Genomic DNA, 53,009 nt, shown 5'->3' with positions numbered 1-53,009 from the left:
AAGTACTGGTGAGATTCCCCAAATTCTGAGTCAGATGGTGACTTGCTCCAGAATCCAAATACCAACTTTCATCTGCAGGATTATTAGAAGCAGAAGCAACCATAGCAGGTATATTGTTTTGATTCCCATTATTCAAAGAATGAGAAATAGTAGTCTGACCTCCTTGAAAAGAGATATCAAACCTGTGATAACAGATCTGAGCAGTGTGGCCAAACTTACCACATAACTGACACTGAGGTTTCTCACTTGGACTGGAATTTTGCCTTCCACCTTGTCCATTTCTACCTCCACGTCCACGACCTCTATAGGTGTAATTATTGTTATTTGGAGAGTAGCCTTGTCCACGACCTCCATTAAACTTCCTTCCACCACCTCTGTTATTAGAGGAAGAGGCATAATTGGCAGACATTTGTTCAATCGAGCTTTGTTGCTCAAGACGATGCTCAAAGGCTAATAGCATACTATGTATAGCTTCAAGAGAGATCTTATCATCTCTAATGTTGATAGCAGTAACAACAGCATTATAATCGGATCCAAGACCTCCAAGAAGATTCATAACCTGATCTTGTTCTGAGACAGGTTCTCCAATAGCAGTTAGATTATCAGCAGCTCCTTTGATCTTCATTATGTAGTCTATCATCGACATTGATCCTTTCTTTGTGGATTGTAATTCGAGTCTGAGTTGCATTATCCTAGCTCTTGAAGAAGATGAAAAAATACTTTCCAAGGCATTCCAAGCAGAGTGAGAAGTATTATGGCCTATGATCTGTGCCATGATACCTGGTGTGAGCGACGAGTAGATCCAACTAAGGATTGTTCGATCTTGTCTCCTCCAAGCAACAAAAGCTGGATTCATCACTCCTGGACTCAGATCTTTCTCCGGACAGATAGAGGTTCCATCAATGAAATCCTCAAAGCCATTAGCAAAAATGACATTATCAATCTGAGATCTCCATAGGATGTAATTCGTCCGATCAAGTTTCACAGGCAGAGTGTGATTAAGCATCTGATAGGAAGGAATGGACGCCATTGTTGAGCTTTGTCCAGATCCAATCGAACCAGAGGAAGAAGAAGACTGTGTCGGAGTAGAGGCCATGTTTGGATCGAGAGAAACAGAGAGAAAGTGAGAAAGAGAAGAAAAAATTCAAACCTTGAATGTTAGCTCTGATACCAAGATAGAAAAGCTGAAGCTGAAAACTCTGCTCTCTATTGTTAAAGTAACAAGAGAGAGAGATTTAATATATATATAGTGTTCAAAATAGATGGAGACAGGCTGTTATGACAGCTGGTAAAAAATAACAACTCAATAACAATAAATCTAACAACAAGTGGGCTTCATCTCGTGACATCAGAACCAACTCCTCTGTTCTCCTCTGTTCTTGGCTTATCAGTTTTCATTGTTCTTCAATCGTCTTTACCAATGGCTACCCAATTGTTCCAAGAAGCAAGGCGGATGGATTTTATGGGGAAAGACTCAGCCTGGATAATTACAGATAGCATTTCAAGCTTCCTGGATTCCATGGACACCTCCTTTATCTCCTATATGGAAGGGGCTCTAGGAATCAAGTCCTACTATTCCAAATCCAATAGGCCCTTCCAAGAATTCTCTGCCCAGTTTCAGAAAAATTTTAAATCTGAATACCCAGAGGAAGACAACGCCCAGCCAGGAATTCATGCACTACGAGCATATGATAGCATTGCTGTCATCACACGGGCCCTGGAGAGATTAGCTGATGATACTAATACTCCAAAAATGTTGTTAAAAAATATATTATTAAGTGACTTCAGTGGTTTAAGTGGAACAATTAATTTTTCAAATTCAAATTCGTTGCCATTCATTATTATAAACATTGTTGGAAAGGGTTACAGGGAGCTTGATTTTTGGACACAGGACTTGGACAACCCTTTCAGCAGAGAAGGTGGAGACAAAAATAGCGGTAGAAACACCACAAGGATTTTGGAGGGTCCAGTGATTTGGCCAGGGTACCTAAAACGTGTCCCCAAGGGATGGGAAATGCCCACTGATCCAAAACCATTGAAGATTGGAATTCCAGCTAACGGCACTTTTAAAAATTTTGTGGAGGTGGGCGAAGCTCAAATCGAGCCTGAAAAAAAATATACTGGTTTCTGTATTGATATTTTCCACGAGGTGTTAAAAATTTTGGAGCAAAACTACTCTCTACCCTACGAGTTCCATCCAGTTGTTGGCACATACGATGAGCTGGTTGATTGTGTTTACAACAAGGTAATTACTCCCATCCCTAGCTTTTGCTCTTTAAATAGTTCTCAATAATCCTGATATTCCCCACACTGGAATTAAATCTCAACTTCACATTTGCGTCCATGATTTATGTTGTGATTTCATCAGTAAACCTTCTTCCTTTTCTAATGACTCAAAAAAAGCTTGTCTGGCTTACTGACCCACTTAACATGTGGTTGGTTTAAATGAAAATCAAAGTCAGACTGAACCTCATTTCTCTCCTAGTTAATATTTGCCTGTTCTACTACAGCAAGAGCACAAGAATTTAAGGAAGTTTTATGTGGAAATATATATTTCCCTAATTAGGTTTTTCAAACCCTTGAAACTTCTCAATTTTCATGCCTTCCAAAGAACTGCTCAGTAGACTTTTCTGGTATATTAGGTTTTGAAGAGGACTGCTCAGTAGACTTTTCTGGTATATTAGGTTTTGACTTCATCCCCATGAAACAGCAGTGAACATAGTACTGAAGATTAACTCTCAGAATTCATGAATCATACTTTGTATTTGTTTCAATCATTTGTTTCTGATAGAAATTTTGTGCCTGTCTCTTGTGAATCAAATACATGGAAGACCTATGATGCTGTGGTTGGGGATGTGACAATACTTGCCACCCGTTCAAAAAAAGTGGAATTCACAGTGCCATATGCTGAGTCGGGATTGGTGATAGTACAAGTAACGTCTGAAGAACCTCACAAGGCATGGATGTTCCTGAAGCCTTTCACTAGGAAAATGTGGGTAACCACTGGTGCACTCTTGGTCTACACCATGTTCATAGTTTGGGCAATGGAGTACCAATCCAACAATCCGGCATTCAGAGGCCCATGGAGGAGTCAGCTTGGGACTGCTCTTTGGTTCACCTTCTCTTCTCTTTTCTTTGCTCATAGTAAGTATTAGTATTAGTATTAAAAATGGAAGAGATTTTGGTTTGCTCAATAATTAAATTACTCAGAAAGCTAGCTGTTGTTTCATTTCCCAGGGGAGACAATTCGTAGCAATATTACTCGAGTAGTGATAGTGGTGTGGCTGTTTGTAGTCTTCATTTTAACCTCGAGCTACACTGCTAGTCTCTCTTCCATGCTCACTGTCCGACGACTTGATTCCAATGTGATGGATATCGAATGGCTAAAAGCTACTAGGTCTGTGGTTGGTTGTAATGGTGCTTCATTTGTGAGGAAATTCTTGGAGAATGTGACTAAATTCGAAGCGGCTGATATCAAGAATATTAGCAGCCAATACCAATACCCCGGCGAATTCCATAGTGGGAATATCTCAGCTGCCTTTCTTGAACTTCCTTATGCGAAAATTTTCACTAGTCAGTTCTGCAAGAATTACACTGCCGGTCAACCCCTCAACAGATTCGGAGGATTAGGCTTTGTGAGTAGTAACTCGAACTCTTCCCCATTTGCATTTACTAAATTTTTCTTACAATAATTGCTTGAGGGAGGAAAGTTTAGGCCACCAAATGTATGGAGTGACCCAAACTGATTTCCCTTGTCGATGCCCTTTTTCCCAAAAGAAAATTGGCCCATCCTTTGTCTCGGGGTGTAAATTAGGCCAAGCTTTGCTCAGTGGAATAGAATAGTATATTGTATATGGAATTTGCTTAGGATTCTTATAATGAAATCACTTTTGGCCATTTCTCCCTGCAGGCCTTTCAGAAAGGCTCTCCACTAGCTGCTGACTTCTCTGAAGCCATCCTAACCCTATCTGAGAAGGGGAGAATAAAAGAATTAGAAGATAAGTGGTTTCCTCGTTCTGCCGAGTGTTCCACCACCGAAACTGATGAACTGAGCCTCAGGAACTTCTGGGCTCTCTACCTTTTATGTGGCGCCACTTCCACCCTCTGCTTTCTACTATTCCTCCGTCGCCTGCTCATCGAGTTTAAACGCCACCAGGCATCCAGAAGTGATGCAAGCCCAAGTGATGAGAGTGTCTGGATGAAGACTGTTCAATTGGTACATTTCTTTCATCATGGACACACTGAGATTCCTGATGAAAGACCGTCAAATTTGTCTCCCTGTCCCGCCGGAGATGAATGGAGCTCTCCAAGGTTGTCACTAGAGAGCCCTTCTGATGCCCCGGAGCCTTCGGAGGCCTCCCCACCTACTGCGACTATGAACTCAAGGGTGAACGCTTCTGATGTGCTGGAGCCTCCTGAGACCTCTCCCCACAACCATGTACCCTAGATAGAAACCAGCTGTTGAACTTGTGTACTACTAGTTTACTCAGATTGAATAAATAATTGATTTTTGTAAATACAACTATATGTTATAAGATCCTATACGTGCATTCTGCAAAACAATTTTTTTAAATAATACATTTATAAATGGAAGATGGAAGTATAAAGATAATATTAAACTTGCAATAAGCAATATGACACTATGACATTAAAAGAATACAATTATTATTAAGCTTGATATGTCATTTTGGTATAACTGGAAGCCAGTGGTCCCAAAAGACCAGAAAGCAAGGAGGCTGAATGCAATTGCGTACCAACCCTCATCTTTGAGAACAGCAGGGATAGTCTATTCATGTAATACAGAATAATAATGTTTGAAGATGCATACTCAGGTCTTCTCAAATTTATGAATGTTCCACATAGATCAAAATATTTCTTTCTCAACGTAAAACTTAGGCCATTTTATCAAATTTGAAGAATCTAGCTCTTAAAGCTACATTTATCCACTTTCACACAAATGTACATGCAAAAAGCAAACATTCAAAGATTTTTAACAACAGCCATGTGCAAATTTTCTAAACAACATTGGTTCTAGTAGGCAAAATTAGAAAGGATTGAGAAACCAAGGCCTCAAGTCATCTGGAGCTTGTCAAAGTAGAACAGCTCCTGAGGAACTCTATCCAGTGTTGGTCCTCAGTGAATCTAAAAACTCATTGGCTGCCCCTATATAAATAAAAAAATTGTTCCAATAGAAGAGAGATTTAATACATCAATGACTCTTGTTCATATCCTTCTGATTCATACTAACTCCATCGTTCAGATGGTTCTGTTACACAATTTGGATGGGAATCAAAGCTACCAGTGGCTCCTTCCTCGCCCACGCCCTCCCCACCCTCTGCCTCTGCCCCTTATACCACTTCTTCCACCATGGGATAAACCTTCCAATGCCCTGTTAACTAGCTGGTTTTGCAAACCACCAGCTCCACGGCCCTTTTTTGCTGCAGCATTGCTGGCACCATTCGTAGTACTTGCAGGTCGTTTTCCTCTGCACCAAAAAGTTCATGCAGAATAAAGTGAGCAAGAAAACTCTTTGCAGAAAAGATCAAGCGGTAAAATATCCTCATTTTGAAGGTTAACATTTCTAAAAACAAGCAAGTTGTTAAAGGACAAAGTAATTGCGTATCCAAGCTGCAGTTGCTTCCACTGCATATCTAAGCTGCTAAATTGGACAGCAGTGTGTGAAAACTCCATAAGTAACATAAAGGAAGGTCCTCTTATCACACAATTCAAAACTATCCTCTCCCAAGAAACCAATCTAAATAAGGCCATGGAATCAAGCAGCAAAATTTATGAAACTTAACCAAAGAGCTAATCTTATTAAAGTAACCAAAGAAAATAAGAAAAATAAAAAGAAGAATGAAAAGATGAAAAATAACAGACTAAGATCCATGGTTGTCATACCCAGCTGCCATTGCAGTTGAAGGCACAGAAGGTTTTGTTGCTTCCTTCCAAGAGAGGTTGATCCTCTTATCCCCAATAAATGAAGGTGATTTTGAATGCAATGGCTGAGTTGTAAAGGATCATGAGCAAAATCAAGTCAGTCTGCATATGCATACCTATTTATATGACATACACTGATAAACATGTATTTACAAGTAACAGAAATTTAATTCCCTTTCACCTGTGTCATAGCCAGAATGTTATTGCAGGTTCTCAAACCAGTTGTAGTATTCTGCTTTTGGGTTTTCTGTAGATTATGGAGGAATAAAGTGGTAAGTGACACAACAAATGAATATCTCAACAGGAGACCACACAAGTTTCAAATAGTAAACTTACAATGTTATCCTTTGCTTCATCAGATTTAGCAGCAGCCATTGCTTTATTGTGCTCAGCCATTCCCTGAGTTAACTTCTTCATAGTAGCCCTAGCTAGCTCTTCCACATGAGTCAGCCTGTCTCATCAAGGAAAAAGATGTTCACCATGTTATAACTACTAAAGTTTTTCCTTCAAAAAAACCAGAGGAAAACAAATACATGCAATGATGCAAGGTAAACCTATCGAATGAAAGCTTAAGATTCAGGCACAAATTGGCTACATTGGTTCCTTTGGCTCTAATGGAATAAGGTTCAGCTCCCCATATGTGATTAGTGTAAATAATTATCCACGTATTGACTGTTCATCATTAAAGCTGTTTAAAGGAGTTTACCTCCTAGAGCAATAGCATGGGCTTCCACAGTTGAGGGCAATGTTTTAAAAGGCTAAAGGCAGTCTTGAGGTGTTTTGCTCAAATGAGGCAAAGCATAAGCCTCAAGGCAAAACAAGGCGCCTTTAGCCTTTTCTGAGCTGTAAAGTTGCCTCTTCTGTGGATAATGGGAGGGGGTGAGGTTTTAGAATGACAAGCGGCATGGTGTGATGTGGTGTGATGATGATCAATTGTGCATTTCTTTTCCTCTCTTTTTTTTTTGATACGTAAGAAAAGAATTGTATTGCTAAGAGGCACTAAAATAACGACTCAAGATGTGTAGAAAAGAAAGGGAAATACTCACCACCTTACAAGTAAAACAAAAAACTGTCCATAAAGATGTACAAAAAAACCCCTCCCTCATCGGGAACCCACCCAATCAATGAACTCAACAAAGATGGAGGGACCATCTTTTATAAACAACTTAGTCTCCAACCAAAGTGCGTTAAGAAAAGAAGTTTTCAGCCTTTGGATGGACAACGCCTCATCTTCAAAGGCGATTATATTCCTAGTCTTCCAAACAGTCCAAAAAATGCAATGAGGACCCGCTCTCCAAACAGTATTGTGTTTCTTACCCAAAAAGGAACCAATCCAACCCAATAAGGTTTCCCTAATCAATGACGGGAACACCCAAGACACTCCAAAAAGGGTGAAAAGCATCACCCACAATGCTCTCGTCTTTTCACAATGAAGAAGGAGGTGGTCAATGGATTCCTCTTCCACTTGACAAAAAGAACATCTATTTGCTAAGTCCCATCCCCTCTTTTTAACTTGGTCCAAGGTTAAAACTTTACCCCAAGAAGCCTCCCAAGCGAAGAAGCTTACTTTTGGCTGCACACACGACTTCCAAATGTTCTTCATTGGAAACAAAACTGAGGAGCCTGACACTAGGGCTTTGCAAAGTGACTTTGTCGAAAAAATTCCATCCTTTGTTTCCATACACTGCGTCCTATCCTTCCTCCATGATCAGTTTCTGACCATACAGGCGTAGCAAAAAGCCCTCCACCTCTTCCATCTCCCAATCGATAAAGGACCTAGTAAAGCAAGGACTCCAACGCCCCCCACTTGCTGTCCCAAACCAAACATCCTTCAACCAAGCTTTGATTGGATCAACTAAAGCGAACAAGGAAGGGAAGGAAACACACAAAGGTGTATCCCCACACCAAGTATCCTTCCAAAAACTCACCCTTTGGCCATTCGCCATCACAAAGGAGAATCTACTGTTGACTAAGTGCCCAAACTTCCTAATTGCTTTCCACAACCCTACACCATACCCCTCTCTTACATCCCAAGAACACCACCCTCCATTTTCCTCCTCATATTTCCCCCTAATTACTTGGTTCCATAAAGCCCTTCTCTCCTTCGCAAAACGCCAACTCCATTTGCAAAGGAGGGCCTTATTAAGTGTAGAAAGGCTCTTAACCCTCAAACCCCTTTTCTCTTATCAAAACAATTGTTGTCCATCTTACTAAGTGAGGTCTCCGGACTAAAGTCCCACCTCCCCACAGGAAATCTCTTTGAATCTGCTCCAACCTTATCCTGACCCCCTGGGTAATTGAAAAATAAACATAAGGTAAATAGGCAAGTTGGACAGCGTACTCTTGATCAAGGTAATTCTCCCTCCCTTAGAAATATATTGACGTTTCCACATAGCCAGTCTCTTACGGAATCTCCCATCCACTCCATCCCAAATTGCCACAGACTTGAAGGGAGCACCCAACGGCCTCCCCAGGTAAGTGGAGGGTAATCTTCCCACCTTACAACCAAGCTCCGAAGCCAACTCCTCCACATTCTCCACAATGCCCACTAAGAACAGCTCACTTTTATCCAAATTAACTTTCAGCCTTGATATAGCCTCAAACCACATAAGAAGCCAACTCAAGAAGATGATTTGGTCCTCATTGGCCTTGCAGAAAATCAGAGTATCATTAGCAAAAAGCAAATGGGAGATTTTAACCCCTTATCCCCCTTTGCCCCTAACCTGGCAAGGTGACAAAAAGCCTCCATTAACAACTCTTTTTATAAGGCAGCTGAGTGCTTCCATCACTACCACAAACAGATAGGGAGAAATAGGGTCTCCCTGCCTTAGACCCCTAGAGCTTTGAAAAAAGCCCGAAGAAGTGCCATTAATAAGAACTGAAAATCTAGCAGTGGACACACACCATTTTATCCACCTAATCCATTTCTTCCTAAAACCCATTTTTTCCAGAACTGAAAACAAGAAAGGCACTCCACATGATCATACGCCTTCTCTAAATTCAGCTTGCAGAGAATTGTTCCTCTCTTGCTCTTCATAATTGAATCAATTGCTTCATTTGCAATAAGCACTACATCCATAATTTGCCTACACTCCACAAATGTATTTTGGGCGTTAGAAATCACCTTATTTAACACAAGTTTTAACCTATTAGCCAGTACCTTAGCCAACCACTTGTACAGCCCTCTCACTAGGCTGATAGGCCTTAAATCCCTCAAGTCCTCTACATCCCCTCTCTTTGGGATCAACACTAAGAAAGTTGCATTCACACTCCTAACAAAACAACCATCTTCATAAAACTCCTCAAAAAAATTCATCACTTTATCCTTAAAAAACTCCCAAGAAAACTGCCAGAAAGCATTGGAGAAACCATCCGAGCCTGGTGCTTTGTCTCCACTAAAATCTGACAGAGCACCAAAAATCTCCTCCTCTATAAAAGGTTTCTCCAGCCCTTCTACCTCCATAGAATCCAGCCTCTCAAACGATAGAGCACTTAAGCTGGGTCTCCACTCACCAGTGGTAGAAAGCAACTTCTGAAAAACTCTACCCACTTCTTCCTTTATATCACTGTCCTCAGTGATCCATGTTCCATTAACTTTAACTTTGGCCATTTGGTTCCTTTTTTTGTGCGCATTAGCCATTCGGTGGAAAAAGCTCGTGTTTTTATCCCCCTCCTTCAACCAGATTTCCCTTTATTTTTGTCACCAATACGTCTCTTCTAAAAGAGCTCACTTCTTGTAATTCTCCCTAACTTCTCTCCTAAAATCCTCCTCTTCCAAAGACAGTGATCGATAACTTTCCTTTGTATCCCAAAAGTTTACACTGTTCAAGGCTAAAGCCTTCTGAACTTCAATCTTCCTAAACACTTCCTTGTTCCAGTTCCTTAGAAGAGGTTTTAGAGTTTTCATCTTTTGAACTAGAGCAATCTTTGGAGAATAGATGTTTCCTTTATCTTACAAAGGAAGAATCTATTGATCACATCGTCATCCACTATGATAGGTTAAGGGTTTATGGCATTTATTGTTTTCTTAGTTTGGTGTGTTGTGGGTGCTCCCCTCATCGGTAAGAGAGATGTTTTTAGGATGGCACTATTCTTTCATGGGTCAAAAATGGAGAAAGGTGTGGTGGGTTGCTCCCTTATGTCTTTTTTGGACAATGTAGAAAGAAAGAAATAGTAGAGCATTTAAAAATGAGGGGCATTTAGTTCAAGGGCTGAAATTGTCTTTCCTTTGTAATATTTGGGCATAGTATAAGTTGCTTATAACTTTAAATCCTTCTTCCATCGTAGATTTTGTTGATGGGTTGGGCTCTAGTTGAGGAAGTTTTTTTTTTTTTTTTTTTTGTCCCTCTCTATTTTTTTATGGCACTTTTAAGCATTTTATGTATACTTCCTATACTTTAGGACGCTCTTTTGGCGTTTCTTTTTATAAAAATTTCTCTTTTTTATTTATCAAAAAACAATGCACAAGCCTCAACTTTAAAAAATAATAATAATAAAAAGAAAAAATCTTAAGAATCAGTAAAATACTAATAAAATCACATGAAAATTAAATGATGAGAAAACCATACAATGTAAAATAATCAAATTAATGTATGTCATTTTCAATAGCTTCTAATTTAGTTTTTATTATCTCTTCTAAAATCCAACTCTCTTAAGCATTTATCAAATAACCTTCAAAACTACCATCACTATCACTAGTAGGATCATCTAATGAATTATGATTATATCTAATTGCTCTATTATCCTCTCCATCAATGTTAATGTCAACCCATTTTTTCTTCTTTATCCATTAATTACATTGATCTTTTTTCCTTTATCCATCTATAATAAGATAATGACTATATATAAGCTCGGTCACTTTAGTGACCAACAATTCTTTTATTTCTTCTTCCCAATTCCTTCATTTCATTTCCATTTAAAGGGTTAATTGGTAGACATTATCTTGTTCTTTAAAAGAACAATTCTTTATTCTTTAGAAGGTTTAACCTCAATCTTGGATGCAAGACAAAACTTATAAATCTATATCAAAACCTCATAATGGCATATGTCATTACAACCAATAATTTTGTGGTTTAACCTATTAACAAATGTATACAAAAAGCTCATAAAGTTTCTAAACCCATTAAAACCTTTTGAATATTTGAGGCTTAAGCCTTAATAGGCTCGAGGCTATAACCTCAAGGGTATAAACCTTAATCACGTGAGACTTAAGCCTCAATTACCCTCTATTGAGGCTATAGCCTCAAGGCTAATTTACATAGTTTCAATAGCCTTTCAAAATGTTGGTTGAAAGGCAATTATGTCAAAATAAAAAATTTTGAATTCCCACCCATGTCAATTGAAAAAATTCATACGATATATCTGCAGTTTAATATATATATATAAACATATATTTCACTATTACACAAAATTGAACTTGAAACCTCCCTTATTCACGCCAATCACTTCCCACTTGAGCTAGGCCTCAAATGGCGTAAGATATGGCTAATCGAGTAAAAAGGCGTGTTTCTTTGGTGAAGGGTAAAAAATAGAAGTCATTTTTAGTGTCCTTTGTTGTTCTGTGTTCTCTAGATTGCCTAGTAGAAGGTCCACATGATTTCTTCAAGAAAGAAAGGCAAGACAAAAAATAATAGTAAACCTCTCAGTGAAGTCCTTGTAATATTCTGAGAAGTCCTCCCCGAGCCTATCTGATGGTTGACCAGTCACTATCTTGTAACCACATAAACTATTTGTGGCATTTGGGGCCTGTGCAACAAGATCCAACAATATTTAATAGTACTGATCCAGGCAAAAGGATGTGACGAAGGTAAAATCAGAGTGGATCAATAACCTTATAAGCTAAATGGTGAAATGTGTACAACAAACACTCAACATAAGTGAAATTCGTCTCCTCTCCCGTCTTTCTTCGAGGCATGTACTTCTGATGAAAGAAAGGAAAACATTTAATGAGAAAAGTGTGTATAGAAATAGGCATAACAGATGTATTCTTGTTGTCTATCAAAACATAACCACTCCTGTTACTTGTCCCGTATACTAAGCACTCAAAAAAAGGAATGTTACATTGAGTACTTAATACCATTACAATGTGTACCTTCAAGAGCTGAACAACAGATGGAAGAATCTGGCGTGAATCCTGTGGTGCTGAATAAGGTGAACTCTCTGCAAGGTTTTTCAGCAAATCTAGCTTTCGCTCTTCTGGAAGCTGACAGAGAAAAGTATTGTTAGAATAAATTTTTCTAACCACTAAAGCGGTATCTTTAATCATTTTAACCATAATTACTACTTCACTTAAAATTCTCTTCCCAAGAGGTAAAAAATTGAAGCCTGTTTTGAGGCCAGAAGGAAACTTCTCCAAAATTTAATGGGCAGCCAGTTTCTATTTATCAGGTAACTTTTCAGATATTAACACGGAATAACGCTCAGGAAATTTAAAATCTTCATATGAAAAATTGATAGGGACAGAGACGATACATTTCAAGTTTATTATAGGCGTAAATATAGTGGATAAGAGAGATGGGCAAACTGCCAAATTTGCATTCCCACCTCATGAAATCTTTGTAGTTAATCAAGGAATTTGTTCTTTCTTTCCCTACTTTCTTGTGTTTCTCATTTAATTTATGTTTATTTCTCACCTAATTTCTTTTTCTCTCTTCTCATCTAATTCCCTTCTTGCCCATATACATATATATTTCCTTTTGCCCTACATCACTTTGGCATCAGAGCAAAATTGATCCATAATCCAAAAAATAAAAATGATAGAGTGATGAAAGGTTTTCCCATCACAAAAGTTCCAGACCACAACTGCAGAGGTTTCATAAGGTATTTCTGTTCTCAACCTATTAATGAACTTTGCCACGGTCACCCAAAGTTCTTTCATCACTTCACATCTCAACTCAAGCTCTTCAAACAAGTTAAGTAGTCTATCATAAAAGAGGATAATTGCCTCAGATTAATTACTGTTGTACCAACTGCATAAGAATAGAAATTACATGTAAGATATAAGAAATTAGGGAGAGAAAAGAAAAGGTGGTGGAGGGGTTGTTTTTTTTTTTTTTTTTTTGATAATTAAACACATATATATTAGCAAAGGCAAACGCCGCAAAGCATACAGGGAGTATACAAGGCGACAAAGGCCTCACAACAAAGGACCAAAAAACAACAAAAACCCACCAGCCCTCAACCGGAGGCTATCCACTCCAGGAAACCTATAAGGGAGCGAGACTCCGCACCATTATACAATTTTGCCCTCCCCCACATATTACAGACAAAAGAATACTTAATTTTCTATATAGCTAACTCCCCCCCCCCCTAAATGCTAATTTATTCATTTCCTTCCACACCGTCCAAAAAATAAATAACGGTATGGATCTCCAAATTCTCTTCCTCTTTTTGCCCACAAAAGAACCCTTCCAGCTGATAATCACCTCCTTTACAGTTTCTGGAAAGACCCACTGGGCTCCAAACAGACTAAGAACCATCCCCCACAACACACTAGCCACTGTACAATGAATAAGAAGATGATTTACATTTTCCTCATCACTACCACATAGATAACACCGGTTAGGAATCTGTCATCCTCTCTTTTGAAGCCTATCAATAGTAAGAACCCTCCTCCAAGTAGCTTCCCACGCAAAAAACGCTAACTTGGAAGGAACGTTCTCCACCCAAATGCCCTTTTTGGGAAACAGAGGGGTACTATGGCTGGTCAACAGCCCATACGCATCCTTGACGTCAAACTTCCCATTTTTTCCCCCCTTCCATAAGGCCAAGTCCTCCTCCAAGGTAATTCTTTGACTCCTTAGGATTTGCAGCAATTCTTCAACCAAGGTCAGCTCCCAATCATTGAAGCTTCTCATAAACCTTAGGTTCCAGCCTCCTTGGCCAGCATTCTGGTCCCATAAATCCCCCACAGTGGCACTTTTTTGGGCAGCCACATTGAAGAGTTGAGGGAATCTCCGGGCCAGCTCCACATCCCCACACCAAGTGTCCTTCCAAAACCTGATTTTGGTGCCTTTTCCAACCTTAAGAATCATATTGTTCCAACACCAATCTGCTTCTTTCATAATCTCCTTCCATAGCCCAACACCAAACGCCCCATTTGCTTTTTAAGTTCTCCACCCAAATTCCTCTTGCCCATATTTTGCCACAAGAACACGTTTCCACATCTCCTCCTTGGCACGAGCAAATCTCCATACCCATTTTCCAAGAAGGGCTTTGTTCAAATGGACTAGTTTCCTCAAGCCAAGCCCCCCCTTCTCTTTGCTCACACACACCCTCTCCCAACTGACTAGGTGTGCTTTTCTTTCCGTACTTCCCCCTCCCCACAAGAAATCTCTTTGCAATTTTTCTAGTCTTCTCGCCACTACCTTAGGCATACGGAATAGGGACAGTTGATATAATGGCATGCTAGCCAGTGTACTCTTTATGAGGGTGATTCTACCACCCTTAGAGAGGTATTGCCGCTTCCAAAGGGCTAATTTCCACCTCATCCGTTCTTCCACCCCATCCCACACGTAACCAGCTTTATTAGGCACACCCAGGGGCAGCCCCAGGTAGGTTGATGGCAGCTAACCTACCTTGCATCCCAACTCCACAGCCATCTCAAGGATCTCATCCACCTCCCCCACTGGAATAATTTCGCTTTTAGCCAAATTAATCCTCAGCCCTGAAGCGGCTTCAAACCAGCATAAGGTCCAGCTCAAAAAAGTCATATCTTCTTTCTTAGCCTCATAGAAAACTATGGCATCGTCCGCAAAGAGAAGGTGAGAGATACTAACAGCCTGCCCCCTACCCCTCTGGATTCTACATCCAGTGATGCAGCCCCCTTCCACAGCCCTCCGAATAAGAGCACTCAGCACCTCCATTCCCATGATAAACAAATATGGGGATAGAGGGTTGCCTTGCCGAAGCCCCTTAGAGCTAGGGAAGAACCCAGCTGGCTCCCCATTTACTAATACTGAGAACTTGGCAGTCGATATGCAGCTCCATATCCACTCTCTCCACTTAGTCCCAAAGCCCATTTTCTCCATTACCCTCATCAAGAACTGCCAATTGACGCTGTCGTACGCCTTTTCAATATCTAGTTTACAGATCAGGCCCTTCTTTCCTTCTTTTTTCCATGAGTCAATCACCTCATTTGCGATTAAAGACGCATCCAAAATCTGCCTACCCATGACAAAAGCGTTCTGGTCTGAAGAGATCACTCTACCAATCACGTTTTTAATCCTATTGGCCAGCACCTTAGCCAAGAGTTTGTATAATCCGCCCAATAGACTAATTGGCCTGAAGTCCCCCAGCTCCTCCGCTCCTCCTTTTTTGGGGATCAGAACCAAAAACGTGGCATTTAGACTCTTGAGAAAAGTATTATGCTCATGGAATTCCTTGAACATCTCCAAAACCTCCTCCTTCACAAACTCCCAGCAAAATTGCCAAAAGGCTCCCGTAAAGCCATCCGGACCTGGAGCCTTGTCCCCATTCATGTCCATTAGGGCCGAGTGGACCTCCTCTTCCATGAATGGCAGCTCCAAGATGTCCGCCTCTTGTTGGCTAATCTGATTCAGATTTAATCCCCCTATATCTGCCTTCCACTCCGAGTCTTCCGTTAATAACCGATGAAAGGCGTCTACTAATCCGGTCCAAACTGCATGCTCCTCTGACAGCCAGGCCCCACTGATTTTTACTCTTTCCATGGTATGCCTTCTTCGGTGCGCGTTTGCCATTCGATGAAAATACCCCGTATTTTTATCCCCTTCTCTTAGCCACAGCTCCCTTGATAACTGTCGCCAGTGAATCTCTTCCAGCTTGACCCACTTAGCATATCCTTCTTTCGCTTCTTTCTTTCTGGAAAATTCCTCCTCTGACAACCTCCTCTCACTTTCCACTTGGTCCCAATAGTCCACTTGTTGTAAGGCAGCCAATTTATTACTCTCCAAGTTCCCAAACACCTCCCTGTTCCAAATTTTTAAGTTTTGTTTAATCCCCTTCAGCTTTGTTGCCAACTTATAGCTAGCCCTACCACTGACCGATATCCCCTGCCACCAACTCCTCAAGAGATCTTTAAATCCTTCCACTTTCAACCACATGTTCTCGAACCTGAAAGGTGAGGGGCCTCTTCTTTTGCCACCCCCCTTGATTGTGATTGGAAAATGATCTGATATAGGCCGAGATAATCTCTTCTGAGTCACATTGCTAAACTGATCAAGCCATCTGGGAGAAACCAAAAATCTATCTAGCCTGGCCCAGGCTTGATTATGAAGCCCCCCACTCCACGTGAAAGAGCCCCCTTGAAGGGGAAGGTCAATAATCTCAAGGTCATCCATAACCTGAGCAAACCTCCTCATAGCTAGGGTCACCCTCCCTTGCCTGCTTCTTTCCCCTTGAGCGAGAATAACATTAAAATCACCCCCTACACACCATGGGTCACCCCAAAGACCTCTGACTGCTCCAAGTTCATCCCAAAGACACTCCCTATCCTTTTTGGTGAAGGGGCCATAAACACCCGTGAACACCCAGACTGCCCCATTTTCCACAGTTCTGAATTTACAAGAAATTGAGAATTGGCCCTCCTCCCACTCCAGCAATTCCAAGGACTTTTTGTCCCAGCAAATCAACACACCTCCAACTGCTCCAACAGCTTCAAGAGTTCTCCAGTCTAAGAATCTCCCCACCCCTAAGCTTTTCACCACCCCATCAGTCATTAACTGAATTTTTGTCTCCTGGATACACACCAAGTCCACCTTCTGTTTTCTAACCACAGACTTAATAATCCTTCTTTTATTAACGTCATTTGCACCCCTCACATTCCAACTCATCAGCTTGAGATTCATTAACCCAACAGTAATTGGCCCCCTCTACTTTTCAAATGACTGTTCTTCTTGTCCTTCCCCTTGTATTTGACTGAACATTCCAACCTTTCAAGCTCCCTCTCAAATTTTGTTTTCTCCAGTAACCCTTTGCTATGTATCCTTTCCCGTCTTTTCCTAATGTTGGACAAAAAGTCCAGAATCTCCCTCTCCAGACCTTCTATTGAAAATCCCAACAACTTGCTAAACTTAGCCAAGCTGCTTTCCTCCCAATTAGTCTCCTTCTCGCTCCTTAGAACCTGGGGCCCAGACATGGCTGGAGTCCATTTCGGGTTTTGAACCTCTAAAGCGTCACAATTAATCGCAATCAGGTCCCAGCAGCCCTCTCTTCTTGTTGTATCCCCCCCTGTAGCTGCAAGTTCTAACATGTTTTCTTTCTGGCGGCTCACCCTTAAATCCCCAGAGTGGTTGCAAAACTCCCTCTCCGGAGTCCGACCAAAAAGAGAAGAAGAAAAGAGAGAGGATTCCCCAACCCTTAGATTTGAAGAGGACCCATACCTGAAGGCTTCATCCACGATCTCTCTCTCTGCCATGGAACACTAGAGAACCGGCATCTGCTTTCCACTAATCTCCTTCTCACGACACTTGATGAATTCCATTTCCATCTTTAGGCCCAAATCCTCTTCAGAGCCTATGCCCATGTATTTAGACTGCAATTGACCCATATAGCCCCCAACCGAAATAGCAGGCCCATGGGACAGGAGCTCCAACCCTTTGGAGGCCCGTCCCTCAGCCGGCCCACACTCTAACCCATCTGCAGCCAATACAACCCCTTTTGAAAGAAGCGGGCCTTGCGTAGCTGGCCCGTAGTCCCGCTTCAGGCCCACGAGGCCAAGCCCCGATCCGGACGAACTTGACCCATCGCCCGCGGGTCCAGAACTCTGTCGGGCCACCCGCCCGATATGGGTCCAGTTTTCAAACACATCCCCCCCCCCCCCCCTCCCCTCCCTCCTGCTCTCCCGTCAATTCCTCTGATCGATGCTGTTCCTTGGTTCCAGCGCCCGGCTTTTCTCCCACACGCCATCCCGCGCGTGGATCACCATCACCCCTGACCTCCCCTCTCTGCCGCCCAAATTCATCATGGCCATCCCCCTGTTTTTTCCTTATTAGCGGTGGAATCTCCCACCACAAAGATACGACGTATATCTCCCCCTCCACCCCAATCTCCAATGAACTCGGCAAGGCCCCTCCGTTCATCTTTACCTGAATCCTTACCCATTCCAAGTCCTCTTTCCTTTCCGTTAGAGGATCGATGCCTAAGAACCCGCCGCACTCTTCCCCCACTCTCCTCAGGATCGACGGCACCCACAGCGAGATTGGAAGACCCAGGATCCTCACCCAAGCATCTTTCCTATCTTCATCCTCTGCAGAGCATCCAAATCTCGGACTCCACATCTCCAAGCCCAGTTGGGTCCCTCCCACTGATCTCACCCCTGCGGCAAGAACCCTCTCAGCTTCTTCCACCGTCTCAAATTCCAGCAGAGCACAGCCCTTTCCCAGTCTAGCCAGGCCTAATTTACCTTTCAATCCCCACGCTCTTGCCGCTGACCACCCTAATCTCGCTAGGTCCTCTTCTCGTGCTGATTTAGGGTTCCATTTACCTATCAAACATTGCTTCAATCTGCTCACATTGTTCCGTATATCCTCCTCCGTTGTCTCTACTCTGGCCCTTGAGGTATCCCTAAGCTCTGAGCCCCTGGCCACTTCCACATACAACCTACCTGACTCTCTTACCCCTTGATCAACTACCTTTTCCTCGCGCCGAAATCCTACCCACAGAAGGGACTCCACCATAGAAACCCATCCTCCCTTTTCCCCTTTCCCTTTTGGTATACAGATACCAAATCTCCTTTTCTCCAGGTCCGTCACCCCTAGGCGGATGAAGCTTCCGACCCTGTTAGCCTCTCTCACCAGGGAATAGATCCTCCCTTTTTCTTTCCAACCCTTCTCCCATCTTCCATCTTTCCCATCCTTCGTGCACTGGATCAGCCCTTCTATGAGTAGCCCCACATTCGCCGGCCCCAGCCAGACCCAAGACACTACCCCTCCCTTGCTTTCCGAGATAATGGCATGGCTCTTGCCATTTCTCTCCTCAACTACTACTTCGAACACCTTCGATTCCACCACGAAGCTACTTCTCTTCCTCTTCCCTCGATTTTCCACCCGGCTTTCCCCTTCTCCACCTTCGCTCGCAAGATCGCCCTCGCTCTCTCTCATTTTTATATAATCAAGATGTGATTAGTTGATTGGTGGTGGAGGGGTTGTTACAAATGCTCTCATTAATTCTGAACAATAAATAGCCGTCTTCCATCTCGCACAGTTTTTTCCATTCTTCCCATATATTCCCTTCTTACCCATATTTTTTACCTTCTATCCTACAATTTTTTTTCTTTTCTTCTGTCCTACATCATAAATGTTCCCTGAACCAATTAAAAAATGAGTTTTCACATCTTTTGTATCAGAGACAAAAATCACATAAATTCATAGAGCTTCCTACCAGTTTTGATATCTTTCATCATTAGATTTCTTAGCCATCAAAAAAAGGTTTCTGAATGCCACATTGCCTTATTATGCTTTCACTCTACATAGATTCCACACCCCTCATGATCCAACAGGTAATAAGCGAGCATCCCAAACAGGATTTTTTTTTTTTTTTTTTTTTGATGGGTAAAGAAAAAACGTGTATTAAAAACGTGGTCCAAGTTGTTTATAGGTCTAGGCCCTTCCTCTATTGTAGATTTTGTGGATTGGATATGATCTTGAGGGGTGTCATTTTTTGTTAGTCCCCCTTTGTTTTTATTGGTGGTGCTTTAGGCGCCCTTTGTACACTCCCTGTGTAATTTAGGGCGCTTTTGGCATTTCTCCTTTTTTTTTTTTTTCCTCAAAACAGGAACAAGTGTCCATGCACCACAGGGGCTTTTAAAGAGCTGGGACTTCGAGGAATCTGTTCTTGTTTGTAGTTTATACTTCTAGTGTTCCTTTTACTCCAGTTTAATGACAGCGCAGACCACTTGTAAGCTGAATTCTTTCATTTTCTTTATGGAATACATTGTACTATCCTTTCCCATGAAAAATATGTATATCATAGAAAAAGAATTGAATACACCATTTGCAGCAGCATGAACATGACTTGTGTATGCATTTCTAAGTACCTTTGAACACTTGGAAGTAGTTAGAAAAACATATATTGTATCTATAGCTATTAGCATAACGTAAATAGAAATGGTTCATGCATCCATTTCAGTTTCTATCAAATATAAGATGCAAACACTTCAGACAATAGCTATTCCAGAGACACTACAAAGTTCAATATCCCTTACATGATAGTTGCATTCAAAAGTTTGGCAACCCAAAAAAAATGTGCAAAGAGAATCATCAAATTTCAAAACTAATACAAAAAGTAGAAAATAGGTATCACATGCAAGATTAGAAAATCCAAGTCAACATGTTTATATTATCAGAGAACACAAGGTCAAAGTATTACCTTATCAAAAACAGGTATTATGTGTTTGTTTAAATAGTTGAGAAACTTGCTGTTTGATGCACCCCTCTGTGTGGAAACCAGGGCTTTAGTTGAACAGAAAAATATAGAATGAACCAAATAAGGATAAATAAAAAAACCAATAGAATCTATACCACAAAAAAAGGAAGAGCCATGTACAGGCATGATATCAGTCTATCAATATGATCCCCATCTGAAACCTGCATTTCAAAATCCTATGTAATCAGGAAAGAAGTAATAGAGCAAGACATAGCATCATAATGTCAAGCTATAAATGAGATCACAAAGGAACTTGAGAATCTTGAGGAGCAAAGACAATATTAACGATCAATGACACTGGCACATAATAATGCTATGTAGTCATGATGATATAATGGCTCTTATCTGGTAAACATTGTTACATGGCATATTGCAATTTCCAGTAAAGAAAATATCAAGTATCTCCAAAAAAGCACAAAGACAATTTTTCTCATGGCACTAAAAAATCTCAGGATCTTTCCTTTGCCCAAACCAAACTCATTTTTCCACACCATTGGAAACTCTGGAGATTCAAGCTCTTCATTTTCATTTTCATTTTCATTTTAGAGAGGTGCAAGCACTCCATTTCAATTCAACTTGCAAATTTTCTCAAGTTTGAGTCAGTTAAAACTTGATTAGGACTGCAAAACCAATCATATTTTTAACCTTACCCTTTTCTCGATTTTCCAATTTTCATAGATTTCCACATTGAAACTTTTTTTTTTTTTTTTTGGAAATAGTAATTCAATCTTCAAACTAAAGAGCAAGCATAATTTTCACAAGATATCAAAATGCCATGGACATAAATCTTAAGAATTGTAGTAGAACAGTTACCATACTAATTACTCATCTTAGCTTGAAGGCATAATTTTCTGGGTAACAGCAAACAGCATGTGTATTTGCAGTATCCATAGCCATGAATTGGAATTCATTTCAGCCAAATCATAAACGAAGTGTAAGACACAATAGATTATCAGCTGAAGTTGCATGCCCTCAAAAAAATTCTTTTTTTTTTTTTTAAACTTCACAATCAAGTTTTCAAGGTGTCATGTCTACCCCTACCCCATTAAATCTTCATTCATTTCCTTCAAATGGCCCAGACTAATGCAGAGAAGGAACCCCTCCAGAGGATGTAACCTTTTGAGCCCAAATAGTTGGGTGAACTACAGAGAAGGAGCAAACCATAGCATCATAATTTGGGTGAACTATCTAAGCCTTTTGAGCCCACCCCTTCCCAGGTACCTGAAAAGATCTAGGCACCACAAAGGACATACCATACCTCCTCACTGACTGGCTCAAATATCTGAAGTGAACAAACAACCAATTGACTAGTATTCAGTCAACTAAGCAAGACTCCTATAAAACAAAATGCTTTAAGACAGGGACCTATAATTATACACTATAATTACCTGGAAATTATAAATTATAATCCAAAGAACCAGGCTAACTTTGATGGGAACAGGTAATTGTTATTATACATTCAGGATATTAAGAATGCTTTCAATGTGAAAAAGAAGGTGCAATGCATAGCTGTTAAGGGGCACCAGATTATCATTTGGGCTACAAGAACTAGTATTATTGCTTCTCAGTTAACAAGGATAATTTTGTGATCACGTGGAGCAACAATATACTTGTAATTTTCAGAATGTTGGGCAGAAAAGAAACAACATGTTTGAAAAAAAAGCACAGCCAAAATGAGGATGTTATAACATAAGTGGCAAAACAAGAGAAGACAAAGAAATAAATGCATATGTGCGAGGCTAGAGAAGACACCAATTGAGGACAAGATTAGGGAGAATAGTTTTAAGAGTAAAGATGGAATTGGACATGTGCAATGTAAATCAATGGCTGTAACAATAAGGAGTGATTCGGCTTAAGTTGGCAATGCTCAAAAGATGTGAGGATGACCAAAAAGAACTTGGGTTAAGGCAATAAGAAAAGACATGATGGCCTTTGATTTAATGGAAGAAATGACACTAGATAAAGTTGAAAGAACAACAATGATTCACGTAAGTTCACCCAAATTACCCAAATAGTTGAAACATAAGGCTTTGTTGTTGTTGTTGTTGTTTTACCAACTCAACAAAACCTTAATCCCAACTACTTGGGTTTGGCTACATGAATTTTTCCCAACACCAATTTTACCTAGAGTCATATCTTTCATTAAATCCTTGACAATCGTGTCTTTTTTCACTACCTCAACCCCCTGACCTTTTAGTCTTCTTGTACTTTGGGCACTTTCAAATTGAATCAAATCACTCCCTCCATTTAGTATTCATTGGTATTCTTTTTTTTTTTTTTTCGCTTTTTGAATAGGCAAATAAGTATTGATTTCCATTATATCATCTTAGACAAATTACCCTTGGCCATTCCTCAGTTAGCGTGAACTAAAAAACACATCATGTTAAATTCATCACTCATACAATGACTAATAATACTCCATTACTATTCTTGTTACTACTACTACTACCACCACCACCACCACTACTATCACTACCACCACCACCACCACTACCACTACTATCATTACCACCACCCCCATTACTACTATTTTTGTTATTATTATTAATAGTTGTTAATATATATATATATATCTTTTTTTTATATGTAAAACAAGAGGATATTAAAAAATATATATATAGAATATTGTAAAAAGAATGTGCCAAAAAAGCGCCCCAAAACATAAAAAACATACACAATGGTCGCCTAAAGGCACGACCAAAAGAATAAAGAGGCTACAAAAACTACACCCACCCTCAATAAAAACCTAACCAATCAACAAAGCTAAAGGATCATCATCCATAAACATCTAGTCCATTATCAAAGATTACAAAGAAAATTGTATTTAAGCCTTCGGTTAGATTGCTCCTCATTTTCAAACAATCTTCTATTCCTAAGAAGATCAAACCTTTCTTCGTTTTTTACCCATAAGAAGGTCATACCATCCTAAGAAGGCCTCTCTAATTTTTTTTTTTTTCGATAGGTAAAGAAAAGATCTATTGAAAAGAGACGTAAGAAGGCCTCTCTAATTGAGAGGATAGCACTCATGACACGCCAAAACAGGAAAACAATAACTACCATAAAATCCTTGACTTGACACAATGAATAAGGATGTGACTAATGGATTCTTCCTCCTGACAAAGAAAATATCAATATGCCAAAGACCACCCTCTCATCCAAAAATGAACTAAAGTCAATACCTTTCCCACATGGCCTCCCAAGCAAGCAAACAAACCCACCTTCAACAACACCCATAAATCCCATATAACACCCACAAGGAAAGATATTGAACTCCCTAACTCCAAGATAGTATAAGGGGCTTTAATGGAAAATTTACCACTCTTTGACTCTATTCAAATCACTCATCTTCTTCTTCCCTATACACCATCTTCCCTTGTTGTCTCAAAAGGAGCCGTTCCAAATTTTTTACCTCCTAATCATTGAAAGACAGAGAGAAATGAGGAATTTAACAAGCCCCTTCATCTTATTGATTCCATAAATTTACCATCCAAGTCTCCTTTAAATTAGCAATGGATAAAGAAGGGAAAGTAATAATCAAAGGTTCATCTCCATACCACTTATTCTTCCAAAACCTTACCCTCCACCCATTAACCACTAAGAAAGAAACTTTGTTGCTCAAAACATCTCAATCCTTCCTTATGGTTTTCCATAACCCAAGCTCGTACCCATCGCTCACTACACGAGAGTGTCACTCCCCTTCTTCATCCCCATACTTTCCACCTATAATTTGCTACCATAGGCCCTCCTTTTCATCAAAATAATGCCAACTCCATTTGCAAAGAAGAATCTTGTTAAGCACTATGGGACACCTAACACCTAAGCCCCAATTGGAGCTTCCTATTTTTAGTGATGAAATGGTATGGGTTTCAGCCAAACGTGGACTAATTGGATTAAATCCTGCATTTCTATAGTTCATATTAGTGTGATTGAATAGGAGAATTGTTTTTTAAAGTTCAAGAGGCTTAAGATAAGGAGATCCTCTATCTCCCCAATTCATCATGTTGGCGATGAAAGCCTTGAGTCACACCATGAACTAGGCAGTTGATGGAGGTTTAAATAACATAGAGGGAAAGGAAGGGCACTCTCTCTCTCTCCCCTCAGGTTTAAGTTGTAGAGTGGGTCAGCTTCCTACAAAATATTTAGATTTACCTTTGGAAGCTTTTTTCAGTTGTGTCACAATCTAGGATGTAGTAAAGGAGAATATATATATATACATGAGATTGGGCTATGGAAGAAGTTGTCTCTAAAATGGCAAGCTCACTTTGTTAAAAAAGCACCCTTTCTAGTCTCATGATTTATTTCATGTTTTCCTTGGTGATTCCAAAGAAAAAGCAATTCAAGTTGGAGAAAATGCAAAGATAGTTTCTTTGCGGAAGTGAGCCTTCCAATGATAAGATCCACATAGTCAAGTGGGGCACGTTATGCTTAGAGAAAGGCAAAGGAGAGTTTGAAATAACAGCACCCCTCAACAAGACACTATCCAATCCACAAAATCTACAATAAAAGAAGGGCCAAGAGGCATATACAATTTGGACCACGCCTAAAAATTACAAAGAAAAGCGAGTTTAATCCCTTGGTCAGGATGTTCTTCATTGTCGAACGCCCTACTATTCCTTTCTTTCCAAATTGTCCAAAAGAGGCACATAGAAGTAGTTCAACGCACTTTTTTCCTTTTTCTAATCGCAAAAGACCCATGCCAACTTAATAGCATCTCTCTCACTGATAAGGAAGCACCTAAGACACTTCAAAAAGGGAGAACAGATGGTGCCAAACAACCCTTGTCTAATCACAATGGATGAGAATGTGGTTCATCAATTCTTCCTCTTTACAACAAAGAAAACATTTGTTTGCCACAGACCACCCCCTCCTCTAAATGCTGTCCAAAGTTAGAACTTTGTTCCAAGTGGCCTCCCATGCAAAGAAACTCACCATAGGCGACACCAAAGAATTCCAAATGGCACTTGCTAGGAAAGCAAAATGTCTTCCCGACTCCAAATCCTTGTAAAGGGCTTTAACAAAAAACTTTCCATTCTTGATCCCTGTCCATAACAACTTATCCTCTTCATCCCTACGCACCTTGCAACTCAAGAGGAACAACTCTATAGAATCCACCTCCCAATCATTAAGCTTCCTAGATAAGCAGAGTGTCCCAACATCCCCCATCAAATGAATAAATCCAGATATCCTCCACTCAAGCCTCCTTAGGAGTGGGCTAGGGCAAATAAAAAAGGGAAACAGACCCTTAGTAGTTCATCTCCGCACCACTTGTCCGTCCAAAATCTCACCCTCCTCCCATTACCCACTAAATAAGCAACTCTGCTACTCAAAATGTTTCAATTCTTCCTGATAGCTTTCCATAAACCTACCCCATACCCATCTCTTATCTCGTGGGATCGTCACCCACCATCTTCTTCCCCATAATTTCTAATGATTACTTTTTGCCAAAAAGGCCCCCTTTCCTCCGCATATCACCGACACCATTCGCCAAGCAAGGCTTTATTGAGGGTCAACAGATTCCTCACCCTTAACCCTTCCTTTCTTTTGTTAACACAAATGATACCCAACCTTATCAACTGGAGTTTTTGCTCCAAGATCCCTCCTCCCCAAAGAAAGTCCCTCTGGATTTGCTCCAACCTCAACTTGAAATGGACAAGCATGCTAAAAAGGTGCTACAAATTAGTGTAAGTCTCCCACCTTTGGAAATGTACTTCCTTTTCCACAATGCTAGTGAATGAGGCCTAGCTTGGGAAATGGTTTCTTGAAAGATTCTTGTGAAAAAATTGCCTTTGGAGGAGAGTGATTGTAGGGAAGTATGGTAAGATGGTGGGAGGGGGTGCACCAAGATTGGTAGAGAGGCTTACGATCCCAGCTAGCGAGAATATGGAGGTTGAAAGGGAATTTAGGGCTGGCTAAAATGGAGAGGGGAAAGGTGTTAATGGAGTTTGAGATCCCGGCAGAGGCGGAGCAAGCCTCTAAGATGGGAAGCATTTTGCTTGGGGGGGTAGAGCTCCGTTTAGAGAAGTGGACTCCGGAGACGGGATGTTTGAAGGAAGGGGAAAGGAGCAATGAAGCGTGGGTGCGGGTTGTAGGGCTACCTGTCTCCCTGTGGGAACGGGATATTCTGAGGAAGATTGGGGAGGCGTGTGGGGGTCTTCTTGCGATTGATCATCAAACGGAAAAAATGGAGGAACTACAGTGGGCACGCCTCTTGGTGAAGCGAAACGGTGGGTCTCCTCCCAGCTTAGTGGAGGTTTGGATTGATGGGTTTTGTTACGCGGTAACCCTATGGTGGGAAATCAGGCCAGTCATCAAATTCCCGGCGACTGAAAAGAGAGGGAAGGCCGTCGTGACAGGTGCGAAGGAAGGGGGTGACGCGAGTGCACGCGCGGGGGTGCGAGTGCACGCGCGGGGGTGCGCGTGTTGGGGGCGATGGAGGACTCAAGGCTCGAGGACTGCCTGCTGACTGTGGATGGGACGCAGCGTCAGTCCAGTGGGTCGGGTCAGACCTTGGATCCAACTCAGAGCGACGACGGGCCTCCAGTCGGACCCCATGCATCGGGTGGGCTGGGATTGTTGGGCCAAGCAACGTCTTCTAGAGGGTCCAAGGCTTATACTTCCACTGGGCCAAGTCCGCTTGGGTTGGTGGTTTATGGGAATGGAAATGAGAAGCCCAAGGAAAAGGCCGGGCCTTTGGGTTTACTTAAAGGGGATGGGCCTGCATTTCGTAGTCCATCTCCTCCTGGTTCTTCTAAGGCCCAGACGGAGAAGGGCTCCTCTTCTGTGGAGCGCATTCGAAGCCCGTTGAGGGGCCCAGACGTGGACATCTCTAAATGCTGGGGGAAGGATGATCAGTGGGGGCTAAGACGTGGAGATGAGACACAGTGGGGGGGGATCTCCAGGACCGATAGCGCTTTGCTGGAGGAAGACGCAAGGTATGTTCCGTCCTCCTCTGGAATGGTGGCTCTGGACCCTTCTCCTCCTTTCTTTTCTGCTTTTGGTCGGACTCCAAGGAAGGAGTCTTTCGACCGTTCTGGGCTTTTTGTGGAGTCAACCAAGGGGGACTGTCTATGCAAGGAAATTGGGCTTTCAGAGCAGTTGGTGGGGAAATGTTGGGACCTGGTAGAGATCAGCAACGATAGCATGGAGGATGATAGAAAGGCTCTGTGCCTAGCCCGGCCTATTTCTCAAGAAGAGGGTGCATGGGTGGAAGAAAGATGGGAAGAAAGTGATTTGGCTAGGTTTAGTCAATTCCTGGGATTTTCGACAGAGGGCTTAGAGAAAGACATTCTGGAGTTCATGGTTAAAATTAGGAAGAGAAGAGAAAGAATTCACAGCAAAGCTATGTTGGAGAAATCGAAATTTGAAAGGGAATTGAGAAGACTTGAATGCTCAGTCAACTATGAGGGGGAAAAGAAGAGAAAGGGTACTGTGCAAGGAAGAGGGTGCCAAATTATGGAAGTCCAATGAAAATAAGGCTTTTGAGCTGGAATGTACGCGGGGTCAATGATAGCTCCAAGAGGAAAGTGATTAAAGCTCTGATAAGAAAGCAGAAAGTTGACTTGTTTTGTATCCAGGAAACGAAAATTCAATCCATGAATGAGGGTATGGTTAGGAGTTTGGGGTCAGGGAGGTTCCTAGATTGGGGTGCCTTGGATGCTCAGGGAGCCGCAGGAGGGATTCTAATTTGCTGGGACAAAAGAACCCTAGAAATCCTTGAGATGGAAATGGGTCAATTCACAATTTCTTGCAAACTTAGGAATGTTGAGGATGGGAAGACCTGGATTTTTACGGGTGTGTATGGGCCGTTTTCCAAAGAAGACAGGGACACCTTCTGGGGGGAGCTTGGGGCGATTAGGGGAATCTGGGACGACCCTTGGTGTGTTGGGGGTGATTTTAACGTCACTCTAAACCTTGGGGAAAGGAGTAATCAGGGGAGGCTGACTGGCGCCATGAGAAGATTTGCCCAGGTGACAGATGAGTTAGAGCTTGTGGATATTCCTTTGCATGGGGGGGTGGCTTCCTGGAGTGGGGGAAGGAATAACCAAGCTTGGGCTAGACTGGACCGGTTTTTAGTGACCCAAGATTGGTTGGACTGTTTCAGTGGGGTCCTTCAGTGCAGGCTGCCCAGACCCGTTTCTGACCATTTCCCCATTTTACTGAAAGGTGGGGGGGTAAGAAAGGGTCCCTCCCCTTTTAGGTTTGAAAACATGTGGCTCAAAGTTGAGGGGTTCAAGGATCTCCTTCGGGGATGGTGGCAGGAGGCGGGGGGGAGGGGGAGGGCTAGTTTCAGAGTGGCTTCAAAATTGAAGTTTCTGAAGGATAAAATTAAATCTTGGAACAGGGAAGTGTTTGGTAGGTTGGAAGTCAACAAAGATCTAGCCTTGCAACAAGTAGAATTTTGGGATAGGGTGGAGAGTGACAGGAGTCTAACTGAAAGGGAGTCAGAGCTGAAAACAGAGGCTAAGGAGGCCTTCAAAAATTGGGTTCTTCTGGAAGAAACGCATTGGAGACAATCTTCTAGGGAGTTGTGGCTGAGGGAAGGTGATAAGAATACGGGTTTCTTTCACCGGATGGCTAATGCTCATAGAAGAAATAACTCCATGGATAAGATTAAAATAAATGGGAGGTGGCTGGAGGAGGAGAGGGAGGTGAGAGAGGGGGTTGTGAATGCCTTTCAACAGTTGTTGTCAGAGGACCAATCATGGAAATCTGATATAGAGGGGCTGCAGCTTAAAAGTTTAAACCATGCTGAAGCTGAAGGTTTGGAGCAGCCATTTACTGAGGCAGAGATTCACTTGGCTCTGATGGGGATGAATGGTGATAAGGCCCCAGGCCCGGATGGGTTCACAGTGGCCTTTTGGCAGTTCTGTTGGGAGTTCGTGAAAGAGGAAATTGTGGACGTGTTCAATGAGTTTTATGAAGACAAGTCGTTTGCCAAGAGTCTTAACTCTACTTTTCTTGTCCTTATTCCTAAGAAAGGGGGGGCTGAGGACTTGGGGGATTTCAGACCAATCAGCCTGCTTGGGGGTGTGTATAAGCTCTTGGCCAAAGTGCTGTCCAATAGAATTAAGGAGGTGTTAGACAAGGTGGTTTCGCCGGACCAAAATGCCTTTGTGAAGGGAAGACAGATTTTAGATGCTTCACTCATAGCCAATGAGGTAATTGACTATTGGCTTAAACGCAAGGAGAAAGGGGTGATATGTAAACTGGATATTGAAAAAACCTATGATAGTATTAATTGGAATTTCCTCATGAAGGTCATGCGGAAAATGGGCTTTGGGGACCGGTGGTTGAAATGGATTTGGTGGTGTATTTCAACGGCAAGCTTTTCTATTCTGGTCAATGGGGTGCCGGCTGGTTATTTCTCCAACTCTAGGGGGTTACGCCAAGGTGATCCACTCTCCCCCTACCTTTTTGTGCTGGGCATGGAAGTTCTAAGCGCTATGTTGAGAAGGGCTGTTGATGGGGGCTTCACTTCAGGTTGTAGCATCCAAGGGAGGGGGGGGATGGAGATAAATGTGTCCCATTTACTCTTTGCTGATGATACGATTATATTTTGTGAAGCGAGGCAAGATCACATTACTTACCTAAGCTGGATTTTGGTGTGGTTTGAGGCAGCATCTGGTCTTAGAATAAATCTTGCTAAAAGTGAAGTAATCCCGGTTGGAGAGGTGGAAGACATTGAGATGTTGGCGGTGGAGTTAGGGTGCAAAGTGGGGACCCTCCCTTCGGTTTATTTGGGGCTGCCGTTGGGAGCCAAGCACAAGGTCATGGCTATGTGGGATGGGGTTGAAGCAAGAATGAGAAGAAGGCTTGCACTGTGGAAAAGACAATATTTGTCAAAGGGTGGGAGGATTACCCTCATCAAAAGCACTTTGGCAAGCATGCCGATTTACCAATTGTCTCTTTTTCGCATGCCTAAGCTAGTTGTTAAAAGGCTTGAAAAGCTTCAAAGGGACTTTCTTTGGGGAGGGGGAAGTATGGAAAGAAAGATTCATCTTATCAATTGGGCGGTGGTGTGTACCCAAAAGGAGAGTGGGGGCCTAGGTATTCGGAAAATTGATCTTTTGAATAAGGCTCTGTTGGGGAAATGGATTTGGCGGTTCGCCATTGAGGAAGATTTTTTCTGGAGAAAGGTGGTTGGGGTGAAGTATGGCTGGTTGGGTTTTGGTTGGAGAACAAAGGAGGCCCGCGGAACGTTTGGGGTGGGGGTTTGGAGGGATATCTTGAAGGAGTCGTCTTGGTGTTGGGATAATATTGAATTCAGAGTGGGAAAGGGGACTAAGGTGAGACTCTGGACTGATCATTGGTGTGGTAATGAGGTGCTGGCCCAAACTTTTCCCTAGTTGTTTGAATTGGCAGTCCAAAGGAACGCCTCAGTAAATGAGATGTGGGATTCTAGCCTCGGCCAAGGAGGTTGGAATATTAGACTCTCTAGAAACCTTAATGATTGGGAGCTGGATGCTTTAGGAGAGCTGCTGCATTTGTTGAGGGATTTGAGGACCTCTCTTGAAGAGGACACAGTGATTTGGAAAGGAGAGAGTCACGGCCTCTTTCGGATTAGAGATGCCTACAAGCTATTGGCAGGGTCCAATGTCATTAACTTCCCGAAAAAGGGCATTTGGGTGGATAAGGTCCCAACCAAAGTTGCTTTTTTTGCGTGGGAGGCGTCTTGGGAGAAAGTTTTAACTTTGGACAAGCTTCAAAGACGGGGATGGCAGTTTCCTAACAGGTGTTTTTTATGTGGTTGTGAAGAGGAAAATGTAAATCATATACTTTTACACTGTACAGTTGTAAGGGCTCTCTGGGAGATTGTCTTGGCCTTGTTTGGGGCTAATTGGGTGTTCCCAGAGAAAGTCAAAGATATGTTAGTCAGTTGGAGGGGCCCTTTTGTGGGGAGAAAGAGGAAAAGGATTTGGACTTCCATTCCGTTGTGTATTTTTTGGACGGTTTGGAAGGAGAGAAATAGATTAGCTTTCAGGGGGGGCTCTCTAGCTATTCAGAAGCTAAAGAATTCTTTTGTTTGTAACTTGTGGAGTTGGGCTAGAGTGTATATGGGAGAGGAGTCCTCTTCGCTTATAGGTTTTTTGGAATGGCTCGCCGCTCCTTAAGGGGTGGTGAGTGTTGGTTGTTGGTTTGGCTACTGTGTATACGTCCTGTATGCCTTGTGGCTTTTTGCTTCGTTTAATATATTTGCGCGCACTTATCAAAAAAAAAAAAAAATGCTAGGGTGGTGGACTAGTCAGACGCAAAGGTAAGGACGACAGCCTATTTGAATGTAAGGTTAGGAGGAGCTTCTTCAATTGGGAACTAGAGTTGTTGGAAGAGTTTTTATGCCTTTTTGAGCTTGGTATACATTTATGTCAACTCTGTTCATAAGCTAGCATTGCCTAAGAAAGAAATATTTTCAATTCATTCACACTACAAGTATTGTGTTCTAAAGTTGCTTTGTCCTTCCTAACTAGAAAGATCTGAGCTTCTAAGGTGTCATCCATGATTAGCTTTTCTTATTTAAGAGGCAGCTTGGGAAAAATTCTCACAATTAATCATCCAATGAAAAGAGGCTGGACTTTGGAGAATAGGTGTGAGCAACAAGAAGAATCAGCTAATCATTTTCTAATTCATTGTGATTAGCCGTCAAGTTTCTTGTCTTTTGTGTTTTCTTTATTTGGGGGTGGCACAGAATCCTTCCATGGAAAGTTTGTGATATCCTTTGTGGATGGCATGTTAAATTTATTGGTCAAAGAAGGAAGTTGGTACAGAAAGGGACCCATTTATGCTTTGTTCTGGACCATTGGGAAAGAAATGAATAGAAGAGATTTTGAAGGTTTTGAGTCATCTCAGTTGGCAGCTAAAGACACTTCCAAAGTTTTGCTTGCTTGGTTGAGCTACTATAGGGCAGAAATCAACTACTTATTACTTGATTTTGTAGATAGTTTGAGCATGAGTTGGGTAGTGTTTTTTGGTTTTTCCCTTTTTTTAGTGTGCCTTGTATACCTCCTATGTGCTAGGGTTGTGGCCCTTTTTTGTTAGGCACCTTCCCAAATTATCCTAATTTCTTATCAAAAACACATATAGAAAAAAAAGACCCAAGCAAAACTAAATAATAATAACCAAGTCAACTAAAATAATAAAGAAAACAGAAAACCCAAGAAGGTAAAAGTTTTCTCTGGAAATTTGTTAAGTCAAAGACATTTAAATTGATGAGCCTAACTGACTTCCAAGAAATTTACTGACAGCAAAAGCTGCTCAAAATCAAAGAATGTAATTAACATATGCTAGTGAATATCAACTCAAATCTTGGTTTATGGTAAACAATGTTAACCCATATTCCAACAGCTCCTGCCCACTCATCCTCATCTTAGTGGGAAGCCATTTGAAAGTTAACCCAAAAAAAAAAGGGAAGAAAGAAGCTAAGGAACCTTCAAAAAGTTAAAAAAAGAAAAAATAGAATATACACAACTCAGACAAAACTTAGCATAGCCATACACTCACATCATAGGTAAGCAAGTAAAACATCATTCTTTTTACACAACCACACAGATAAAGACAGCTGAGATAGTGTAACAACTATAAATAGGAAAAATAGTAATGCCAAAGCAATTAAACACATCAAATAGGAATGATAACCACAATGAAATTCCTTCAAAATTTTATTCGATATGGTAATGAAAAAGTGAGGCGCTTTGGCGGCCATGTCATCACCAGTTTAAGTTGCATAGTAATCTTATCCAAAGAGAAATAGCAGTTCACAATTTCCTGAAATTATTACAATGAAACAAGCACTCACATTGAACTGAGCATCTAGATCAGCCTGCCCTTCAATAATTTCAATGAGTTCTTGGACACGCTCAGGTGGAGCTTTCTCCCCAAATAGAGTCAAACTTCTTAAGAAATCCATGAACATTTTAAATTCTGCTCCAGTTACATCTTCTAGGCTCTGCAATATTCAATCAAATTATCTTGCATCTCTCTATTAAAATAATGCAATTAGTATAGAGATTTTATTATTTATATGTGCTATCAAACACAAGAAAATTATTGACAAAATTTAAAACAATCAGATCACAAACATACTTTTTTAATCAAATTCGTTATATGCCGTTCCATTTGTTCCTGAGGCTTCAAGAGTTCAGCTTTAAGAGGAAAAACCTGTCAATGCAAGCAGTTAATCTTTAGTTCCACAAAGAAAATGATAGTGAAAGCTACAGGGACTACGAGTTGGTTTTCTTACTTTATCTCTAATAAAATTTAGAACCTTCTCACGAAGGTTTTCATCTGTGCTTGGATCATCAACAGTCATGATGTGCTTAAATAAGCCTGTCAAAGAAGCTGCATAAACAACTTTTAAGTATACCAAGACGATGAGCTACACACAAAAAATAAAACAGAATAGAATATGAACACTACAAGCTACAATATATATATATATATATATATATATATATATATATATATATATATATATAATAAAAATACTACACAACATATAGATAAGCACAGTGTGATATGAAAGTAGTATGAATTGACTTCCAAGGATATTTCCACATAATGTCACCATTCATGTACATTGGACAAAGGAGGGCCCTATTGAGTGCTAAAAGATATCTAACGCCCAAGCCACCCTTCCTTTTATCCAAACAAACAATCACCTACCTTACTAAGTGGGGCCTTTGAGCAAGACCACCCCTGCTCCAAAGAAAGTCTCTCTAAGTATGCTCTAACCTCAATCTGACCGACCTTAGCATGCACAACAAGGACACAAAGTAAATAGTCATACTAGAAAGGGTGCTATGAATCAAAGTAATTCTCCGGTTTTTAGAGATATATTGTCCTTCCCATATGGTCAACCATTTGTGGAGCCTCTCCTCCACCCCATCCCAAATTGTCATGGATTTAAATGGGCACCCAAATAAGAGGAAGGGAGAAAGCCCACCTTACAACTAAACTCTAAGGTAAAGTCATCTAAGTTTTCCACCCTTTCCATTAGTAGTAACTCGCTTTTATCCAAATTGATCCTTAACCTTAAAATGGCCTTGAGCCATATTAACAACCTACTTAAATAAGTCATAATCCTATGAACCCCCATAGAAAACGAGAGTATCATCAGCAAACAGATGGGAGATTGGAACCCCTATGTCACCCTTTCCCCTCACCCGACAACCTAACAAAAAACCACTACTCATAACCCTCTTTAGAAGACAACTAAGAGTCTCCATAGCAATCAAGAAAAAATAGGGCGAGAAAATATCCTCTTGCCTCAAATCCCAAGAGCTTTGAAAAAAGCCAAACGGAGTGTCATTGACAAGGACAAAGAACTTTACTGTAGAAATGCATCACTTTATCCAACCAATCCACCTCTCCCTAAAACCCATCTTTTGCAAGACAAAAGGTGTGTTGGTTGGAGACAAAGAGTGGAACTTGCTCTAGTAGGTCCCTTTACTCTAACCTAGAGGAGGGGAGATCAGAGCTCTTCCAAGCAGGTATTGTATGGAATGTTTGGGTTATATCTAAAGTGAGGTTTTTCACTTAGGAGGTGACTTGGAGAAAAGTTTTGACTCTTGATCAACTACAGTAGGGAGGTTAGTCTTTGGCTAATAGATGTTTCCTATGCCATACGAGGAGTCAATTGGTCACTAGCAAGACGAGAGTGTTGTGGCAGCTTTTGTTCTCTCTTTTAGGTTTTTCAGGGGTGATTCACTCTATCAGAGAGACTCTGATTGGTTCACATAGCTCTTTTGTTGGGAGGAAGCAGAAAAAGGTTTGGGGAGCTACTCCTTTATGCCTTTTTTGGATAATTTGGAAAGAGAAAAACAGAAGATCATTTGAGAATATGGAGCTCTTTGATCATAGATTGAAAGTCTTGTTTCTGTATATCTTGTTTTCTTGGTCCAAATTGTTTATAGGAGAAAAATCATTGTCCTTACTTGATTTCATTGATTGGATGGGCTCGATTTGAGGGAGAAGAGTACTTTTTGTTTTTCCACCCCTTTTTTGGGCGCTTTTTAGCTATCGTTGTATACACCATATGTACTTTGGTGCTTCTCAATACTATTTTTTTTTTTTATGAGAAACAACAATGTAGTATATTAAATAAGGATTAAAAGGTACAAAGGAAGGATGAAAAATCCTCCCAAAACAAAGAATGAAACAAATGGGACCTCCAAAATACGAAGTAAATCTATACACCATATGAAAAGTACACAAAACAACCTCTCCTTACTAGCCCACACCATTGAACCTACACACCAACAACCAATTAAGTTGAATCACATTAAAGGGAATGCCTTTAAAAGTTGTAGTGCAAAAAACCCTGTTGAATATAATGTATTTATAGTATATTATCTTTCCTTGTTAATATAGGTCACATGTATGGTAGTTAGGACTCCTAGCCTTGTATATATATATATATATATATCTCAATTGTAAGTGCACTTTTTACATGAATGAGAATTAAGGTTTTTCTCCTTTCTCTCTCTCTCAACATGGTATCAAAGCCAAAGGAGAAAACCTAATCTTTTTTTCGGTTTAGCCGTGTAATCAATTCCGGCAAACCGTCCAGTGACCGTGTTTCACTCCGGTCCCCTCATTCTCTTCCCGAACCACTCCGGACAACCTCATCGCCGTCGGATCTCCACCACGCCGGCAACCTTTTCCGGCGAAATTTTTCGGCGACCTATTTTCCGGGAAACAACCACATATTCCGAAACGCCGGAGGCTGATCTACACACCAATGGAAACCCCACCAGAAATTGGCATCTCACGCGCCCCCACGCGCCGCTCTTCTCCTCCAGACTGTCACCCACGCGCCGGCGAGTGACGGCGCGTGGCTCACTTTCCGGCCACTTCCGACACCTCTCCAGGCTCGTCCGGCGCCGTCTTGGCCTTCTAGCCCTCCGGCAGTCCTCCCCGAGCCCTGCATCTCCATTTTTTTCCCTGTTTTTGGCTTTCTTGCCATTCCGGCCACCTCCGACAGGGCTCCCCCCCATCTCCGCGGCTTGGGTGTTGCTTCTCTTCCTCTCTAGGGCTCTCTTCGATCCAAATACGTGAATATGACCACCAAAAATCAGATCTTTACCTCTGTTATCTCTGGATCTCCTATGATTACCTTAGAGAAATTGGTTGGCAGTGAGAATTATCTCTCCTGGTCTGCCTCTGTTGAACTTTGGTTCATGGGTCAAGGTTATGAGGATCACTTGGTTACCCAGGAGGCAGATATCCCTGAGGTTGACCGCGTACAGTGGAGGAAGATAGATGCACAGTTATGTAATGTATTATGGCAATCGGTTGATCCCAAGATTCTTCTTCATCTTCAGGCCTATAAAACTTGTTTTCAATTTTGGACTCAGGCCAAAGGATTATACACGAATGATATCCAGCGTCTTTATAAGGTGGCTTCTGCTATTGTCCATATCAGCCAACAAGACTTGGATCTATCTACTTATATTGGTCAGATTGCCTCTCTTAAGGAGGAGTTCTTGACTGTGATGCCTCTTACTCCTGATGTTGGGGCTCAACAAACACAGCTTGACAAGTTCTTCATGGTCCTTACTCTTATTGGCCTCCGTCCGGATCTTGAGCCTATTCGTGATCAGATTCTTGGTAGTTCATCAGTTCCGTCCTTGGATGATGTGTTTGCTCGCCTCCTCCGTATCTCGTCCACTCAAACTTTGCCATCTGATAGCGCTTCAGATTCTTCTGTGTTAGTTTCTCAAACTACCTCTCGAGGAGGACGCAGTGGTACTCGAGGTAGAGGTCAACGTCCTCATTGCACCTATTGCAATAAACTTGGCCACACTCGCGATCGTTGCTATCAGTTACATGGAAGACCTCCTCGCACTGCCCATATGGCCCAGTCCTCTGATTCTCCGCTGCCTCAGCCTCCGAGCTCCTCCGCATCTCAGACATCTCAGGCTTCTATTGCCTCTGTTGCCCAGCCTGGTAATGCCTCTGCCTGCCTTACCCACACATCTTCTTTTGGACCCTAGATTCTAGATTCTGGAGCATCTGATCATCTATCTGGTAATAAGGATCTTTTCTCCTCTATTACTACTAACTCTGCTTTACCTACTGTTACCTTAGCTAATGGTTCTCAAACTGTGGCTAAAGGTATTGGTTTGGCCCTTCCTCTGCCTTCTCTACCTCTCACTTCTGTCCTTTATACTCCTGAATGTCCTTTTAATCTTATTTCCATCAGCAAAATCACTCGTACTCTTAATTGCTCTATTACCTTTTCTGATAAATTTGTGACCTTGCAGGACCGGAGTACGGGGAAGACGATTGGCATAGGACGTAAGTCTCAAGGCCTCTATCACCTCACCTCATATTCATCTCCTGCAGTTTGCATTTCCACTGATGCTCCTCTCCTCATTCACAATCGTCTGGGCCACCCTAGTCTCTCCAAGTTCCAGAAGATGGTTCCTCGTTTTTCCACTTTGTCCTCACTTCCGTGTGAGTCATGTCAGCTTGGGAAACATACTTGTGTCTCGTTCCCAAAGCGTTTGAATAATCGGGCAAAGTCTCCTTTTGAGCTTGTCCACACTGATGTTTGGGGTCCTTGCCGGACTGCGTCTACTTTAGGATTTTAGTATTTTGTCACTTTCATTGATGACTATTCTCGATGTACTTGGTTATTTTTAATGAAAAATCGAGCTGAGTTATTCTCTATTTTCCAGAAATTTTATATTGAAATCCAAACCCAGTTCAATATTTCTATTCGTGTGTTACGCAGTGACAATGCCAGGGAATATTTTTCAGCCCAATTTACTTCGTTTATGTCTCATCATGGGATTCTTCATCAGTCTTCTTGTGCTCATACTCCTCAACAAAATGGGGTAGCTGAACGCAAGAATCGACATCTTGTTGAGACAGCTCGTACTCTCCTCCTCCATAGTAACGTTCCTTTTCGTTTTTGGGGGGATGCTATTCTTACCGCTTGTTATTTGATTAATCGTATGCCCTCCTCTGTCTTACACGATCAGATTCCTCACTCCCTTCTCTTCCTTGACCAACCACTTTATTTCCTTCCTCCTCGTGTCTTTGGTTGTACTTGCTTTGTTCATATTCTCACTCCTGGACAGGACAAGCTTTCTACCAAAGCCATGAAGTGCCTCTTCTTGGGATATTCCAGACTTCAGAAGGGTTATCGTTGTTATTCCCTTGAGACTCATCGATACTTTATCTCCGCTGATGTCACCTTCTTTGAGGACTCACCATTCTTTTCCACCACTTCTGAGTCTCTTCCTGTTTCTGAAGTCTTGCCCATTCCCATTGTCTCCCCACCTGATGCTATGCCCCCTCGACCACTTCAGGTTTATCATCGTCGCCCTCGTGTCGTTGTTCCTCTCCCTTTTCCTGAAGCACCTGCTGACTCACTTCCTATCCCTTCGGCTTCACCTGCCCCGGCTCTGCCTTCTCCTAATGACTTACCCATTGCTGTTCGGAAAGGTACTCGCTCTACTCGTAATCCTCATCCTATTTACAATTTTTTGAGTTATCATCGATTATCTTCACCCTATTCTGCTTTTGTTTCTGCTATATCATCTGTTTCTCTTCCAAAGAGCACCCATGAAGCTCTTTCCCATCCAGGCTGGCGACAGGCAATGGTGGATGAAATGGCTGCTCTGCACTCTAATGGCACTTGGGATCTTGTTGTTTTACCCTCTGGTAAATCTACAGTTGGTTGTCGTTGGGTCTATGCAGTTAAGGTTGGTCCTGATGGTCAGGTTGATCGCCTTAAGGCCCGCTTAGTTGCTAAAGGCTATACTCAAGTTTATGGTTCTGATTATGGTGACACATTCTCCCCTGTTGCCAAGATTGCTTCTGTCCGCTTGCTTCTCTCCATGGTTGCTATGTGTTCTTGGCCTCTTTATCAGTTGAATATTAAAAATGTCTTCCTTCATGGTGATCTTGCCGAGGAAGTTTATATGGAGCAACCTCCTGGTTTTGTTGCTCAGGGGGAGTCTGGTTTAGTGTGCAGGTTACGCCGTTCTCTATATGGCTTGAAACAATCTCCTCGAGCATGGTTTAGTCGTTTTAGTTCTGTTGTTCAAGAGTTTGGCATGCTTCGCAGTACAGCAGACCATTCAGTTTTTTATCATCATAACTCCTTGGGGCAGTGTATTTATCTGGTTGTTTATGTGGACGACATCGTCATTACAGGCAGTGATCAGGATGGTATTCAGAAACTAAAGCAACATCTTTTTACCCACTTTCAGACCAAAGACTTGGGAAAACTCAAGTATTTCTTGGGAATTGAGATAGCTCAATCCAGTTCTGGTGTGGTCCTTTCCCAAAGGAAGTATGCTTTAGACATCCTGGAAGAAACCGGTATGTTAGATTGTAAACCGGTAGACACACCTATGGATCCGAATGTCAAACTTGTACCAGGACAGGGGGAGCCTTTAGGAGACCCCGGGAGATATCGACGGCTCGTAGGTAAATTGAACTATCTCACCATTACTCGTCCAGACATTTCTTTTCCTGTGAGTGTTGTTAGTCAATTCCTACACTCACCATGTGATAGCCATTGGGATGTCGTAATCCGCATTCTTCGATATATCAAAAGTACACCAAGCCAAGGTGTATTGTACGAGAACAGAGGTCATACTCAAGTTGTTGGTTACACAGATGCAGATTGGGCTGGCTCACCCACAGATAGACGTTCCACTTCAGGGTACTGTGTTTTTATTGGAGGTAATCTAATATCTTGGAAGAGTAAGAAACAAGATGTAGTGGCCAGATCTAGCGTTGAAGCCGAGTATCGAGCTATGGCTTTGGCAACATGTGAACTCATATGGTTGAGACATCTTCTTCGGGAGTTGAGATTTGGAAAGGATGAACAGATGAAACTCATCTGTGATAACCAGGCTGCATTACATATTGCATCCAATCCAGTCTTTCATGAAAGGACCAAGCATATTGAAGTTGACTGTCATTTCATTAGAGAGAAGATCGCATCAGGATGTGTTGCTACAAGTTTTGTTAATTCAAATGATCAACTAGCAGACATCTTCACTAAATCTCTCAGAGGTCCTAGGATTAAATATATTTGTAACAAGCATGGTGCATATGACGTATATGCTCCAGCTTGAGGGGGAGTGTTGAATATAATGTATTTATAGTATATTACCTTTCCTTGTTAATATAGGTCACATGTATGGTAGTTAGGACTCCTAGCCTTGTATATATATATATATCTCTCAATTGAAAATATGTGGCTCAAAGCTGAAGGGTTCCAAGAGCTGATAAAGGGGTGGTGGCAAGGGATAGTGGTTAGTGGAAGGCCAAGTTACAGATTGGCGACTAAGCTGAAGGGGTTGAAACAAAATTTAAAAACATGGAATAAGGAGGTTTTTGGAAGATTGGAGAAAAACAAAGCCGAAGCCCTTCAGCAAGTGGAGTGTTGGGATTCAGTGGAAGAAGTGAGGAGTTTAACAGAGGTGGAGCTAAACCAAAAGAAGGAAGCTAAGGAGAGTTATGCAAAGTGGGTGTCAATGGAAGAAGTGCACTGGAGGCAGCTGTCTAGGGAATTATGGCTAAGGGAAGGGGATAGGAACACGGGGTTCTTCCACCGCATGGCCAATGCCCACAGGAGAGTCAATGCCATGACCAAAATTAAGATAAATGGGGCGAGATTCACAGAGGATCAAGATATGAGGGAAGGAATAGCAAATGCGTATCAGCAGCTCCTCTCGGAAAACCCGGACTGGAAGGCGGATATAGGGGGCCTTCTTTTGAACCAGATCAGTCCCGCAGAAGCGGAAGGAATTGAGGTTCCGTTCTCTGAGACTGAAATCTACACTGCTTTAATGGGAATGAATAGGGACAAAGCCCCGGGCCCGGACGGATTCACAGTGGCCTTTTGGCAAAATAGTTGGGAGATTGTCAAGGAGGACATGCTGGGGTTATTCAAGGAGTTCCATGATCAGAACTCTTTCATTAAGAGTCTGAATCATACATTTTTGGTGTTGATTCCAAAGAAAGGGGGGGTGCAGGACTTAGGTGATTACAGGCCAATCAGCTTGCTTGGGGGCCTTTATAAACTATTGGTTAAGGTGCTGGCCAATAGGCTCAAGAAAGTTATAGGCAAGGTCATATCTCCTGATCAGAATGCTTTCATCAAAGGGAGACAGATTCTTGATGGCTCCCTAATCGCAAATGAGGTGATTGATGCTTGGCAAAAGAGGGGAGAGAAAGGTATAGTTTGTAAATTGGACATTGAGAAGGCGTATGATAGCATCAATTGGCAATTCTTGCTAAAGGTCATGCAAAAGATGGGTTTTGGGTCAAAATGGATAGGATGGATGTGGAATTACATCTCCACTGTCAAATACTCAGTGCTGGTGAACGGGGTCCCAGCTGGTTTTTTCTCAAGCACAAAAGGGTTAAGGCAAGGGGACCCCCTTTCCCTCTACTTATTTATCATGGGCATGGAAGTACTAAGTGTGCTCATCACTAGGGCTGCTGAAGGGGGTTTCATCCAGGGCTGCAGAATTTGGAGAGGTCGAGAGCAGGCTGTCAAAATTACTCACCTTCTATTCGCGGACGACACAATTGTTTTTTGTGAAGCCAAGAAAGAGGCTCTTCTGTATTTGGGCTAGGTCCTTTTTTGGTTTGAAGCAGCCTCTGGGTTAAAGATTAATTTGGACAAAAGCATGGTAATTCCGATAGGGGAGGTGGATGGGGTGCTGGATATGGCGGCTGAAATTGGGTGCAGGGTGGGGCAGCTCCCTACTGTTTACTTGGGACTGCCCCTTGGGGCACCAAATAGGGTTGTCTCCGTTTGGGATGGGGTGGAGGAGAGAATGAGGAGAAGGCTCACCCTTTGGAAACGTCAATATCTATCCAAAGGTGGGAGAATCACTCTTATAAAGAGTACGTTGGCCAGCATTCCCTTATATCAAATGTCGGTTTTCCGTATGCCTAAATCAGTGGCAAGAAGGATCGAAAAGCTCCAAAGAGATTTTTTGTGGGGCTGAGCCAATGGGGGGAGTAAGATTCATCTGGTTAAATGGGAGGCGGTGTGCGCGGATAAAGAAAAGGGAGGGTTGGGGCTAAGGAAAATTACTCTATTGAACAAAGCTCTCCTTGGCAAATGGATTTGGAGATTTGCGTGTGCTAAGGAGGAGCTTTGGAAAAAAGTGCTTGAGGCTAAGTACGGGAAAGAGGAGCTTGGGTGGAGGACAAGGAAGGCAAATGGGGCGTTCGGTGTTGGAGTGTGGAAGGAAATTCTAAAGGAATCCACTTGGTGCTGGGAAAATATGGGGTTTAAGGTGGGTAAAGGTAATAGAATAAGGTTTTGGACTGACCTTTGGTGCGGTAACAATGTGCTGTCCCAAGGCTTCCCGAATCTTTTCTCCATGACTGCCCATAAGAATGTCACAGTGGAGGAATGTTGGGATCAAAATATGGGTCAAGGAGGGTGGAACTTAGGGCTGTTAAGGGACTTGAATGATTGGGAGGTGGGTTTGGTGGGCAATCTCCTAGCTGTGTTGAGGGATTATAATGTTAATGTGGAAGACGATTCGGTTTTTTGGAAGAAGGGTGGGGAAGGGCTGTTTAAAGTCAAGTATGCGTATAATGTGTTGGTAAATTCTCAAGGGCTGGATTTCCCTCATAGCAATGTTTGGGTGGGCAAAGTCCCAACCAAAATTGCCTTTTTTGCTTGGGAAGCTACTTGGGGGAAGGTCCTCACATTGGATAGGCTGCAGAGAAGAGGGTGGCATTTACCTAATCGGTGTTTTTTGTGTGGATGCGAAGAGGAAACGATCAATCACATATTAATTCATTGTACAGTGGCAAAAGGGTTATGGAACATCATTCTTGCATTGTGTGGTGTACAGTGGGTCTTTCCAAATTCTGTAAAGGAGGTCCTTAGTAGTTGGAAAGGTTCTTTTGTGGGGAGGAAAAGAAAAGAAGTGTGGAAGTCCATTCCGTTATTCATTTTCTGGACTATATGGAAGGAGAGGAACAGGCTAGCTTTTAAAGGGGGGGTGTTGGCTTATCAGAAATTAAAAACATCGCTTGTATACATCATTTGGGGTTGGGCTAAAGTGTACATTGATATGGAGTCGAAATCCCTAATAGGTTTCTTGGAGTGGTTAGCCTCCAATTAGGGTTGGTTCGTGTTGTTTTTTTGTTTGAGGGTAGATAGTTTTGTATACTTCCTGTATGCCGTGAGGCTATTTGCCGTTTTATATATATCATTTGCTTATCAAAAAAAAAAATTGTAAGTGCACTTTTTACATGAATGAGAATTAAGGTTTTTCTCCTTTCTCTCTCTCTCAACAGACCCAAAAGGAAACAAAGAAATGAATGGCATCCCAAAGAACCTTTAAAGTCCTTATCGTATCCTCAAAAATTCTAGCATTTGTTTCCCACCATATTAAGGGAATGCGCTTTTCAATACTATTTGTTTTTTATCTATAACAAATTAAAAATTAAAAAAAAAAATTCATAAGCCTTCTTGATATCAAACTTGCAAAGAACATCACAATCATTACTTTTCAGCATCGAGTTGATGTCCTCGTTAGTAATCAACACTGTATCCAATATTTGTCTACCCTCCACAAAAGTATTTTGGGACTTGGAAACCACTTTATCCACCACCTTTGTTTAGTCTATTGGCTAACACTTAGGCCAACTACATATAAATACAACTCACCCACCAAACTAATAAGCCTAAAGTCTCTAAGATCTTCAGCTCCCCCTTTTTTTGGAATTAAAACCAAAAAAGTTACATTCAAGCTCTTTACAAATCTACCTTACTTGTGGAATTCTCTAAAAAACAAAAAAAAATCAAAAAGCAAAAAAAAAAAAAAAAAAAACTCATTATCTCTTCCTTCACAAAATCCCAACTAAACTATCATAACGCCATAGAGAAGCCATCCAAACTTGGTGTTTTGTCCCCACTAAGGTCTGAAAGGGCAAAGAAGATGACCTCAACTGAGAACAGCTCCTCCAACTTGCAACATCCTAATCTCTCAACCCATCAAAAGACAAGCCATTCATGCTAGGCCTCCAATCCCCAGGATCAATCAAAAGATTCCGAAAGGCCTAAACCACCCCATCCTTAATTTTATTCTCCTTTAAAAGCCAAGTTCCATTCATTTTAATTTTAGTCAAAAAAAATTCCTCCTATGAGTATTAACCATCTTGCAAAAAAAATAGTGTTTCTATCGCTCTCCTTTAACCACATTTCCTTTTATTTCTGTTTCCAGCAAATTTCCACCAAAAGGACCCATTTTTTGAAATCCTTCCTTACCTCTGTTCTAGTTTCTCCCTCCACCATCAAGACACTAAACCTCTCCTTTGAATCCCAAAAAGCCACCTATTATAGGGCCGTATCCTTTCTAACATCAACTTTGCTAAACGCTTCTTTGTTCCTAATTTTCAAGTTGTTCAAAGCTTTCAATTTTGCCGCCAAATAAAGCTAAGGGAGCCACTAAAATTAAACCCCCACCACCAGCTTTTCAGCAACTCTTTGAAAGCCACATGTTTTCTCATTTGAAAGGAGTGAGGCCTCTCCTCAAACCTCCCCCTCATCCAATAAAATGGGGAATAATCAAACACTGATCTAGGTAAAACACACTGCACAACCTCACTGAAGTGATATTTGTAATCCTCAGAAACCAAGAAACAGTCCAAAAGCTAAGTATCCTAAACTGGACTAGACGACAATGGATTTGTCTCAAAGGTAATTTTCTACTACTTAAAAGTCTGTACTTTTAGTTTAGTTCTTTGATTTAATAAGTATTATGCTAGGATTCTTACCTTTATTATCTTATTTCCTTTTGCTTATTACCTTAAAAAAATAAAAAAATAAAAATAAAGCCTTTTATTTCTTATCTATTTTGTATCTTTTTCCTTTCTATGGAGTCATTGCATAGTCCTTGATTTGGGTTTTTATTCCTATTGAGTGCACCAAGGCTAGAAAAAAAATTGGTAATAGTTGAAGTATTGCAGGTTTTATATCAGCATTACCTTCTCTTTTTTTCTTTTTTCTTTTTTTTTTTTTTTTGATAGGCATCAGCATTACCTTTTCTTATAAATTTTTCTTGTTTCCAAAAATTTTTCCAACCTTTGTTTTCAATAGACACGAAGGTCACTGAGTTAGAACAATCCCATCTGCCCCTTTAGGGAGATGTACAAACCCTTACAACCACTATGACAACTCTATATTCCGATATGATATATGTGAAAGATATTGTGACCAAACTTGCTGTGGACCTGGGCCATTTGTCGAAAGACCTTGAATCACAAGGGGGAAACAGTAAATGAACCTACACTAAGACAAAACTCTAGTCAATCCCCAAATGATAGGAGACTTAAGATTTCCCAAGTAGGTCTAATACCTACAACCATAGGAAAACCGCCCATGAACAAAAAATCTAATCAATGGTAGAACCTTACATGAGATTAACAATGTATGTGAGGATGAAGCCTTTGGAGCTCCAATGCTTATCGATGGAGACAGAAGAAAGTGTAGGCCACAATTTGTCAATGATGGTCCTAGGAATACCTTTAGGCATTGAGAGCCTCAGGATAGATACCCTCATCAACAACATCGAACTTTACCTCAATACCATTATGGTTGATCCTGGTATATGCAAGGATGAAAAATATGGAAAATATTGGTGAAATTTCAAAGAAATATCGGATGCTGCTGGAAACTGGTATGATATTTCAATGGAAAAATCCATTATGTTGAATTTTTGTTGATTTTCCCCGATATTTCAGGATTTCCCCAGATTTTTCAATGTGGAAGTCAACCAGCAGTCAAACCCCAAAAATTTCCACACTTAGCTAAGACTTGAACCCCTGGTCCCCCGCATCCTTCAGCACAATAAAAGAGGCATCAACCACTTGGGCTAATGTACCTAAGTGATTTACTTGCTTAACTATAGATATATATTAAAGTTGTTTTCTCTTATTTTAATAAAAAAAGAAATTCTAGAAATGAATATATTTTTAATTCTTTCCTAGCAAATAAAAAATATTAAAATAAAATTTTAGTAATAAATTAATTGTAATTATATAATATTCAAATCTTATTTCACTAATTTTAAAATATAAAAACCATTATCATAGTTTTGCCTTTATTTCTTTTACATATTAATTAAATACAAGAGAAATATAAATTTGATAATAAGATTATAAATATTTTTATAAAATTATACATATATTACAATTTCTTTTGTATCTTTGAACATATCCAAATTAGATAAATATCTATAAAATGTCTTTTCAAGTTCTCTATATTATTACTAAATATCAAAAAATTATACATATATTATTTTTTTCACAAAGACAACTTCAATATGTATTATTGTTTCTTTTATCACTTTTTTGAGTTTTTACCAACATTTTTATGAGTTTTCATCAATTTTTGTCCTACCAATATTTTTTGTGAAAATTTTCAATGATATTTTTCGATATATCCATAAAATCCAACTATTGATATATCCGTTAAAACCAATATTTTCATCATTGGGTATATCCATGATGAGGTAGGTGATATTACTAGGAGGGTCAAGGTAGAGGCACCAAAATTTGATGGTACATTAGACCCAAATATGTTTTCTTGATCGATTAGCCAATCTTCAAGATTATTTTGATTGGGTATGGAATGACTAAACCTATTGGCAATCAATCTTATGCGACATCGACCCTATCTATGTGTGAAAGAGAGTATAGGGGAGAAAATAGAATAGAAGATAGATGCCCAAGTAAATATGAATATTATTGATAAAAAAAAATTCAAAAATAAACAAAAAATAAAATTTGCAGTAGTTTACACCACTAGATCTATTTATAGATAGACAGCCCTAACTCTATTAGGAAACTGATTTTAATAATCCTAACTCTAATAAAACTTTATTACTAACTAATATTGACCCTAAAATAAATAACAAATAACTCTGAAATAAATAGTAAATAATAAAATCCATCACTTTCGATATTTTTGTCTAACATAAGTACTTAATTTGAAAATTGTATCTCCATCATTTGTTCTACGTCACACACTACTGCCAACATTATGTAACTTGATAAATACGAATTCACATACTGCAAATTAGCCATAGTTCAAAAGGGTCAATGAAGGACAGTCTTTCTGATCAAAGTCCAGTGATAATAGGGTGGATCATATTAGTCTCAATCATAATTCATTCAAATTTTGGATAGAATATATCTTTCATAGCTACATTATATAATATGCATATAGATATAGTCCCACAATGTTCTTGATAATGCAAATTACCTTTCACATCCTGCCTCAACAATGACAGAAGAGCCTTATGCACCGCATCACGCTCCACGTTTTCTTCTAGAAGCATTAATAAAATTCAAAATAAAAAATCCACAATAGAGAAGGGAAATATCCCCAACCACACAACCTTAACATTTAATTTACCAGCTGTAAGTAGTTGCGCAAGAATGTCCACAATTTTGGAAACATATTCTGGAGTATCCTTGCAAAAAAGGGGAAGTCCACGAATTGCTTGTACTCGAACCTGTACACATAAATGAACAATGAAAATTCAAGACTTGAAAAGAATAGAAAGTAAAGAGAGGTAGAGGGTGTATGGTTGATCATAGAAGCATAACAAGTGAAAACAAGGATAACAAACTAACTTATCTAACAGGAAAATGCAAGAATGACTTGCTTAAAACATGTTATATTAACTACCCAAGACCATGACAACATTTAATAGTAGGTAACCTTTAAGCTCAATTAAGTAAGACGAAAAAGAGGAACAGAAATAATGAGAATCAGCAAAACCAACAAAACATGTGATCCTTTTCTGATAAGGAATATTATTCTGTTAAAGTTCCAAACAAGGGCACAAACCAAGTATGTAGGGAGTATAAAAGGACTCAGAAAAGGCAAAAGAAATATAATAACACTGAAAAAAACGAAACTAAACTACACAGTACATAAAATCTGCAAACCCCACCAAGGGAAGTTCATTCCCTGAGATCCAAAGATTCAATAAAGGTATACACCTTATTTAAGCTTGGACAAAGACAAATACCATTCCAGTCCTCTCATTCCAAGGAAGCCAAAGAAGGCATAACGGAGCCACCGCAATATATCCCTGTCATGTCACCCAAAGAACTAGTGTCTTCAGCACTAGTGATATCATGCAATTAGGAATTTAGAATTATGGCCAGGCAGATCCAAGTGTAGCCATATCCAACTTTCCAAAACCCAATCGAATAATTTGTATAAAGGCCTTTTGTAGAGATTCATAGATGACACAGTTCATCACATGGTAATAATGTTTACTCAGAGTCCAAACAGGTTGGCCAGGTCTCCTTGTATTGTGGTAAAGTTTCATCTTTTTTTATCAGCTTTTTGTAACTATGGGGAGGACTCTTCATCCTTCTCATGCACTTTTATTTATTTTTAATACAATTCTGTTTCCAATAAAAATAATAATAATAAACTTTACTCAGTGTAAACTGGTCCACAAATAATTGTCTACGATACTCCTACTCTTAATTAATTCTCTCTAAAGAGATCTTCAATTGAAAATGTGTACCTAAAACCCTAGAGAATTAATTTAATTAACCTTCCTTTAAACAACAATGTTTAAATATAAAAATATATCTTTTTCTCTACAAAACATAAATAAATTATTGATTACATTTTTTTTTTAAAAAAAATACATTGCTTAATCAGTCCAAAAAAGTGGGTCAATTGATCTACTTTTAAGAACTATTTTTTTCAGAAAATATAGAGCTCAATCATTCAGCTAGTGGAGCTCGATTGATCGGCTCATTGAGATATATATTTTGTTTTCAAAACATTTTTACTCCAGCCAGCCAACCACATTTCAATGCAAAAAATCAAAAAAAAAAAAAAAAAAGTTTTATACCATCGTTTCAAACCCCAAGAAAAAAAACCTACCAAACAAATTTTCTATGTACAGTTACCATATGTTATCTACGTCCTGAAACCAACCATAACCAAACACAAATAACATGCAAATAATGCCATTATCTAAATCATAAGGAAAAACAATGTCTTCATGCATGCAATGAATGCCATTATATATTTAAACCAACAAATTCCACTATCCCTATATATATCTTATGAAACAAACTATGCAAATGCATCATAAAATTTCAAATTATATGCTAATGTAATTTTCTCAAAATTCAGATTTTTAATGCATCAGAATATATTAAATGGTAATGCTCAATGCATGGAAAAATCCCCAATTTTCATCTTATAATCCTTGCTGACAACAAACAACCTGACACTGAAAATGCAATTAAGTTTCTGAACTTCACTAAAAAGGATCACGGATTGAATGCAGAAGGCTATCTAACTATCTGAAAACACAACTGTGGACTGAAATTGTCGATACCAATAAAACACTCCTTAACGGTTGGCCCTGATTCTAGTGTGTTTAATCCAAGACTGATATGCATACCTATGTTAAACACACAAAATCCAAAACTTATATCTGTACCAACTTAAACGATACATGTGCATGCACCTGCCATAGCTTAGCACCCACTACTCACAATCCTATTCAGTTATCCCCATGTCTAGATTGTTGACAGAGAAATCCATTATTCGCTTGTCATTCCAGTCATCAAATGTATGGACCAATTACTACAAGGAGCTAGTGGTAGTCTCTTAATAACTCTCATTTGCAGTTGTCTCCCATCTCAGGTTCATCCATGAATGTTTGAACCTTAGTGAAGCATCCAATCATTAGCAACAAAACATGGAAGCTTTCTTGGATTTCAGTAAGGGATTTGCATTCTAGGCAATGAAACATCATATTTTGTTGTTTGACCTTCTGCTGAGAGCTGATTGAGAAACCATTTCACTTGAGGCAACATTCTTTAGAAGTATGAGAGGATCTTTTCTCTTAAAAGGGCAAGTTTCTGAGGGTAGAATGGTGACTTTTATCAAAATTCCCTTTTATTCCTTATTTATAATATTTTATTTTATTTTTATAGATAAACACAGATATATTAAAGGGCAAAAAGGCCACAAAGCACACAGGGATTCCTTATTTATAATATCATCCTTTAGGATCAAGGAATTGAGAAAGTTGTTCAAAATCTTCCTCTGGAGAGAAATTATGGAAGGTTCTGAACATCAAGTGGCATTGTGGGCAAAGGTTCATGACACGAAATATGGGATGAAAAATAATAAATTATGTCTATTAGATTGACTATACGCACAGTTTATATAGGAGATTACAAGAGACATAATAAGAAACTAACTTATTCCTAAACTAACTTATTCCTAAATAATAAAACTATTTATTTACAGAAATAGGAAACTAATAAAACTATTTATTTACAGAAATAGGAAACTAATATAATAGGAAAATAATTCTCCTATTCTATTTACAGCTCAACAGTTCAGTCCCAAGGCAGAGGGAGCTTTCCATATCAGAGAACTTTTGTAGACAGCCTTTAGGATCAAGGAATTGAGAAAGTGGTTCAAAATCTTCCTCTGGAGAGCCATTATGGAAGGTTCTGAACGTCAAGTGGCATTGTGGGCAGAGGGAGCTTTCCATATCAGAGAACTTTTGTAACACAAACACAGACACACACACACAGACACAGAGAGAGAAAGACACACACACACAGGAGGAGCCTCAATACACACACGCACACAGAGGAGAAGCCTCAATACACACACACACACAGGAAGAGGAGGAGGAGGAAAGAGATGGGGAGCCTCAATTCAGCTCTATCTTTCCATTTAATATTACGCCTTTTAGGGAATTCCACTGAGGGTTTTCCTCTAAATAAAATAGCTCAAGTGGTGGAGCTTTCATGCTAGATATGGGAGTTCCCATGAGGGAAACAGAAAGATGCTATGTCTCGCTTTAGTCATTCACTAATTTGGTTCCTCGTTTATCCATCCCTAGCTTGCAAGTAGGTTAAAAATCTGCTTCTCATCAGTGACCCTTTTCAATTTTGGGCTAATCAAGGCAGACTAACCCAAGGACAGATTGCACTGTAATCATCAATTCCCCGAATAAAACTAAAAGGGCATAGTGGAAAGAGGAGAACGCCAAAGTTCTTACTTAGAGGGAGCAAACTGGATGATTTTCAATCTCCCGCACTTCTTTAACAATTGACACCCAGTTTGCGTGAAGGACATTGCTCCAAACTGTGCATCATGAAAATGGTATAGGAACTCAATTATCCTACTCTTCCAGGGTTCGGTCTCAAAACCCTAAAAGCACTGAAAGCTTTGGGATTTTCTATAGTCATGGAAGAAGGCCGAAGTGTAAGGTGAACTGTTATTATTTTTCTTTTCCTTTAATCATCCTCGAGAGCAACCGATACCAGCTCAACAGGTACTTAGTGATATCCTACTGGCTAATGCGCGACAATAAACCAGGCATGTCATATTCATATTGGTATATTCACCCTTTCGAACAGCTAACCCTACACAACCCCCTTTAATCTTAATTTTTTATCCTAGTTGACTATAATTTTTCCACACAAGACCCCTATTTTCATTTCTATTTCCTCCTTTTTATGAGTAAGCAAGCATACCCCAAGCTCTTCTTCCTCGCACAAATCCAGATGCGAATCCACGGCAGCGTCCGAAAGGTCCGGGAAAAACTTGAAGAACCGCGGAATCAGCTGAGCCGCCAATTGCTTCGCCTTTATACTCCCTTTCGCCGCAGCAATAATCCCCCGGTAGTCCTCAACATTCTACAAATCCAAGCAAGACCTCAATCAGCCAAAATCCAAAACCCCAGAAACCCAAAGCAAAATCCCAACAAAATTGAGAATTGCAGACCTGGGATTTGTCCTTGGCCTCGTTGAGCCGCTCCCCGTACTCGTATAGCTTCTCTATGTCCTTGGCATCTTCTGATGCGTCAGCCATTCCGAATTTTATTGAAGAAAGGCGGAAAAGGGATTGAAAAAGAGGGGAGGAAAGAGTACGAAAATTTGAGGGTTTTTGGTGGGGTTTTACGGGGTTATGAAATTGAGAGGACAGGATTGGTGGGTTTAGGGCAGGGTGAAGAGAGACTTAGAAGCTTTGCATGGGTATTAAGGGACAAATTGAAAGACTGTGGGGAGAGGAAAGGGGGAGAATAGGGCTCAGATGTTTTGCTCCTATCTTAGGTCGTCTTGGTCCTTGTACCCGTTGCATATAAGATTTGTTTTCTTTTTATCCCAATTAAGCCTGATTTGAATGAGACAGTAACGCCGGATTAATAATCCAACGTCTCTTATTAACTTAGTCTATGATTGATATTTTTTTCAAATTAAAGCTAAGCTCTATTCATTACTAGTTGATTATAGATCGGTTGTTTGTCAATTAAGGAAGGGCCTTTTTTTTTTTCATCTACTTACTGTTTTGTATATTTTTATTAAAAGCTCCTACTGACTTTTAATGCAATTATTTGTATATAATTTTATCGTTCTAATGCAATCCCTTTAATTACTTATACCAAAAAAGAAAATTATTAATTAATCATATATTTAAAAAATAAACTATATTTTTTTAAAACTCTTGATTTTTGACTTGTCAAACACAACCGTCCTAAAAAATCACATATTTTACATGACAATTATCATACATTCAAATGTTTTAATTTAATATATATATATAATGTAAAAATTATAAAAATAAACAAAGAAAAACTATGAATAGGGTGTTGACA

The 53,009-nt window shown here is 40.5% G+C and overlaps 2 protein-coding genes across 3 annotated transcripts; one reads left to right on the top strand and one right to left on the bottom strand.

Annotated features, from left to right (window-relative positions):
- Nucleotides 1–1,396: 1,396 nt before the first annotated feature.
- Nucleotides 1,397–4,517, top strand: LOC104880541 (glutamate receptor 2.7). Its single transcript, XM_019222622.2, has 4 exons — nt 1,397–2,245; nt 2,832–3,144; nt 3,238–3,635; nt 3,911–4,517. The coding sequence occupies exons 1-4, from the start codon at nt 1,421–1,423 to the stop codon at nt 4,445–4,447; spliced, it is 2,073 nt and encodes a 690-aa protein (XP_019078167.1). The 5' UTR covers nt 1,397–1,420; the 3' UTR covers nt 4,448–4,517.
- A 355-nt stretch (nt 4,518–4,872) lies between these two features.
- On the bottom strand, nt 4,873–52,505 carry LOC100248777 (apoptosis inhibitor 5-like protein API5). 2 transcript variants are annotated; one of them, XM_002272666.5, is made up of 16 exons: nt 52,139–52,505; nt 51,889–52,050; nt 47,759–47,858; nt 47,606–47,671; nt 33,578–33,675; nt 33,421–33,495; nt 33,134–33,283; nt 20,439–20,504; nt 20,287–20,352; nt 12,032–12,142; nt 11,771–11,860; nt 11,579–11,685; nt 6,277–6,391; nt 6,122–6,187; nt 5,902–6,005; nt 4,873–5,485 (listed from the first exon to the last, which is right to left on the bottom strand). In XM_002272666.5, the coding sequence occupies exons 1-16, from the start codon at nt 52,223–52,225 to the stop codon at nt 5,296–5,298; spliced, it is 1,653 nt and encodes a 550-aa protein (XP_002272702.2). In that variant the 5' UTR covers nt 52,226–52,505; the 3' UTR covers nt 4,873–5,295. The 2 variants fall into 2 exon arrangements, with proteins under 2 accessions (XP_002272702.2, XP_010655483.1); XM_010657181.3 differs by having other exon boundaries at nt 47,606–47,668; nt 52,139–52,500.
- Nucleotides 52,506–53,009: the final 504 nt, after the last annotated feature.

This window comes from Vitis vinifera, chromosome 10 (genome assembly GCF_030704535.1).
Source record: "Vitis vinifera cultivar Pinot Noir 40024 chromosome 10, ASM3070453v1".
NCBI lineage: Eukaryota > Viridiplantae > Streptophyta > Magnoliopsida > Vitales > Vitaceae > Vitis > Vitis vinifera.
This window is presented reverse-complemented; position numbering and strand designations above follow the sequence as displayed.

Bases quoted from the DNA above. Each gene is read 5' to 3' on its own strand.
- LOC104880541 (XM_019222622.2), top strand. From the start codon at position 1,421: ATGGCTACCCAATTGTTCCAAGAAGCAAGGCGGATGGATTTTATGGGG. The intron at 2,246-2,831 runs GTAATTACTCCC...AATACATGGAAG, and splicing joins TTGATTGTGTTTACAACAAG to ACCTATGATGCTGTGGTTGG. The intron at 3,145-3,237 runs GTAAGTATTAGT...TTCATTTCCCAG, and splicing joins TTCTCTTTTCTTTGCTCATA to GGGAGACAATTCGTAGCAAT.
- LOC100248777 (XM_002272666.5), bottom strand. From the start codon at position 52,225: ATGGCTGACGCATCAGAAGATGCCAAGGACATAGAGAAGCTATACGAG. The intron at 33,676-47,605 runs GTAATTTGCATT...TTGTTTATGCAG, and splicing joins GTTGAGGCAGGATGTGAAAG to CTTCTTTGACAGGCTTATTT. The intron at 20,353-20,438 runs GTATAGATTCTA...GTTTCCACACAG, and splicing joins TGGCTCTTCCTTTTTTTGTG to AGGGGTGCATCAAACAGCAA.